Raw genomic sequence first — 72,089 nt, forward strand, 5'->3', positions numbered from 1 at the left:
AGTGTTTTGAACTGGAGTCTCTGGGTAATGGGGAGCCAGTGAAGGGCCTGGCAGAGAGGGAGAGGCTGGGGAGTAACGGGGAGACAGGTGGATTAGTCGGGCAGCAGAGTGTAGGATGGATTGGAGCAGTGCCAGAGTGCTAGAGGGGAGGCCAGAGAGTAGGAGGTTGCAGTAGTCAAGGCGGGAGATGATAAGGGCATGTACTAGTGTTTTTGTGGTTTCATGGTCAAGGAATGCATGTATCCGGGAAATGTTTTTGAGTTGGAATCAGCAAGAGGAGGCAAGGGCTTGGATATGTGGCTTGAAGGAGAGGGCAGAGTCGAGGATCACCCCGAGGCACTGAGCATGCGGGACCGGGGAAAGTGAGCAGCCATTGACATTGATGGTTAGGTTTGGTGGAGGGGTAGAGTGATATGGGGGACAGATGATGAATTCTTTTTTGTCCATGTTCAGTTTTAGAAAACGAGCAGAAAAGAAGGATGAAATAGCAGACAGACAGTGTGGGATTTTGGTCAGTAAGGAGGTGATGCGGGTCCAGATAGGTAGATCTGCGTGTCATCAGCGTAGAGATAATATTGTAAACAGTGAAATTCTATGAGCTGTCCCAGGCCGAAGGTGTAGATGGAGAAGAGTAGGGGTCCTAGAACTGAGCCTTGGGGAACACCGACAGACAGGGGTCGAGATGTGGAGGGGGTGTGGGAGAGGGAGACCCTGAATGTCCGGTCTGTTAGATATGATGAGATCCAGGATAGGGCCAAGTCTGTGATGCCAAGAGATGAGAGAATTTGTAACAGGAGGGAGTGGTCCACAGTGTCGAAGGCAGAAGACAGGTCCAGGAGGAGGAGGACAGAGTAGTGTCGCTTGCTCTTGGCAGTTAGTAGGTCATTGGTCACTTTAGTTAGGGCAGTTTCAGTTGAGTGATGTGGTCGGAAGCCAGATTGTAACCGGTCAAAGAGGGAGCAGGAGGAGAGGTGGGAGGACAGTTCAAGATGGACATGCTCTTCAAGTAGCTTTGAGGCATAAGGGAGAAGGGATATCAGGTGATAGCTGGACACAGAGGATGGGTTGAGGGAGGGTTTTCTGAGGATAGGTGTGATTGATGCGTGTTTGAAGGATGAGGGGAAGACACCATTTGTAAGTGAGAGGTTGAAGAGTTGTGTTAGGGTTGGGATGAAGACTTTTGCGAGGTTAGGGATGAGGTGGGATGGGAGTGGGTCAAGTGTGCAAGTGGTGAGATGTGATCTTGACAGAAGGGTGGAGAGCTGATCGTCTGTCATGGTGGAGAAGCTGGCTTTGGAACAGGGCTGAGAAGTCAAGAGGAGGGCCATTGGGGGCTGCAGGCCAAGGCTTTGTCTGATGTTATCAATCTTCTGCTTAAAGAAAGAGGCAAATTCTTCAGCCGAAATGAGAGGGGAGGGAGGAGATGCTGGGGGACGGAGTAGAGAATTGAAAGTGTTGAAGAGCTGTTTAGGGTTGTGAGTCAGGGAGGATATGAGAGATGAGAAGTAAGTTTGTTTTGTGGCAGTGAGCGTGGACTTGAAGCTGGCGAGGGACTGCTGTATGCAGTGAAGTGCTCAGCAGAACGAGATCTCTTCCATCGCAATTCAACGATTCTGGAAGCCCGTCTCAGTTCTTTGGTCAGCCAGGGCTGCCTGTTGATTCTACGAGTTTTGCTATGCATGAGCGGGGCGGCCGAATCGAGTGTTGTTGTTATTGTGGTGTTATAAAAAGTGGCAGCAGCATTTGTGTCATGAAGGGAGGCTATGTCTGTAAGAGGGAGAAGGGACTCAGAGAGTGAGTGTAGATTGAGGTGTTTGAGATTTCTGCGAGGGTGAGTGAGTTTGTGGAGTGGGGGTTGCACACTAGGAGAGGAGAGGGAAGAGAATGTCAGTAGGTTGTGGTCAGACAGGGGGAGGGTTGAGTTAGTGAGATTAGTAAGGGAACAGAGGCGGGTGAAGATGAAGTCCAATGTGTGGCCATCTTTATGGGTGGCTGCGGATGACCATTGAGTGAGGCCAAAGGAGGCAGTGAGCAATAAAAGTTTAGAGGTGGCTGAGGTGGAAGTGTCAATGGGGATATTGAAGTCACCCATGATAGTGGGGATGTCGGCTTAGAGGAAATGAAGTAGCCAGGTGGTGAAGTGGTCAAGAAAGGTGGAGATGGCTAGTTCTGGGGGGCGGTAGATGACAGCCAGCTGGAGGTTCGAGGGGGAGTAGATGCAGACGGAGTGCACCTCAAACGAGGGAAGAGTAGCAGAGGGTGGTAGTGGAATTGGTGCAAGGGAGCAGGTATCGGACAGGAGCAAGCCAACTCCTCCACTGCGTTTGTTGCTGGGGTGAGGGGTGTGAGAGAGGTCGAATCCACCATAGGAAAGTGCGGCTTCTTCCCATACTTCTCCATTCTCTTCAATTACACTTGAATATGATTGTATAATTCCATTTTTTGTTATTTAATATCCACATTTTACAAACGAGATGACAAAATCAGCACGGGTTGCAAATTGTAAAAATTTTTATTTTGTTTTAGCCATGTCCATTTGCCACAGTCTGTTTTTTCCATTTATTTCTGCTTTACATTTTATAGATATTGTAATGTAGTAGATTCATGTATGTATCATGTATAACAATAAACATAACTATCATGACTGCATTATCTCATATAATAATATTACAGTATATGATCTACTTCTAAAGTCTCAGAAAATTAATTATGAGTGCGGTCCAATGGAGGGAAACAGCAAAATATCCTCTAAAAATTAAGGCACAGCTTGGGATTACCAAGTATGGGAACCAGGACATCCCTGAAGACGTGGAGGGCGAACTGCAAACAGTGATCCCGTAAAATATGCTAAAATGATTATGGTTTTATCAAAACTACAGCAAGCAGCCCTGCATCACTGGAATCAGGGTCTCTGTTTCTATATCATACTGCTCTCAGAATAGGTGGCAAAAACCTGGTGAGATTTGACAGACTCCCTTTGAAGAGAATCTGTCCCCCTACTGGTATGTGTATGACCTATTAATATGGGTATACAGGTGAAAGAATTGTTACACTAGTCCTACCTGTATCCTGATATTAATGGTCTAGTTACATTCCCAGGACATGTATGATCTATTAATATGGGCATACAGGTGATAGAAATGTTACACTTATCCTACCTGTCTGCCTCATATTAATGGTCTTGTTACATTCGGCCCCCGGGGACATGTATGACCTATTAATATGAGCATACAGGTAATATAAATGTTACACTAGTCCTACGTTTCTGCCCCATATTAATGGTTTTGTTACATTCTGTCCCCCGCGATATGTATGAGCTATTAATATGGGCATACAGGTGATAGAAATGTTACACTTATCCTACCTGTCTGCCTCATATTAATGGTCTTGTTACATTCTGTCCCCGGGGACATGTATGACCTATTAATATGAGCATACAGGTAATATAAATGTTACACTAGTCCTACGTTTCTGCCCCATATTAATGGTTTTGTTACATTCTGTCCCCCGCGATATGTATGAGCTATTAATATGGGCATACAGGTGATAGAAATGTTACACTTATCCTACCTGTCTGCCTCATATTAATGGTCTTGTTACATTCTGTCCCCGGGGACATGTATGACCTATTAATATGAGCATACAGGTAATATAAATGTTACACTAGTCCTACGTTTCTGCCCCATATTAATGGTCTTGTTACATTCTGTTCCCCGGGATATGTATGAACATATATGGGCATACAGGTAATAGAAATGTTATATTAGTGCTACCTATCTGCCTCATATTAATGGTCTTGTTACATTCTGTCCTCCTGGGATGTGTATGACCAATTAATATGGGCATTCAGGTAGTATAAATGTTACACTGGTCCTACCTGTCTGCCTCATATTAATGGTCTTGTTACATTCTCTTCCTTGGGACATGTATGACCTATTAATATGAGCATACAGGTTATATAAATGTTACACTAGTCCTACCTGTCTGTCTCATATTAATGGTCTTGTTACATTATCTTCCTCGGGACATGTATGACCTATTAATATGAGCATACAGGTAATATAAATGTTACACTGGTCCTACCTGTATGCCCATATTAATGGTCTTGTTATATTCTGTCCCCCGGGACATGTATGACCTATTAATATGACCATACAGGTAATATAAATGTTACACTGGTCCTACCTGTCTGCCTCATATTAATGGTCTTATTGCTGAGAAATGTTATATTCTGTCTTTATGTTAACGATTTCTTCCAGGCTCGGGGCGAGCGGTGTTGTAAGAAATCCTGCCTCCTGTCTTCATTTTAATATCACTCCCATCTCATGCATGTCAGTTGTGGAGCCAGAATCCCGCGCCTGCGCCCTGCACTCCCTCCACAATCCGTATTTTTTTCTCCCCTCTATGGCCACTGCATTGAGGGACCTTCTGCGCAGGCGCCGGCGACTTCCCCTCCAATGACCTAAGGATAAGTCATCAATGTAACAGTAGTGGACAACCTCCTTAAGAATATTGAATAAAACTAACCAAACGTTCAATACAGTAATCAACAAGAAATGCATCATACAACATAAAATGGGTAATATTCATCAATAATGTCCAATTCTTAGACAGGGCACACCTAAGCAGACAGTCTTATATTCTGCCAAATGTATAAAATTGGATTTTAAGGATTTGAATATGTGTTTCATCTTTAGCCTCTTTGGCTTACTTTGTCCTGAAAGTTGTGACAAACTTTTTGGATTATTTTTTGTGTCATGGTGCCGCTTGTTAAGTGACTCCCCTTCTGAATAAAACATGCCCCCTTGTCAGACAATGTCAGAAAATGTCTAAAACACATAATTAATACAATAAACGTCTATTGCTTTGCACTGATGAGGGGAAAATATCTCAAAACATGTGTCTGTCAATGGAGCGTCTGGTTTGGCTTCTCCTTATCCTAAGTCATGTGACAAGGTTCGTTAATGGGTCGATAATGACTTTTAGGATTGTCACTTCCAATAGGTGGCGTTATAGGTCTAGTCCTCCTCCAATCTGAAGAAGCAGTTTGTATATTTAGGTACCTTCTGATCACTTTTGCATCTAAACCTTTCCAGAGAAGTATCCTTGACTCCATTATTTAGTACTCCATATACAATTCTTCGTCCTAATGGATCTATTTATTCCAGAGGTTCCTTGCACTGAGAAATGTATCGCACGTTTTGATGAGTGTAAAATTTCTTGAGATTCTAAATTAATAAAATGACCACCACAAGAGCAATTACCATACAACCGGCTCACATTGCTCCATCACGAGCGCTACAGAACAACTTGACAAGGTCATGACAACATAACATCTCCTTCCACGCATTTTTAAGTCTGGGATTGCCAAGAATCATTAGGATAGACTGAACAGGGGCGAAGGTCGACATCAGCATGAGCGTTAACCAAAATCCTGACTCAACTTGTACAACAATAGAAAAATAAAAATTCACTATCACAGCATAAAAGGCCAGGTAGAAAAGAAGGAAGTAGGTCATTCTACAAACCACCCTCTCGTATGGCGTCAAGCGTCTTTTGTCCTCTGTGTCCATACCTCTCTTCATCTTCAGACTGTGTTGTTTCAGGGTCCATATAGTGCAGATGGTGGAGATCAGTATTATCACAACAGGTATGGAAGAAGTTGCCACAGCAGCGTTGATAAGTCCTACTTTGTTCTCTGCTAGCACCGTCATGACAGATGGAGGACTATCCGTGATGTTTCGAGATCTGGTCTGATGAGTAAGGAGCAGTAAACTGCTGACGAAGCTGATGGTGAGGGACACAACCTCAAGGATCAACAGCATCCAGGGAACAATGGAGCTGATGTGGAACTTCACCCAGGAAAGAAGTCTGACCTGGGATATCTTGATAAAATAGAAGAATCCCAGGCCGGCGGAAAGCCACGCACAAGAGCCGATGGTGTAGAGTAGTAAGATAATGTACACGTAAGACAGGACATATGTGTATGAGGCGTGACGACCAATATACTCATCCATGATGCCCGCAGCTATCAGAACACCGTAATTCACATTCGAGGCGCAAATGCACAACACAATTTTATTACTGTCGTTCATGTTTTTCTCTCTGTAAAAGTCATAGAAGATGATGGAGATAATAAATACATTAAAAAATGTCCCTGCAGTTAACTCCAGGGATAAAACAATGACGAAGGACAAGACGTCAATATCCATCGTAATATTATCAACTGTCTCTCCTGGCTCAAAAATGTTTTTCTCCAGAACAATCAGAATTGTCTCATATTATTGTATGACCAGTGACAATCCGTATGTGATCATATCCATGTATCCATTCTGCTCATGTATCTCAGCTTTGCCTATTAATGGTTTCTGATAACATCTGCGGAGTCTTACCTTCATCCGTCTCCTCCTCACAAAAGTTCTGTAGAGGGAAGGGTCATGGTGATTGGTACTTTTTATCTCTCTGACAAGTTAAATGACGGAAGACCACAATTTGTTTTCATGCAAATACCTTCCATCTACAATTTCCACTGACATACGGTATATCTGTAACAAGGAGGATAGAAAGGAAAGGTTATGCAAAGCGTAGAGTCACTCTCACCTTTTCCTTAGTAAAGTCCGTCGCCATAAGTCTGGTTTTTACACAGAATTGTTCCTATAAATATGTAACATACGGGGCCTGATTTATCAACACTGCCATAGTTGACGCTGGTCTTGATGAGGAGATGTGCTGGAGTCACGCGTATGCTTCTTCATGAATCAGGAGCGTCAGATGAGTGGCCTACGCCTCAGTGGGCGCCTCACCACAAATCTTACTCCAGTCCTTAAAATTAAGACTTAAGTCATACATTTGACAAGCAATTGTCGCCATGCCCCCATCCCAGTTCTGCCTACTTTTTTGGAGCTGGGCAAAGATTGCATGAGAACGTCAAAAATCACAACATTTTAGCACAGCTTCGAATTTAACCAATATTAGGTAACCTTTTAAAAACTTTTTTTTAAAAACAAGTCATAAAGAAGGGATGACGCCAAATGCACAGAAAATGCTGGCTAATAGTAAAAAATAATTATATGGCCTGGCATTGGATAATCAGATTCTGAGCAGTCATCCTAAGGGTGGTCCAAGTGGCTAGAAAACTAATGATGGCCAAGACCTAGATTGACCCAACTGTGAGATAAGGAATGAAGTCATGAACTTTGCTTTTATCCTAAGTATAAAACACAGGTTAAAATTAACCGGCCGACCACAGCAGAATACGGAGAGTCGGGTCGTGTTCCAAATACACTACAGCGACAGTGAATTTGAGACTTAAAGATAATGAAAGATGTTTGTCCTGAAAATCTAAATTAAATTTTGAAAAGATGGAATCAAAGATGAAGCTTTTTTGGAAAAATTTGTTGATGAGACCAATGGTACAGAGAAGTTTGTTGTACCTCCATAAATAGTGGGATCTCCTGATATCACTCATTTCTTTTGTTAGCAGCTCATTGCCTGAGGGACCGGCCACCAATGCAGTCCACATGTGGTCTGTCTTTTCCTTAAAAAGTACCTGTAACTTTGAAACGCGTAGAGTAAGAAATAAAACCACAATTCATGTCATACATTCTAACTCAAACTGATATCTTTCCACTGTTCAACAGCGCAGAAGATTTCCACAGAATTTTTTTTTCGATACGGATATCTGATGGTCACAGTGTGACCCGTGGATCCACAACAGCTGACAATATATCCTACAAGTGATCAAAAACAGGCACCAGGTTAGCACAAGCTGGTATTTTCTCCTTGATGCTTATGTAGATAAAACCCTATTTTGTGCTATTCTTTCTCCCCAGTATATGCACTAGTCAATCAGGAGAGCAGCAACCACCAGGAAGCAGGAAGTCAGATGTGTGGCAGCGGTGCGCTCCTAACTATAGAAGGTGGGGCAACTCTTAGTGTTCTGCAGTGCAGTCAAAAAGATATTGGTGAGTAATTTACGTATTGGACATTTCCTGGGATAATTATCACTCTGTATCCTCTGCAGTCCACAATTCTAAATAATAGCAGCCCAATGGTAAAGTGAACCTGTGACATTGTACCCGCCGTATGATCTGTGAACAGCGAAGGAGAAGCTGAGTAGAAATGTTGCAACATTTCACAGCGTAATATTCTATATTAATAATAATATCTAATTCCTGCTGCGGATAGTTTGGGCACCATGAAATAATGGACAGGTTACCTTTAAATGAAACAACAGTCAATACAAAAGAGACAGGCCACCATCATAGGAGAAAAGGCAAAAAAAGTTATATTAATGTCTTTATAAGTCCATACACTGCACTCTTCAATTTGGGATTTCCAAGGATTAGGAGCAAAGCCTGAGAAGTTGGATACATTAAAACTATCATCCATAAGAAAGACAATACAGATGAATTAATGATAACTGGGTCTGAAAGGGCTAGAACTGATACAACAAAGAATAACAAGTCAAAGAGAACCCGTATGACCATTATCCTGACCGCTTGGTAATGTCCTTGCAGTTGGTCAGATGATAGGCTAGAGTCACTGGACCCGATCCTCCAGATGTGTCTCACCAAAGTAGTGACACTAAACCCAATAGAGACACAAGTCACGCAGAAAGGAAAAATAAAGCCAAATAGTATGCAGAAGATTACGTAGTAATAGTGAAAGATAATTTTTTTACCGGACAAGTTTTGGTAGTCAGTTGTGTTATGATAACTTTGCAGCATGGTTGTCCAGGGTAATTGAGAATGAAAGGTGGCCGAGACCAAGACTGACCCAGCCAAGAGATAAGGGAGGAAAGCAATAAACTTTGTTTTTATCCAAAGTAAAACCCGGTGGTTGGAATTAACCAGCCGAACAAAGCAGAACATGGAGAGCCAAGTGGTGTTCCAAACATTCACATTAATGAAAGTCATTTCGAAAGCTAAAAGAAATAAAAGAAGGTCTTCATTCAACAAATAATAATCGAAAGTCTCACAAATGCTATCAAAGATCAAGCTTCCTTGGAAGAGGATGTTTATGAGTCCAATGCTAACGAGAATTTTCTTGTAGTCTCCTGATGTAGTAGTGTCTCTCCGGAATCTCAAATTCAGGGCAACAATAACAGAGTTAAGGAAAATCCCACAGATCCCAGTGATCACTGTGAGAATAAATCGTGCAATCTTCAGTTCTGACCTCATGATCTTCAGACTGTGATCATCAATCCTCAACCACAATGAAAATCTTGAGTATTCTCAGTAAGAAGAAGACTGCAGATCTGTGTCTAATGCTTCTAATCATTGCAAGCAAATATACCTGCAGTCTGGATTTCATAGCTGGATGATATCTGATCAGGGTTCTGTGTTCCAGTCCTCGATCACCTGATACTTGTTCATTTCCCTGCAGGTCAATCTCCATCTGCTGAAATTTTCCACATTACGTTTTAAAATATAAAATGTCAGTGTACGGTCAGACAAAGGGACAAAATTCATAAATGATATGTTAAAAAGACAATCTACAAATTACATTATTTCACCATTATGTTGTCTTATTCCCAAAAATCAATTAAAAGGGCTGCTACTAGGTGCGCTCTTTCTGTCTGCATTTCTGTTATTTTGTCAAGTGTAATCTTTCTCTAGCAGCACTGACCATGAAATTATAGGATGTGGAGATGGAGCTTTCTATATGAAGGTAGGGCAGGAAGTGAAGATGATCTTCATCTCTCTATAGGAAGTGGGATGGTTCTTTCCGCTCTACAGGAAGTGGGGTTAAATCATTTTCTCCCAACAGGAAGTGAGAAAAGGTTTTTGTCTCTCTACAGGAAGTGGGGAGGATCTTTGTCTCTCTACAGGAAGTGGGGAGGATCTTTGTCTCTCTACAGGGAGTGGGGAGGATCTTTGTCTCTCTACGGGAAGTGGGAAGCATCTTTGTCTCTCTACAGAAAGTGAGGAAGATCTTTGTCTTTCCTCAGGAAGTGGGGGATCTTTGTCTCTTTATGGGAAGTAGGAAGGATCTTTGTTTCTCTACAGGAAGTGGAAAGGATCATTGTCTCTATACAGGAAGTGAGGAGGATCTTTGTCTCTCCTCAGGAAGCGGGGATGATATTTGTCTCTCTTCAGGACGTGAGGAGGATCATTGTCTCTCTACAGGAACTGGGGAGGATCTTTGTCTCTCTACAGGAAGTGGAAATGATCTTTATCTCTCCACAGGAAGTGGGGAGGATCTTTGTCTCTCTACAGGAAGTGGGGAGGATCTTTGTCTCTCTACAGGAAGTGGGGAGGATCTTTGTCTCTCTAGAGGAAGTGAGGTGGACCTTTATGTCTCCATAGGAAGTGACGAGGATTTTTCTCTCTATAGCAAGTGGGATGGATCTGTGTCTTTATATAGGAAGTGGGGTTAGATCATTAGATAGGGGTTTTGTCTCTCTACAGCCCTCCTATCAAGCTACATACAGTGAAGGAAATAATTATTTGATCCCTTGTTGATTTTGTAAGTTTGCCCACTGACAAAGACATGAACAGTCTATAATTTTAAGGGGAGGCTAATTTTAACATTGAGAGATAAAATATCAAAAATAAAATCCAGAAAATCACATTGTATAAATTATATAAATTTATTTGCATTTTGCAGTGAGAAATAAGTATTTGATCCCCTACCAACCATTAAGAGTTCTGGCTCCTACAGACCAGTTAGCCGCTCCTAATCACCTCGTTACCTGCATTATAGACAGCTGTCTTACATAGTCACCTTTATAAAAGACTCCTGTCCACAGACGCAATTAATCAGTCAGACTCTGACCTCTACAACATGGGCAAGACCAAAGAGCTGTATAAGGATGTCAGGGATAAGATCCTAGACCTGGACAAAGCGAGAATGGGCTACGAAACCATAAGTAAGACTCTGGGTGAGAAGGAGACAACTGTTGGTGCAATAGTAAGAAAATGGAAGAAATACAAAATGACTATCAATCGACATCGATCTGGGGCACCATGCAAAATCTCACCTCGTGGGGTATTCTTGATCATGAGGGAGGTGATATATCAGCCTAAAACTACAGGGAGGGAACTTGTTAATGATCTCAAGGCAGCTGGGACCACATACACCAAGAAAACCATTGGAAACACAATACACCGTAAAGGTGCCTATAAGGTCTCCTGCTCATGAAGGGACATGTGCAGGCCCATCTGAAGTTTGCCAATGAACACATGGATGATTCTGTGAGTAATTGGGAGAAGGTGCTGTGGTCAGAGGAGACAAAAATTGAGCTATTTGGCCTTAACTCAACTCGCCGTGTTTGGAGAAAGAGAAATGCTGCCTATGACCCAAAGAACACAGTCCTCACTGTCAAGCATGGAGGTGGAAACATTATGTTTTGGGAGTGTTTCTCTGCTAAGGGCGCAGGACTACTTCACCGCTGGGAGAATGGATGGAGCCATGTGCCTCCATCCATAGACACCTCTCCATTACTAAGCAGTGGGCTTGATGTCACCTGACAATACAAAGGTGACATCAACCTCACAAATATGAACCCCGCTTGCCACCGCTACAGGGCAAGTGGGAAAAGCCAGGCAAAGTGCCAGAATTGGTGCATCTAATAGATGTGCCTTTTCTGGGCAGCTGCAGGCTGCTTTTTTTAGGCTGGGGAGGACTATATCATTACCCACTTACCAGTCTGAGAATAGCAGCCCCCAGCTGTGAGCTTTAGCAAGGCTGGTTGTCAAAAATGAGGGAAAACTCACGCCATTTTTAAATTATTTATTTAAGTAATGAAAAAAAAACTGCGTGGGGACCCTTCGATTCTTGATAACCAACCTTGCTGAAGCAGACAGCTGAGGGTTGCAGCCCCCAGCTGTGAGTTTTGCCTGGTTGGTTAACCCCTTTCTGACCTCAGATGGGATAGTACGTCCGAGGTCAGATCCCCTGCTTTGATGCGGGCTCCGGCGGGGAGTCCGCATCAAAGCCGGGACATGTTAGCTGTTTTGAACAGCTGACATGTGCCCGCAATAGTGGCGCTTGAAATCGCGATTCACCCGCCGCTATTAACTAGTTAAATGCCGCAGTCAAACGCAGACAGCGGCATTTAGCCGGCGCTTCCGGCCGAGCGGCCGGAAATGAGCTCATCGCTGACCCCCGTCACATGATCGGGGGTCAGCGATGCTTCTGCAGAGTAACCATAGAGGTCCTTGAGACCTCTATGGTTACTGATTGCCGGATAGCTGTGAGCGCCACCCTGTGGTCGCCCGATCTATCAATAAAAAAAGGCATTAACCTGATCGCTAAACAGCGTAGCGAGAAAAAAATTTGAAACGCCAGAATTACGTTTTTTGGTCGCCGCGACATTGCATTAAAATGCAATGACGGGCGATCAAAAGAACATATCTGCACCGAAATGCTCGGCACGCAAAAAATAAGCCCTCACCTGACCCCAGATCATGAAAAATGGAGATGCTACGGGTATCGGAAAATGACGCAATTTATTTTATTTTTTTTTTAGGAAAGTATTAAATTTTTTTTCACCACTTAGATAAAAAATAACCTAGTCATGTTAGGTGTCTATGAACGCGTACTGACCTGAAGAATCATAATGGCAGGTCAGTTTTAGCATTTGGTGAACCTAGCAAAAAAGTCAACCAAAAAACAAGTGTGGGACTGCACTTTTTTTTGCAATTTCACCGCACTTGGAATTTTTTTTCCCATTTTCTAGTACACGACATGCTAAAACCAATGATGTCGTTCAAAAGTGCAACTCGTCCCGCAAAAAAAAAAGCCCTCACGTGGCCAAATTGACGGAAAAATAAAAAAGTTATGGCTCTGGGAAGGAGGGGAGTGAAAAACGAATACAGAAAAACGGAAAATCCCAAGGTCATGAAGGGGTTAAAGAAAATAGGGGAGAAACCACGCCAGGTTTTTCATTCATTTATTTATTTATATTGCAAGCGGTGGCTGAGGAATACCCTGATCATCCGCTCCTGCTGTCACTGTTATTAGAGGCAGCAGGTGTCGGATGATGGGAGTAATAGTCCCAAAAGCCCCCACGTACTGTCATCGTTCTGACTTTAATATAAGCCGGAGCAGGGGAGAATGATAAGAGCTGTCTTCAGCACCTGCCACCGGAGAACAGCACTTACTGTAGCGCTTCTTCCCCGGCGGCAGTCCGTGTGGCACTGATGAGGCACACGGGTGGCACACGGTTGCCACACACGCCACGCACATATTGCACACACGGACACACAGACATATGGACATGGATATCTCTGGTACCGTTTTTTCCGGTACTGGAATTAAATGGACATGTGAAAGAGGCCTAACGCACAATGTTATGTGTCTTGAGGAACTCATCTGGCCCTTGTATAAAAGCTGTTATAATGTCGGCCATTACTACCTCTTGTGGTTGGCAATCTGACTGTAAAGAACCCTTTCCCATTTCTCTGCCGGAATCGCCTTTCTTCCACCTGTAATGAGTGCCTTCTAGTCCATAGTATGGTCTTTGGATGGAGTAAGTCATGCACCGTCCTTTGTATTAGTCACACACATGTTTATACATATAAATGAGATCTTAAAAAGGATGTAGGATACAATGTGTCAGATATCATCCAAAGACAGTCATAGACATGATCGTTGTTGGCCGATGTTTTTAAAACGTGCAGTCGTTTTAAACAATAAACCCCTTTTTCCTTCTAGCAACAATCCTGTGTCCGCCTGTCTTTGGAAGATACCTGACATGTTGTATCCATGGGCTGGTGCCTCGGTAGATCGGCTTTTCTCCTACCTCATGCTTTTTGACCACACCAGTGGAATCCCTCTTCAGCTGGCTTCCCGAGGAGAAGCCGTCCCTGTTTTTCAGGTTCTCAATAATTTTGTGCCTTTCCTAGCACAACCTGCATGGTGAGCACTTCATAATTCAGTGCTTTCCCTCATTCTACCACTCATTTATTACCTCTGTGAAGCGCCTGCCTGTTCTTATCTTTTCTTCGAACAACCATACTTTACCAACTTGGGCTCCACATGAACATTAACAATAACGTTTAGTAGAAGCGTTTATGAATTATTTTTTAGACTGTAGAAATTGTGGGTAAACACAGAATGTATGTCGGTCATTGCTGATATTGAAGGTACATTGCTTCAGTCATTTCTTATGGACATCATTTTGCTGCTTTGAAGAAACAGTAAAACCAAAGTACAAACAGAAACAAGATATTGTACAGATTTGCATCAATTATGTGTTCTGCTGATTTTTCTGCAGGCGCCCGCCACTCCTCCATCCATCATCCTCCTGAAACCATCCTTCATGCCATCATGCTGCTGTCGGTAAAGATCATCAAGACAATCATTTTAGTCTTGACACTGATATCTGGACTCTCAATGAACTCATCAATAATCTCCGAATACTGCAGAACCTGGAGCCAGAAGCATCAACCTGCTGGTTACATTCTCTTCTCCACAACGGTAACTCATCTCCTCCTTCAGTGCTCCATCACTCTTGATGGTTCCCTGTATCTGTTTTTTAGCTACGTGAGGTTTGTTCAAGAAGTCTACATCTTGGACTTGATAATTCTGTATTTCCTGATAGAACTGAGTTTCTGGCATGCCACCTGGCTCTCCGTCTACTACTGCCTGAAACTGGTCAACCTTCCCAACCAGTTCTTCATCCAGATGAAGCTATGGTTCTCTCCATGTGTTCCTCTGCTACTCATAGGATCCCTCATAGGCTCCCTTGTAATTAACATACCACTTCTCTGGACTCTACAGATAACCTTTCATCCCAATATGACTGATCATATGCTTGAAATTGATTACCCACATATAATCTTTAACTTGATGTTTGGTTGCTTCTTCCCCTTTCTTATAACTTTCACATCGATTGTGCTCAGCATCCGCTCCCTCCTGAGTCATATCATGAAGATGAAGAACGGCGAGAATAACTTCAGGAGGCCTCAGCTAAAGGCTCATGGTGGAGCAGTGAAAACCATGGTCACGCGCCTGATTCTAGACTTGATTCTTTGCTTGGTGTCTGTGGGTTTATTAATGGCAAAGTTACGTGTCGACATAGTGGTGGACACGCTCTGCTGGCTATTCCTAATGTTGTATTCTACTTTCCAGTCCATTATATTCATTGTCGGAAATCCAAAACTGAAGACAAACTTATTTCCTTGCAGCAGGATGATGAGGAGACATTGAAGGGAATAGAAAATGTGTTATGTTCTTTAACTAGACAACATTTTACATAAATTCCATATTACGCTGTCTACTCTACTGTAAGTATGAAATAATGCTACATACTAGAAGAGAAAGTAAAAACAACACAAATTATCTTATGTATTTCATAGCCACTCCTTGTTCTCAACGTATGAAGCAGATCTCTCACCAGATTTCATATAGAGTAAATACATTATTAGACTGATCTCTTAGTGCTGAAGAGGCCGGTATATTTACTGTGAAAATCCATGTCAGAAGGGGTGTGTCATCCTGATATTAAGATAAGAATTTTATGAGTCTAGCTATAGAATGAAATTAATCATAGGTCATGACATTGAACAGCTGTCAGTCAGGCTGGAAGAGTGGGTGAGAGGAGACTGAACAGCTGTCAGGCTGGGAGAGTGGATGAGAGGAGACTGAACAGCTGTCAGTCAGGCTGGAAGAGTGGGTGAGAGGAGACTGAACAGCTGTCAGGTTGGGAGAGTGGGTGAGAGGAGACTCAGTCAGGCTGAGTGGGTGAGTGAGTGGGTACGGCTTTGGACTGGAGCTAAACAGTTAACATCAATGAGTAGCGCTACAAAAAGTCACAGTGTGGCCAAGGCCTTAGCCTTATATCTCCTTATTTTCCCGGCCTTAGCCTTATATCTTATTTTTCCAACCTTAGCCTTACATCTCCTTATTTTCATTGCCTTAGCTTTACATCTGCTTATTTTCCCAGCCTTAGCCTTACATCTCCTTATTTTCCCAGCCTTAGCCTTACATCCTCTTATTTTCCAGGTCTTAGCCTTACATCTCCTTATTTTCCTGGCCTTTGCCTTACATCTCCTTATTTTCCCAGCCTTAGCCTTACATCCTCATATTTTCCAGATCTTAGCTTTACATCTCCTTTTTTTCCAGCCTTAGGCTTACTTCTCCTTATTTTCTAGGCCTTAGCCTTACATCCTCTTATTTTCCAGGCCTTATCCTTACATGTCCTTATTTTCCTGGCCTCAGCCTTACATCCTCTTATTTTCCAGGCCTTAGCCTTAGCCTTACATCTCATTATTTTCCAGCCTTAGGCTTACATCTCCTTATTTTCATTGCCTTAGCCTTACATCCTTTTATTTTCCAGGACTTAGCCTTACATCTCCTTATTTTCCAGCCTTAAGGCCCCGTCACACACAGCGACGCTGCAGCGATACAGACAATGATGCTGATCGCTGCAGCGTCGCTGTTTAGTCGCTGTGTGGTCGCTGGGGAGCTGTCACACAGACCGCTCTCCAGCGAGCAACGATGCCGAGGTCCCCGGGTAACCAGGGTAAACATCGGGTTGCTAAGCGCAGGGCCGCGCTTAGTAACCCGATGTTTACCCTGGTTACCAGCGTAAAATGTAAAAAAAACAAACAGTACATACTCACATTCGCGTCCCCCGCCGTCCGCTTCCTGCACTGACTGAGCGCCGGGACCGGAAAGTGAAAGTACAGCACAGCGGTGACGTCACCGCTCTGCTGTTAGGGCCGGCGCTCAGTCAGTGCGGGAAGCGGACGCCGGGGGACGCGCAGGTGAGTATGTAGTGTTTGTTTTTTTTACTTTTACGCTGGTAACCAGGGTAAACATCGGGTTACTAAACGCGGCCCTGCGCTTAGTAACCCGATGTTTACCCTGGTTACCAGTGAAGACATCGCTGGATCGGTGTCACACACAATGATCCAGCGATGTCAGTGGGACCTCAACGACCAAAAAAAGGTCCAGGCCATTCCGACACGACCAGCGATCTCACAGCAGGGGCCAGGTCGCTGGTACGTGTCAAACATAGCGAGATCGCTGCTGAGGTCGCTGTTGCGTCACAAAACTTGTGACTCAGCAGCGATCTCGCTATGTGAGACGGGGCCTTTAGCGTTACATTAGTTATTTTACCTATGTACTGTGAATACATACGTTACAGATATCTCTGATGTGTGATGATAGCGTTAATGTTGTTTTATGACTAAATACATTAATATTTTTCTTTCCATTTTGATGAGTTTTGGGCTTTTTTTTATAGTGAAGTGGTTCTAAGATGAAAGAATAAATGCTGCACGCATCGTATAACTTATCACATTTCTCTGTTATATATCAATGAATATATCCAATAAAATAATTTTAAGTTTGATTATTGAATTAGATTTTTGTTTGATTATTGAATTCGAATTTTTCTTCAGTAAGAAAGACACAAATAAAGTTTGCTTTACAGCATTGATGAGTTAATAAACTTTTTCCAGCTCCTTCACAAAACAGCAAAACGGTAGCCGGCAGCTATTTTGCTGAATTTGTATGGTTTATCTCGCAAAAATGCTTCATTTAAGAAAAGCAAAACTTGTGAAGTTCAAATTTGTCAGATTTCCTGGAATTTGGAAGGGACGACGAGAGGCCTGTGCAAGACATATTAATCTATCTCCTGGCTCACAAAACAAAGGAAAATTGTGACTAGTTGGCCCCCAATTGGTTGAGATTTGTACGAATTGAATCACAAAAACCTATGATTCTGACAAACTTACATTTTTGGGGGAGAATAATACAAATTAGATACAGTGTAAATGGATTTGTTCATCTCTACTAGTAGGAAATAAAGATAATAATGTATATTTTTATTAATAATAATGATACTAATGTATGTTGTGTGCTTATATTCTGAAGTTTCATAAGTGTTCTACCACGTGATTGGTTTTCACCAGTATGACTGTTGTTCCCATGATCCTTTGTGTCACACTACGACTACGACTGTGTCATAAATAAGCGTGATAAGCCTCATTTTTTCTTAATTGTTTTTAATAAAATTATTTACAGGTTATAATAATTCTCTATACTAAAATCAACACATTTAGCAAATTTTTCATTTATTTTCATTGCTACATAATTTTTCAGGTTTAAGTAATGTCTAGATTTCAAGTTATAATGTATAGATATGGAACATTTTATCCCACATCTCAGAATATCCCTCTACCGACAACTGTCTAATCACTGAAAGCAGAAAAATAACTTATTGACTGCCAAGGATAGCTTGGAATTACCAAGTATCAGTACAAGGGCCATCGCTGGGGAGGTGGAGAATGAGATCCACACAGTGATCCAGTAATAAATGCTGAAATGATTGGAGGAAAACAATGTAGTCATCAAGACATACGTCGTATAAAATACAATGTAGATGAGAAGAAGAGATGCCACAGTCCGGGCGGCTCTCCGATGAGTCCTTATCCAAGAATAGTCTTCACTGGACATGGTCTTCTTCATCCGATAAGAGTGTTTACAAAGAGACCAAACGATACAGACTGTGGAAACTACGACAATGAACAAAGAAGAAGAGCTACTAAATCCAAGAGCAAACGTATAATACATGTTGTTGATCTGGAAGGGAGACGCGGGGCAGGTTTGATTGCATGTTGTGGCATTGAGAGGTAAGACTTTGATGAAGGACCATATCATAGGGAAAGTACTGGAAAAAAGCCACAACCTCTGAGAACATGATGAGCCACGGAACTGACGCATCAATTGTCAACTTCAGTTTGACAAGATACGAAGGCTTAAAATGAATAATCTTAGCAAAAAAGTAAAGACAAAGCCAAGCAGTGAGCCATGAGCTGGAGAGGGTTAGGAAAATCATCAAAGCAAAAACTATTGTAAATGCATAACCCACTAACAAGAACTGTGGCCAAAGGAACATAAAGAAAATGTAGTTTCCAAAACTGTAGGCCAGTCCTGAATTGGAGATGCTGAGGGCCACCAGGATCTGATCCACAGGATTGAGGTTTCTGCCCCTCAACCAGTCCCGGATATTCACAGTTACTATAAAGCCATACATTAGTATAGAGACAGTAACTAATATGACGACCATTGATAGGTAGAATCCCAGAGGATTCAGATTATGGAGACTATCCATTTATGTAATGAAGATGTCTTAGACGCTCGTGTTCTCCAGTCTCAGATTTTGTACGTGAACCTTGAACAAGTCCAGATGTTCAGCTCATGTTGGCGTTGTGTAGAGTCCTTGGTGAACAAGTTTGAATAGATGCAAACATATATGTCTACTTCATTACATGACAGTTTGTTTACCTAATGGGATAGACTGAGAAGCAACGTAAGTGGAAAACGCCCGACAACAATGGTCTCGGAGCATCCAAATCTGCTCGCTGTTATAACTATTATTTCTCACTTACGCTGAATTGTTGCACAATTATATCACCACTTGGAAAGTCAATAAGACTAAAAAAGCTCAATACTTTCTTATTTTTATTTTTTTAACTAGCAATAAAATTTGGAAATCTCAATCATTCTTTCACAAGCACAGAGCAGCAAAGCATTGAAACGTGTTACATGGACATTAATTTGGTATCAATAAAAGAGGAGCAAATTGATTCTAAATTATGTAAATTTATTTGCAATTGACAAATTTTGTAGAATCAAGTAAATAAAATTTGTTTTTGCAAATCATCAAACAGAGATTAAAAAAATGATGTTTTCATCTATCCAGTTGGACAACTCCTTTACGCATCTTCTATTGATAAGTCCTTTTTCTTTCTGCGCTGACTAGGCTTCAAAACATCATTGATTAGCCTGATGCAATGTCATGACATGTGGCTTTGTCACAAGGGCTAAGGCTGAAGATGGCAGAACACGATGGGAGAAGATGACTGAAGACTGGAGTGAAGCATGGAACAGAGCAAAGAGCTGCACACAGGGTGTGACGACACAGCATTTCTTCTTAATTATGCCACACGTAAATTGTGTACACCCAGAATTATAAACTGTTGTCTGAAGTATTGACTCTTCTTGTAGGACAAATATTTACCTCTAATAATATCTCCTACAGTTTATCTTCTGTTATCTTTGTAAAACAGTAATGCATGACCACTGAACAATGATGTTTGCTGATATGTTGATTACATACATTGTCCATGCCAGCCAGTTTGTAGGCATTCCCAAACAGAGGAGGAAAAACTATGCAACTAGATTACATAATCAAACAATGCAGGTTGGCCTCATTCACATCTCTCTCTGACCTCTGGATGATGGTTGAAGGCCAGTAATGAACTATATAAAGAGATTTTTTCTTCTGGTCAGTGTGACTCTTCAGGATGTCAGCTTAGGGGACTATGGCCCCGGCTGGAAGAACACAGGACTGCTTTATTCACCATCATTGAAACCCCAGAGACGTCTTAAACAAATCCTCCATCAGTACATGAATACATCACAAGAACCACCATCAGTTTTGCTGCAAACTGTGCTTGTCCCATGACAGTTGCAAACACCATGAGAAGTTTCACTCTAGCTATAATGGAGTCTGTTTAGCTTCTGTTAGATGTATCCGCTAAATGCTTTACAGCTTACATGAAACCAACCACTCCCCGATATAGTTATGCTACATTAGTTTCCATGGCTGATCATAACTATAAAATATAGGATGTTATGGATGGATTTCACTAAGTGTTTATGGTATCATATAAATGGTCTGCAAACAATATGTTTATTTAATTGTAAAATTGCACCCCATTTTAAGCCGGCCCCTAAAGTACACTACTATTTTACTTTCACTGGTATTTTCTGGTGAAAAAAATAACAATATTAGTAGAAGTGGTCATCAGAGCATGTAACCTAACCCATCGGGGGTGGCATGGATTAGGGGTTCTGTTGCCTTCCCTTCTGGCCCATTTGGGGTGCCATTGGCCTCATCTGACCACGGCACCTAAATATATTGCCCTGGCCCTGTTTCAGTCTATCATATTGGTTAAACAAACTGTAATGTAATGAAGGAGGGACATATGTTTGTATCTATTCAAACTTCTACACCAAGGACCTTACACAATGTTTCTTTGAACTGAATATCTGGAGTTTGTTGTGTTCATGGCTCAGACACAAAAACTGAAACTGGAGGAAGCGAAAGTCAACAACATCTTCATTACATCGAGCTTATTAGACTTCATGGATAGCCTCTATAACCTGAATCTTCTGGGGTTCTACCTATCAATAGTCATCATATTAGTTACTGTCTCTGTACTAACGAGTGGCTTTATAGTAACTGTGAATATCCGGGACTGGTTGAAAGGTAGAAACCTCAATCCTGTATATCAGATCCTGGTGGCCCTCAGCATCTCCAATTCTGGACTGACCTACAGTTTTGGAAATTACATTTTCTTTATATCTCTTTGGCCACAGTTCTTGTTAGTGGGTTATACTTTACAATAGTTTTTGCTTCAATGATATTCCTAACCCTCTCCAGCTCATGGCTCACTGCCTGGCTTTGTCTTTACTTTTTTGCTAAGATTATTCATTTTAAGTCTTCCTATCTTGTCAAACTCAAGACAACAATTGATGCGGCAGTTCTGTGCCTCATTGTGTTTTCTGGCGTTGTGGCTTTCTTCAGCGCTTCCCCCGTGCTGTGGTCCTTCATAGTGGTCTTACCATTCAACTTCACAACATGCAATCAAACCTGCCCCTTCCAGATTAACAACATGTACTATACGTTTGCTCTTGGATTTAGTAGCTCTTCTTCTTTGTTCATTGTTGTAGTTTCCACAGACTGTATAGTTTGGTCTCTTTGTAAACACTCTTATCGGATGAAGAAGACCATGTCCAGTGAAGAGTATTCTCGGATAAGGACTCATCGGAGAGCTGCCCGGACTGTAGCATCGCTTCTTCTCATCTACATTGTGTTTTATATGACATATGCCTTGATGACTACATTGTTTTCCTCCAATAATTTCAGCATTTGTTACTGGATCACTGTGTGGATTTCCATCTGCACATCTCTAGCAATATCATCGGTACTAATACTCGGTAATTCCAAGTTATGCCTGGCATTTTATAAAATACTAGATGGTGGCCCGATTCTAATGCATTGGGTATTCTAGAATATGTATGTATATAGCAGCCACATAGTATATAGCACAGGCCACATAGTATATAGGAGCCATGTAGTATATAGCAGACAAATAGTATGTGGCCTGTGCTATATACACTCACTGGCCACTTTATTAGGTACACCTGTCCAACTTCTTGTTAATACTTAATTTCTAATCAGCCAATCACATGGCGGCAACTCAGTGCATTTAGGCATGTAGACATGGTCAAGACAATCTCCTGCAGTTCAAACCGAGCATCAGTATGGGGAAGAAAGGTGATTTGAGTGCCTTTGAACGTGGCATGGTTGTTGGTGCCAGAAGGGCTGGTCTGAGTATTTCAGAAACTGCTGATCTACTGGGATTTTCACGCACAACCATCTCTAGGGTTTACAGAGAATGGTCCGAAAAAGAAAAAAAATCCAGTGAGCGGCAGTTCTGTGGGCGGAAATGCCTTGTTGATGCCAGAGGTCAGAGGAGAATGGGCAGACTGGTTCGAGCTGATAGAAAGGCAACAGTGACTCAAATCGCCACCCGTTACAACCAAGGTAGGCCTAAGAGCATCTCTGAACGCACAGTGCGTCGAACTTTGAGGCAGATGGGCTACAGCAGCAGAAGACCACACCGGGTACCACTCCTTTCAGCTAAGAACAGGAAACTGAGGCTACAATTTGTACAAGCTCATCGAAATTGGACAGTAGAAGATTGGAAAAACGTTGCTTGGTCTGATGAGTCTCGATTTCTGCTGCGACATTCGGATGGTAGGGTCAGAATTTGGCGTAAACAACATGAAAGCATGGATCCATCCTGCCTTGTATGGAGCATCTTTGGGATGTGCAGCCGACAAATCTGCGGCAACTGTGTGATGCCATCATGTCAATATGGACCAAAATCTCTGAGGAATGCTTCCAGCACCTTGTTGAATCTATGCCACGAAGAATTGAGGCAGTTCTGAAGGCAAAAGGGGGTCCAACCCGTTACTAGCATGGTGTACCTAATAAAGTGGCCGGTGAGTGTAGTATGTGGCTGCTATATACATACATACATATTGTAGAATACCCGATGCGTTAATACAGGCCACACAATATATAACACAGCCCAAACAGTATATAACATAGCCCACGTACTATTTAACACAGGCCACGCAGTATATAGCAGCCACGTAGAATATAACACAGGCAACGTAGTATATAACACAGGCCACGCAATATATAGCACAGCCCACGCAGTACAAAACACAGGCCACATAGTATGTAACACTGGCCATGTAGTATATAGCAGCCACGTAGTATATAGCAGCCATGTAGTATATAGTACTGGCCACGTAGTATATAGCAGCCATGTAGTATATAGTACTGCCCACGTAGTATATAGCAGCCATGTAGTATATAGTACTGCCCACGTAGTATATAGCAGCCACGTAGTATATAACACAGCCCACGCAGTATTTATCTGTGTGGGCACCATATCCCTGTTAAAAAAAAAGAATTAAAATAAAAAATAGTTACATACTCACCCCCTGGGATCCAACGGCGTTCTGGCGATGGGCGCGTGGCTGCCGCCATCTTCCGTTCCACTCGCGAGACCTCTTCAGTCTTCTCGGTAATTTCGCAATGCATCTCTGGGACCGGAAGCTGGCGGAAGGCGTGAGCGCATTGTCGCACTACGGAGGGTGAGTATAGCAGGTTTTTTTTTAATTATTATTTTTAACATTAGATTTTTTTACTATTGATGATGCATAGGCAGCATCAATAGTAAAAAGTTGGGGACACACAGGGTTAATAGTAGCGGTAACGTTACCCGCGGCATAGCGCGGTACGTTACTGCTGAGATTAACCCTGTGTGAGCGGTGAGGGGAGTATGGAGCGGGCGCCGGGCACTGACTGCGGGGAGTATGGAGCGGGCGCCGGGCACTGACTGCAGGGAGTATGGAGCGGGCGCCGAGCACTGACTACGGGGAGTATGGAGAGGGCGCCGGGCACTGACTGTGGGGAGTATGGAGCGGGCGCCGGGCACTGACTGCGGGGAGTATGGAGCGAGCGCCGGGCACTGACTACAGGGAGTATGGAGCGGGTGCCGGGCACTGACTGCGGGGAGTATGGAGCGGGCGCCGGGCACTGACTACGGGGAGTATGGAGCGGGCGCCGGGCACTGACTGCGGGGGAGTAGGAGGGACTAATCAGACTGTGGCTGTCGCTGATTGGTCGCGGCAGCCATGACAGGCAGCTGGCGCGACCAATCAGCGATGCTGGATTTCCGTGACGGAAGTTGCCGACAGAAAGACAGAAAGATAGAAGTACCCCTTAGACAATTATATATATAGATTTCGATGTTTTCTGCCATCAGACTGTTGTCATTAAAGGTTGTTATGGGGTCTTCTGAGATACGAGTTGTCGACCATTGATTATTATGTAGCCATATGAGATAATTTGGCTTATTGCAGACATATTGCCTCATTACAGCTTCAATGAAATGTATACCTTGTGAAAAGTAGAAAAATAATGTAGCAACTCAATTTTTGGTAAATGAAATTAATAAAAAAAAAAAATGAAAAAAATGACAAAAATTGCAAAATGTACAATACGAGTTGATTTTGTCATGGAGAATTGTGGAAGCTCGATGTGTTGATATACCGTAGTTTCGTTTTAGCCTATGTTTATTTTGCTTTGTGTTCTGGAAATACTCCATAGCAGTCAGTAATGCGCATTTGAGTTTTAGAGAATAAATGTCATGAAAATGCGATGGAAATCGAATTCATGACCAAATTCTAGCAGATCCGCCATATCAAATGTCATCAGATAGCTCATCGGTGGTGTCAATGCAAACTGCAGTGTGCGCACAAGACGTATAAGAGCAAATAAAAAACATACAACGGGAAAAATATCTCACAAATAAACTCCTGACAGTCCAGACAACAAACGTCTTCACCTATAGAAGAGGGAGAGTTTATCTAAACCAAGTAACTTACCCGGACAAACTACCAATTCAGCTTCCACAGAATCGTGTACAAATTATACCAGGAGAGATGGAAGATCCTGCCCTGCTGAATATCAAAGATAGTCACAGAAAAAATGAAGGAATGGTGGTGTAATGCAAACACGTTTCAGAGTCATTCCAACTCCTCACTCAGGACAATCACAGGAATAAAATGAAGGACTGGTCCATTAATGCTAACGCATTTCAGAGTCACAACGACTCCTTCCTCAGGATAACAATGTTAGGGCTAGCAGAACACACCAAATAATTAGTAAGATGGTATAAGGTGCGTTCACAGCCCGGGGTCCACCGTGCAGAGATGGAACCTGCTGCTGAGTAATGACGGACTATATGGCGGTATAATGTGGATACACACACGGGTTAGCTTCACCCGGTATGAAAGAAGCGAACCCTGTTGTGTCACAGGGCCGCGGTACCGCACAAAGAGCGCAAGCAAAGAGTCACAGAACTCTGCCCCAAGACTCAGAGAAAGAGTTCCTCTAGACCTCTTGCGCTCGACACCACTACTGGGATGTCAGAGTACAAGAGAAACAATAATTAAATGCACAAGAGTGCGTGCAGTGCCGCTCTGGCGGACGCCACTAACCACCCAGACTTGGGTCAGGAAAGCACTCTACAAGCACATGGCGCCGCACTGGTGGTCAGTGCAAACAGACACTGTATCGTGTGCTAGGTGCAGGTAGCACTGTCAGGTGCTAGATAGCAAGCATCCACCTTTCGCGAACAGTCAACAACACTAGGAAGGGGGATGATTAAAGAGCGACAGTCACACATCTACACACACACATTTTCAAGTATACACTAGCCTTTTATAGCAGCAGTGCTACGGGACCTTCCAGATTGGTCCAATAGGAGCAACAGGACCTGAGCATGTGACCCCGACCTCCAATGGGAGGTCGTCCTGTGGGCATGCTCAGTATGGAAAAAGCAGGATGTAGTCCAAGAAAGACCTGCTCGCTGCTGATCAGTGCAGGCTACAAAGGCAGAGCCTGGAAGGGCAGTAGTAACCAGTCGCACAGTATCAGCTTGAGCCAGATGCTGGGACCGAAGACTCCACTGTGGCTGAAGAAGAATGGGAGACCGCAGCAGAGATGGTTCGAGATTCCCCCTGTGCAGAGGCTGGAACTTGACACCTAACAAACCACAGTTAAAAACAATTGATAAACATACATGTGGTTAAATACATAAAAAATTTCAAAAAAGGGGATTGAAAAAACAATCACATGCGATGAAGGATGCAATTCATACATCAAGAACAAAAAAGAAAAACACAAATATAATTTTATTATTAAATAAAATCAGTAAAAAAATCAGTAAAAAGGGAAGAACTATGTATGAAGAAAAAGAAAACTGTGTCCATGTGCGAATTTCCTGAAACATGTATACATGGCGTCGGGTTCTTATGTTTTTCTGGATCGCATGTTACAAAAGTAACAAAAATGTTACTTATTTAACAAATGTTACAAAAATGATAAATGCAGGTAAAATAATTGTAGTACATAGAGATGAAGAAATGTTTTCAAATTTGAATTTGTTAAGTTCAGTAATTTTTTTCCCAAAATTCTGTTCACGGTGAATAAATTTGCTGCAAATCCGGGATACTCCAATTGCTCTGAAAGATGTATAATGCTCTGAGGTCTCCAGGGACTGTATCAAACCCCGTTTAAACTCTTTAAAGGGAAAATAATCTTGGTAATGTCCAATGACTTCACCATAGAGGCAGATAATAATGGGTGGTAAATAAGATGCCGTTTAATAGCACAGAACACAGGCAGAATTTTCATGTTTTCTTTTTAATTAAAAAATGGTCCAAAACTTATCCCTCTTAGTTCTCTGTGACTGGGGAGACCATTCTGAAGAAAACACTCACACTGAAGGTGTCACTGTCAGAGGTAACATCATTTTACTGTGACTGTGCTATGTATACAATAATCCCCTCCACTCCCTCCCCAATAATAGGCTAAGATTGGCCTGGGTTTGGTTGAACTTCTGCCCGGATGGCCAGTGGTAGTGGCAGTGCTTCTTCTGTTGGTAACTATCATATTGTTAGATGTTAGATGTTGTTGTTTTTTCTTTTACACAACCTCAACCACTGAAATCAATTTCCATTGCCGTTTTTTCTTTTTTTCATACAATTTGTAAAACAATATAATTAACTTTTGACAATCTTTCAATCCCAATTATTCATAATTCCCATAAAAAAATACTGTGCCATTAGGACAATGCACAGAGATCAAAATGTGGCAGCAGGCCACAATATAGATATGTCATGTGTGGATATTAAATTGGTAGTAAATTAGTAAAACAGGTGCGCAAAAACAGTCATGTACGGTAAAATGTTTATTTTTTTTTCAACAAAATGCGACTATTTTCCTAAACTTGGCAAAAGAAGATATTCTAGGTAGGTACAGATCCAAACTGCCAGCACCTGCAACCAGGAACTGTCTTGGTCTGATGACATGCACACTTTCTGAAGAAGGCAAAGATAAATGTCTGGATTTTAGGGAACAAAAACAGTATTTCCCTCTTGACAAAAAATCCAAAAACTTAGTACAGTCGCATAAGACAAACCAACACTACTTGTGACGCTAATTTCGGAATTTTTTTCTTTAAAAACTATTGTGCTGCCTTGCTTTTGCTTTCTAGCGCATTAAAAATAGAAAATACAATGTGTAGTTGTAATTGAAGCTACACCATATCACTGATCAAACTTATATGGTCACGCCTGAGGTCAAGTCAGCCTTCCGTGGTTGATGCAATCTTCTGCAATGTGTAAGGCAGCAAGCAATCTTTTGGGGAATCAAACAACTTGAATTGAAAATTGTTCAAATTCTTAGGGACTTGCAAACTTCAAGCAATTCCAATGCATAGTGATTATCATTGCATTCATTTGATTATGTATAAAAGCAGAATAATGTATTAATATAGAATAATAAACATAAGTCCAAAGATTACAAAAAGCTATCCTCGTCTTTTCCTGTTCGGTCACCAGTGTGGTCGTCACTGACCATCTTCAGCACCATCCAGTGACCAAACCAAAGAAAACAGGTAAGAGACCAATATTATATCATTAATGAATTACAGAGTATTTTCATAGCAGGACAAATGGGATTAATTCCAAATAACGTTATCAGATTCTACGTAAAAAAAAAAAATTAGATAATCATTTTGTGTTCATCCTTTTTACAATTTTAATTTGTTATGATGCCATAATTTTTGATAATGAGATTCCAGTTAGTAACTGTTTAAAAAAAAATTTAAAAAAATGTGACTTCCAAAAAACGGCATCTGAACTTTGCTCTGAAATGATGGAAAACACAGAGGAAATAATGGCTAAACATCTGAAAGAGAACAGTAGTTCAACGTACAGCAATGAAATGGTTACTGAATCCTGTATCTGCAGAGTATGCATTTACGAAAATATCAGAAAGCTAATACCAGTCATACATCATGAAGTGTTATCATTTGACTATTAATTTGGTTGGAGGACACATCAACCTCTAACCCAGGACTGCGTTTTCCTCAGATCTGGAGCAGGAGCATCATCCAGATATCTTCATCTTTATACTTCGCTTTTTAGGTAGTTTGTCCTGAGGTTTGGAGTTGAAGATCAGAATATTCTACATAAGCAAAATATCAAAAAGGAGCAGGTATGGTCTGAAAAGTCATTATAGCCTACATCAGAACAACTAGTGAAGATACATCCTTAGAAGTCTGAACGTTCTAAGGTCTATAACGTATGGTATAAAATTCCTTATATCCATATTTCTAACATGGAGATTTTTCCTATCATTCTTCTTCTGGAGACCATTACCGGCCTGTCCTCCAGTATCTTCATAATCACTTGTCTTTCTTTTACTGGATTTCAAAAGCAAAATTTTGCTACACTGAACAGGATCTTGATTTCTCTGAATATCACCAATCTGTTGTACACCATAGTCATGTCGGCATACCTCCTCACCAGCAACTTATGGCCGTATTTCTACAGCAATAGTTTTGTGTTTTACTTCATCTCCGCCATGAGCTTGTACACCATTACATCCACTGCATGGCTCAATGGAACTCTCGGCTTCTTCTACTTCATGAAGATCATACCTTCCCGACCTGGAGTTGTCATGAAGATTAGGAATAGAATTAGTGCCATTGTCTGGAGGTTGATATTGATGGTGGAGATTGTGTCTGTTTCGGGAAGCTTTCTATCAACACTTTTATCTTTTCAAAACTCAAACGGAAAAAACTCAACTATGAATGTCGAAACAATGGAAGAAAAGAGAAGCCGAAGAGTGAAATTTACAGGTATCATCCTGATTCTCAATTGTCTGCCCTTTATTCTAACCATAGCGATGACTTTTACCAGCGCTTGGTTCCTCAGATGGTACAACTGCCAGATAAGGAAAAATAGCGGGACGTTAGCCAACACAAAAGTGAAGGATTATCAAACGGCAGTCCAGACGATGACCGGTCTTCTCATCTTATATACATTGGTTAATATTTCTGCAATCTGTTTTGCTCTAGAAACATTTGCTGATGGAAGTGAAGAATACTGGACATGTGCAATGGCACTGCTGTCATTTCCCACAGGGCAGTCCGCTCTTCTTATCTATAGTAATCCAAAATTAAGGCAAATTTTTAATAAGCTAATCATCTTCCTCACTTGTACAGATTCTGGAGAATGACACTTTCCAAAACTTACAAGTCATCTTCCAAGGATGAGAAACTTCATTTAGAATTCTCCAAAATTTGCAGATTCTACTAAATCCAAATTTTTGGGAATTCAATGTGTGTGCATTAACTCAGCCAGCCACCATTTTGCTGGGTTTGTTTGGCCTATGGATGGATCAAAATACAATAAAATCAATAATCAAAAAATCAAAAATCATGCTCACCTAGCCACTAACTGGTTTCTGCCACCACGGTGCCCTTTCAGCCATTTACTAGAATTCTTAGGCATCATGTCTCCTCAGGGCTTTTGATGTGAACTAGGCTAAGTTGCACTTTACAACATCATGACCTCCTCCACCCCCTGTGACTGGATGGGGCGAAACATGCTATGGCATTATGATGTCAGCATGTGCATTGGCATCCGAAGCACTGGCAAAGAGTGAAATGGAGACCAGGGCTGGAGCAAAGCCAATTGTTGGGTAATATGTGTGTATATATATATATATATATATATATATATATATATATATATATATATATATATATATATATATGTCATGATCTCTGCAGGCAGAGATCATAGCAAGCCTATAGAGGGACAAGCTCTCGGAAGATGGAACTATACTGACCATGAACTAAGCCTGCCGCGCAACTAGAAATAGCCAGGTAGCATTTCCTATTTATCGCTAGATGCCCAGCTCTGGCCTAAGACCTAAATAGCTAGCAGAGGGAAATATAAGACCTGGCTCACCTCTAGAGAAATATTCCAAAGAAGACAGTAGCCCCCCACATATAATGACGGTGAGTTCAGATGAAACAACAAACGCAGCAGGAAAATAGTCTTAGCAAATTTGAGGTCCGCTTACTAGATAGCAGAAGACAGATAGTATACTTTCATGGTCAGCAGAAAAACACTAACAAAACACCATCCAGAGATTACCTTAAACTCTGGCATTAACTCATAACGCCAGAGTAGCAATCCCTGATCAACGAGAGCTTTCCAGACACAGTAACAAAACTTCAGCTGTGAACTGGAACAAATAGGCAAAACAAAACATGGACAAAAGTCCAACTTATCTAGTAGTTGTCTAGAAGCAGGAACAAGCACTGAGAGGCATCAGATAACATTGTTGACCGGCAAGAAACCACCAGAGAAATGAGCTTAAATAGCGACACCCACTACTGATGGAATCAGGTGAAACAGGAAAGAGGATGACAAGTCCAATTCCACAAGCGGCCACCGGGGGAGCCCAGAATCCAAATTCACAACAGTACCCCCCCCTCAAGGAGGGGGCACCGAACCCTCACCAGATCCACCAGGGCGACCAGGATGAGCCCTATGGAAGGCACGAACAAGATCAGAAGCATGAACATCAGATGCATTGACCCAAGAATTATCCTCCTGGCCGTAACCCTTCCAGTTGACCAGATACTGGAGTTTCCGTCTGGAAACACGAGAGTCCAAAATTTTCTCCACAACGTACTCCAACTCACCCTCAACCAACACCGGAGCAGGAGGCTCAACTGAAGGTACAACAGGTACCTCATACCTGCGCAATAACGACCGATGAAAAACGTTATGAATGGAAAAGGACGCAGGGAGGTCCAAACGGAAAGAAACAGGATTAAGAATCTCCAATATTCTATAAGGGCCGATGAACCGAGGTTTAAACTTAGGAGAAGAGACCCTCATAGGGACAAAACGAGAAGACAACCACACTAAATCTCCAACACAAAGCCGAGAACCAACACGACGATGACGGTTGGCAAAACGCTGAGTCTTCTCCTGGGACAACTTCAAATTGTCCATAACCTGCCCCCAGATGTGATGCAATCTCTCCACCACCGCATCCACTCCAGGACAATCCGAGGATTCCACCTGACCGGAGGAAAATCGAGGGTGAAACCCCGAATTACAGAAAAACGGGGACACCAAGGTGGAAGAACTGGCCCGATTATTGAGGGCGAACTCTGCCAATGGCAAAAAAGCAACCCAATCATCCTGGTCAGCAGAGACAAAACACCTCAGATATGTCTCAAGGGTCTGATTAGTCCGCTCGGTCTGGCCATTAGTCTGAGGGTGAAAAGCAGATGAAAAAGACAAATCTATGCCCATCCTAGCACAGAATGCCCGCCAAAATCTAGACACAAATTGGGTACCTCTGTCAGAAACAATATTCTCAGGAATACCGTGCAATCGGACAACATTCTGAAAAAACAGAGGAACCAACTCAGAAGAAGAAGGCAACTTGGGCAGAGGAACCAAATGGACCATTTTAGAGAAACGGTCACAGACCACCCAGATGACAGACATCTTCTGGGAAACAGGCAGATCTGAAATAAAATCCATCGAGATGTGTGTCCAAGGCCTCTTAGGAATAGGCAAGGGCAACAGCAGTCCGCTAGCCCGAGAACTACAAGACTTGGCCCGAGCACAAACGTCACATGACTGCACAAAGACTCGCACATCTCGTGACAGAGAAGGCCACCAGAAGGATCTTGCCACCAAATCCCTGGTACCAAAAATTCCGGGATGACCTGCCAATGCAGAAGAATGTACCTCAGAGATGACTCTGCTGGTCCAATCATCCGGAACAAACAGTCTATCAGGCGGACAACGATCCGGTCTATCCGCCTGAAACTCTTGCAAGGACCGCCGCAGATCAGGAGAAACGGCCGACAAAATTACTCCCTCCCTAAGGATACCTGTGGGTTCAGAATTACCAGGAGAGTCCGGGTCAAAACTCCTAGAAAGGGCATCTGCCTTAACATTCTTAGAACCCGGTAGGTATGACACCACAAAATTAAAGCGAGAAAAAAATAAAGACCAGCGCGCCTGTCTAGGATTCAGGCGTCTGGCAGTCTCAAGATAAATCAAATTTTTGTGGTCAGTCAATACCACCACCTGATGCCTAGCCCCCTCGAGCCAATGGCGCCACTCCTCAAACGCCCACTTCATGGCCAAAAGCTCCCGATTCCCAACATCATAATTCCGCTCTGCGGGCGAAAATTTGCGAGAAAAGAAGGCACAAGGCCTAATGACGGAGCAGTCGGAACCTTTCTGCGACAACACTGCCCCAGCTCCGATCTCCGAAGCGTCAACCTCAACCTGAAAAGGCAGATTCACATCAGGCTGACGCAACACAGGGGCAGAGGCAAAACGGCGCTTAAGCTCCTGAAAGGCCTCTACAGCATGAGGGGACCAATTAGCAACATCAGCGCCTTGTCTGGTCAAATCAGTCAGTGGTTTAACGACATCCGAAAAACCAGCAATAAATCGGCGGTAAAAGTTGGCAAAGCCCAAAAATCTCTGAAGACCCTTAAGAGAGGAGGGCTGAGTCCAGTCACAAATAGCTTGCACCTTGACGGGATCCATCTCAATGGAAGAGGGAGAAAAAATATACCCCAAAAAGGAAATTTTCTGGACCCCAAAAACGCACTTAGACCCCTTCACACATAAAGAATTAGACCGCAGAACCTGAAAAACTCTCCTGACCTGCTGGACATGAGAGTCCCAGTCATCAGAAAAAATCAGAATATCATCCAGATATATTATCATAAATTTATCCAGAAAATCGCGGAAAATATCATGCATAAAAGACTGGAAAACTGAAGGGGCATTAGAAAGACCAAAAGGCATGACCAAATACTCAAAGTGGCCCTCGGGCGTATTAAATGCGGTCTTCCACTCATCCCCCTGCCTGATCCGCACCAAATTATACGCCCCACGAAGATCAATTTTAGAGAACCACTTAGCACCCTCTATACGAGCAAACAAATCAGTAAGCAATGGCAATGGGTATTGATACTTAACAGTGATCTTATTCAGAAGCCGATAATCAATACATGGTCTCAAAGAGCCGTCTTTTTTTGAGACAAAGAAAAACCCAGCTCCCAAGGGAGAAGAAGATGGACGAATATGTCCCTTTTCCAAAGACTCCTTTATATATTCCCGCATAGCAGCATGTTCCGGCACAGACAAATTAAACAAACGACCCTTTGGATATTTACAACCCGGTATCAAATCTATGGCACAATCGCACTCACGGTGCGGAGGTAACGACCCAAGCTTGGGTTCGTCAAAGACGTCTTGATAATCAGAGAGGAACTCAGGGACTTCAGAGGGAATGGACGACGAAATAGAAACCAAAGGTACGTCCCCATGAATACCCTTACATCCCCAGCTCAACACAGACATTGCTCTCCAGTCCAAGACTGGGTTGTGAGACTGCAACCATGGCAATCCCAGCACCAAATCGTCATGTAAATTATACAGCACCAGGAAACGAATAATCTCCTGGTGATCCGGATTGATACGCATGGTTACTTGTGTCCAGTATTGTGGTTTATTATTAGCCAATGGGGTGGAGTCAATCCCCTTCAGAGGAATAAGAGTCTCCAAAGGCTCTAAATCAAAACCACAACGATTGGCAAAGGACCAATCCATAAGACTCAGAGCGGCGCCAGAGTCAACATAGGCGTCCGTGGCAATGGATGACAAAGAGCAAATCAGGGTTACAGACAAAATAAACTTAGACTGAATGGTGCCAATGGAAACAGACTTATCAAGCTTCTTTGTACGCCTAGAGCATGCCGATATAACATGAGTAGAATCCCCACAATAGAAACACAATCCATTCTTCCGTCTAAAATTCTGTCGCTCGCTCCTGGACAGAATTCTATCACACTGCATACTTTCTGGCGTCTTTTCCATAGACACCGCCAGATGGTGCACCGGTTTGCGCTCCCGCAGACGCCTATCAATCTGAATAGCCATTGTCATGGACTCATTCAGACCTGCAGGCAAAGGGAACCCCACCATAACATCCTTAACGGCATCAGAGAGACCTTCTCTGAAAGTTGCCGCCAAGGCGCACTCATTCCACTGAGTAAGCACAGACCATTTACGGAATTTTTGGCAGAAAACTTCAGCTTCGTCTTGCCCCTGAGATAGTGCCATCAAAGTTTTTTCTGCCTGAAGTTCCAAATGAGGTTCCTCATAAAGCAAGCCCAAGGCCAGAAAAAACGCATCCACATCGCGTAACGCAGGATCCCCTGCTGGCAATGAGAAGGCCCAATCTTGAGGGTCACCCCTGAGCAAGGAAATCACAATCCTAACCTGCTGAGCAGGGTCTTCAGCTGAACGAGACCTCAGGGACAAATAAAGCCTACAATTATTTCGGAAATTCTGGAAGCTAGCTCTATTCCCTGTGAAGAACTCCGGCAAAGGAATTCTCGGCTCAGATACCGGAGTATGTACCACAAAATCTTGTAAATTTTGTACTTTCGTGATGAGATTATTCAAACCCGCAGTTACACTCTGGAGATCCATTATTGTCAGGTGCACACAGAGCATACAGAGATTAGGAGGAGAGAGAGAAAAAAGACTGCAGCAAGGCAGACTGGAGGAAAAAAAAAAAAAAAAAAAATTCCAGCAGACTTCTTATAACTCTCCTTTCTCAACCTGGGTCTTTAACACTTTATTGGCCGGTCAAACTATCATGATCTCTGCAGGCAGAGATCATAGCAAGCCTATAGAGGGACAAGCTCTCGGAAGATGGAACTATACTGACCATGAACTAAGCCTGCCGCGCAACTAGAAATAGCCAGGTAGCATTTCCTATTTATCGCTAGATGCCCAGCTCTGGCCTAAGACCTAAATAGCTAGCAGAGGGAAATATAAGACCTGGCTCACCTCTAGAGAAATATTCCAAAGAAGACAGTAGCCCCCCACATATAATGACGGTGAGTTCAGATGAAACAACAAACGCAGCAGGAAAATAGTCTTAGCAAATTTGAGGTCCGCTTACTAGATAGCAGAAGACAGATAGTATACTTTCATGGTCAGCAGAAAAACACTAACAAAACACCATCCAGAGATTACCTTAAACTCTGGCATTAACTCATAACGCCAGAGTAGCAATCCCTGATCAACGAGAGCTTTCCAGACACAGTAACAAAACTTCAGCTGTGAACTGGAACAAATAGGCAAAACAAAACATGGACAAAAGTCCAACTTATCTAGTAGTTGTCTAGAAGCAGGAACAAGCACTGAGAGGCATCAGATAACATTGTTGACCGGCAAGAAACCACCAGAGAAATGAGCTTAAATAGCGACACCCACTACTGATGGAATCAGGTGAAACAGGAAAGAGGATGACAAGTCCAATTCCACAAGCGGCCACCGGGGGAGCCCAGAATCCAAATTCACAACATATATATATGTGTGTGTGTGCAGTGGACTATGTTTAGATTTTTTGTGTCACTGGCAATAATGTAACATATATCTTGTAAAGCTGCATGTCGCACCCAGGTGTTAATATGTATTTTCCTGGGACAAGTAGACTTCTGTCTCCAATCTCACCAGGGGGTCCTGCTGGAATCCAGGAAGAAAGGTAACATTTAACACCTCCTAGCTCTTGGAAGAGAGATGTTAATTACGGCCTGATAGTATCTCTGTGAGAACTCTTAAGGCCCCGTCTCACATAGCGATTTACCAACAATCACGACCAGCGATACGACCTGGCCGTGATCGTTGGTAAGTCGTTGTGTGGTCGCTGGGGAGCTGTCACACAGACCGCTCTCTCCAGCGACCAACGATCAGGGGAACGACTTCGGCATCGTTGAAACTGTCCTCAACGATGCCGAAGTCCCCCTGCAGCACCCGGGTAACCAGGGTAAACATCGGGTTACTAAGCGCAGGGCCGTGCTTAGTAACCCGATGTTTACCCTGGTTACCAAAGAAACAAACAGTACATACTCACCATCTGATGTCCGTCAGGTCCCTTGTCGTCTGCTTCCTGCTCTGACTGAGTGCCGCCGTACAGTGAGAGCAGAGCGCAGCGGTGACGTCACTGCTGTGCTGTGCTCTCACTTTCTGGCTGGCAGTCAGTCACAGCAGGAAGCAGACGGCAAGGGACCTGACGGACATCAGATGGTGAGTATGTACTGTTTGGTTTTTTTTACATTTACGCTGGTAACCAGGGTAAACATCGGGTTACTAAGCGCGGCCCTGCGCTTAGTAACCCGATGTTTACCCTGGTTACCAGTGAAGACATCGCTGGATCACACACACCGATTCAGCGATGTCAGCGGGACCTTAACGACCAAAAAAAGGTCCAGGCCATTCCAACACGGCCAGCGATCTCGCAGCAGGGGCCTGGTCGCTGGTACGTGTCACACATAGCGAGATCGCTACTGAGGTCGCTGTTGCGTCACAAAACTTGTGACTCAGCAGCGATCTCGCTAGCGATCTCGCTATGTGAGACGGGGCCTTTACCCAAAGGATCTCAAGAGAAAATAATATATTCATTGGAGGTGCGGCCATGGTCCAATCCAAAAACAAGCAATTATGATATTAACCTGAGGGGTTGGTCTAGAAACCTGACCTCCAGACCAAAGCTATAAATTAGGGCTGTATACAGAGAATTGTGTGCACATGTGAGGGCAGCCTGAGACGCTGATGTGTTCCACCAACACCATTCACCCCCCCCTCAGGGAGCAGAAAGCAAACTGCCAGTTAGATGATTTCTGTAAGTTTCTCCTGTTTATTTTTATACTGTTTTGCATAAGATGTGTGTCTTTTTATTATCATATTTTTATACCTTTTTCTTATTGTAAGCACTGAACCTTTTTGTACTAAAGCATAAAACTTTAACAAGTTGAACCTTGAATGCTCTAAAAGAATCCATAGCATAAGGTGTGTGAGTCTTATGAGTGGTAGACATTATTAGTACTAATATTTCTGGGACTCATTGCCCGTTTATTCGGTGAGTGGTGGCAGCGTGTATGAGCGGGTGTGTGGCCTGGGTCGGTGTGTGAATTATGCTCCCATTACAGCATAGGACAGAGGTTGAATGCTGGACTGAGAGTGGGGAGATAGATTAACCCTTGCAGGCACAACCCAAGTCACGTGCTGAGAGTGGGCACATGACGAATTAGTTACACCACAGAGAAAGGATCAGTGACAATTGGTGGCGAGCGGTGGGATAGAATTATTTCTATTAGAGTATTAGTGCATGGTTTAGTCAATTATTCCCTGTACTAAAGAATTGGTATCTATGCGAGGAGTGAACCAGTTCTACAAGGTTCAACTCAGTGCTTACTTAGACATACTTGCAAACACTTTCCCCTCCCAGTTTTTCTTTTCTATCTTTTATATGGCAAAGGCTGTTCATCGATATAGCAGCCCAGTACAAGAAGCAGAGCAAAGAGGCTCTGACCGGCCTCTGTGAGCAGAGAGGAAAAGAGACGGCCGACAGATCCGGGGAGCTGCTGATATGCGCCTTGGTCGAGCAGGACATATAGCAAAGTGCTGAAATATCTGGGTAAGGAGAGAGCCCACCTCAGAGAGACCCAGAGATGCCAGCTCTTGCACCAGAGACACCTGATAGAAATGCCAGCAATGCCAGTGCTGAGGAGCCTATGGACTGTACTTTGAAAATGGACTTACAACGGCTGGGAACAAGTGATCCCAATCTGCGCATGCAGCTTATTCTACAGCACTGACAGGCTGAGAGAGAGGCTGCAGAACGCCAGGACCAACAGGCTGAAAGAGAGGCTGCAGAATGCCGGGAGGAGAGAGAGGCTGCAGAACGCTGGGAGGAGAGAGCTTTCCAGCTTCAGATGGCTCAAACAGAGAGGGGTATCAGTCCTCAGCTAACCCCCTCCCAGGACATAAATCCAAGGAAACCACGTCTGGAAAACTTCCCTGTGATGGAAAAGGATACGGACTTAGATACTTTCCTTTGGGGGTTTGAAAAAACCGGCAGGCAATACCATCCACCCCATGATCAATGGACGCAGTATCTAACCCAAGGGTTGAGAGGCAAAGCCCTGGAAGTTTTTGCTGACCTTCCACCTAAGCTATATGGTAACTATGAGGCCATAAAAGAGACCCTGATCAGGAAATACAACCTAACATCAGAAGTGTATCGGAGAAAGTTCCGGAACCTCCAACATGGATCAACTGACAGCTATGCAGATGTCGTGAGCACCTTGAGGACTATGTTCCACCAATGGATCAGGGGACTTTCTATTAACATTTTTGAGGTCATAACGGATCTTATGGTCAAGGATCAATTTCTTCACGTGCTCCATGGATGTTCAACAATTTGTGTGTGATCGGGAGCCACAAACTGCGGATCAGGCTGCAAAGATTGCAGACTGCTATGTGGCTAACAGGATGCCTGAGGTGCGGAAGCCATTGGGATTTAGCTGGAGGGGAGGTAAGCCACACGGGGACCCTTCTCCCTCTGCCGGCCGATCACCAGTGCTGTCCAAGCCCACCTTCTCTGGGGTCCCGGGGAATAGACATTCTCTAGGCGATGCACGCCGGTGCTTCTCCTGCAACAAAGTAGGACATGTTAGCGCTGTCTGCCCTGATAGGGAGAAATGCCCAACTACAACCACAAGTCCATCTGTGTCCCCAGCATCTGTCCTCTTTGTGGCCGGCTCCGATGCAATGGCTAATGAGAACTGTCAATCTGTCACTGTTGGCAGTAAAGTCACCATTGGTCTCAGAGACACTGGGGCAGAGGTGAACCTGGTGTGTCCAGCCATGATAACCCCTACCAATATCATACCAGGAAAGACTATGTCTATAACCGGGATTGGAGGGGTCAACCCTGCAGTGCCCATGGCCCTTGTGTACCTGGACTGGGGAGCAGGGAAAAGATTGAGAGAAGTGGGAGTATCAGAGGCTATTCCCACCAATGTGTTGCTAGGTGCGGACCTGGGGAGGATGGTGTCCCACTCTATTCCTCCCTTGGAAGTAAATGATACAGAGAAGGTGGAAGAAAGAGACCCACCTGCGATCCTGTGCGAGGAGGGAAAATGTCCCAATGCACAGGACTGTAAATATGTGGCAGCTGTGACCCGGAGTCAGGCTGCGGCTCAGACTCAGAGATTAGAGGATGAGTCTCAGACAGAACTGCCAGGACAGGAGGCCCATACTGTGGTCCCAGAGCCTCCATACATGGCAGACCCACCAAGGTCCCTGATAACAGACACTGAAGACTCAGCTTCATACCAGCGCCTGGCAGTCACACTAGGCCAGGGCCTGCAGGCTGACCGTCAGAGCTTCCAGGAGGCCCTGCAGACAGATGTTAGTCTGGAGGAGCTCAGATGTCTTGCAGACTGACCCCCTGCTGCTTCTGACAAAGAGAGAGTATACTCTCTCGCCTCCAAGACTTCTCCCGAATATCCCCCATCCTCTGGAACTCTCTGCCCCAACACGTCCGACTATCAACCACAGTCGGATCCTTCAGACGGAACCTGAAAACTCATCTCTTCAGGAAAGCCTACAGCCTGCACTGACCCCGCTGCCTCCTCATCACTACCGAAGCTACCGCCTCACCAACACTGGAGCTCCTGCAACCCCCAACCTACTGTCTCCTTCCCCATAATCCTGTAGAATGTAAGCCCGCAAGGGCAGGGTCCTCGCCCCTCTGTATCAGTCTGTCATTGTTAGTTTGTTTACTGTAAGTGATATCTGTAACTTGTATGTAACCCCTTCTCATGTACAGCACCATGGAACCAATGGTGCTATATAAATAAATAATAATAATAATACTGGGACCAGGGCAGACTGTATACAGAGACTACCCCCACGGATACTACAGAATCTTGGGACTATGAACGGCGGCTGATCGTCCCTTATCCATTTAAGGAACAATTATTGAGAATTGCCCATGAAATTCCTTTAGCCAGACACCTTGGAATACAAAAGACTAAAGCGCGCCTGACACATAACTTCTATTGGCCCAAGATGGGGACAGATATTGCCAATTACTGCCGATCATGTGTAGTTTGTCAGAGAGTTGGAAAGTCCAGAATATACAGAAAGCTCCATTGATACCACTGCCTGTGATCGATTAACCTTTCCAGTGAGTGGCTGTGGATATCATAGGGTCACTTACAATCCCTAGCAGCTCTGGCAAAAAGTACATCCTCACAGTGGTGGACTATGCTATGCGATACCCGGAAGCTGTGGCACTGTCCTCCATCCGAGCCGACAAAGTGGCGGATGCTTTACTGACTGTGTTCTCTCGTGTGGGTTTCCCCAGGGAAATGTTGATCGATCAGGGAACCCAGTTCGTGTCCGATCTGATGGAAAGCCTGTGTGAAAGAATGAAAGTGCAGCATTTTGTGGACAGTGCCTATCATCCCCAAACCAACGGACTCTGCGAGCGTTTTAACAGAACATTAAAGCAAATGCTCAAAATGCTGGTGGAGACTGAAGGGAGAGACTGGGAGCGGTACCTCCCCCATCTGTTGTTTGCCTACAGAGAGGTACCCCAGGTGTCTACTGGATTCTCCCCCTTTGAACTGGTTTATGGGAGGAGGGTCAGGGGGCCACTTGATTTGATTAAGGACTGTTGGGAGGACGACCCCAGAACTACTGGAATCTCAGTGGTCGAATATGTACTGCGGCTCAGAGAGAGAATGCAAAAACTGAGCAACCTGGCCCATGAGAATATGACCCAGGCCCAAATCAACCAGAAGGTCTGGTACGACTGTAATGCCAGACTGAGGGCCTACGAGGAGGGACAGACGGTTTGGGTGTTGGTCCCTGTGATACAGAATAAATTGCAGGCCGCATGGGAGGGACCATATACTGTACATAAGCGGCCGAATGATGTTAATTATGTGGTGACACTAGATGAGCATGCAAAGCGTCAGAAAGTATTTCATGTGAATATGCTGAAGGCTCATCATGACAGGGAGACCTGTGTCTTACCTGTCTGTAGCCTGCCTGAAGAAGGGGAGGCTGATCTGTTGCTAGATGTGGGGGTTGGGACTCAGTACATGGAGTCCCTGGAGTCAGCAGAGTTTAACCCTGAGCTATCTCACAGTCAGAGGTCGGAGCTGATGGTGGCGCTCAGCGAGTTCACCGAAGTCTTCACATGGGAGCCTGAGAGGATGCAGTAAGGCAGTCTGCATACCGTGTGTCAGCAGAGGTGAAGGCACACATGAGGGAACAGGTAGAGGAGATGCTGAACCTCAAGGTGATACAAAAATCCCAGAGAGCCTTGGCCTTGCCTGTGGTTCTTGTCCCAAAAAAGGACCATACTACCTGGTTCTGTGTAGACTTCAAGAAATTAAATCTACTGACTAAATGTGAGGTCTACCCCATGCCAAGGATAGATGAGCTGTTAGAGCAGCTAGTTGAAGCATCGTACCTCACCATCATGGTCCTAAGTAGGGGATATTGGCAGGTGCCCCTGCCCAGAGAAGTGGCTTATGCCACCATTGAAAAGGAATGTTTGGCAATTGTGTGGGCTCTGCAGAAGCTGCAACCGTACCTCTATGGGTGCAACTTCACCATGATCACAGATCATAACCCATTGAGTGGGCTCAACAGAGTAGTTGGGGACAAAGGGAAATTGCTTAGATGGAGTCTGATATTACAGCAATACGATTTCACAATTCATCATAAGAAGGGAGTCGATCATGGCAATGCTGATGGCCTATCTCGACAAGGTGGGGCAGAACCAGATACATGCTCGAGAGCTGACCCGTAAGTCAACCTCCACGCATGTTCTTAAGGAGGGAGGTGTGGTGAAATATGTGTATATATATACAGTATATGTGTGCAGTGGACTATGTATAGATTTTTTGTGCCGCTGGCAATAATGTAACATTTGTCTTGAATAGCTGCATGTCGCACCCAGGTGTTAATATGTATTTTCCTGGGACAAGAAGCCTTCTGTCTTCAATCTCACCAGGGGGTCCTACTGGAAGCCAAGAAGAAAGGTAACATTTTACACCTCCTAGCTCTTGGAAGAGATATGTTAATTATGGCCTGATAGTATCTCTGTGAGAACTCTTAGGGCCCCTTCACACTGGTCGATTCTGCTACGATTACGACGCATTTGCGTCATATTCGACATCGCAGTACGAGCTCGTAGCCAGCGGTCACACTCTACGATGTTAACGCTTTTTCTGACGTAGTTGCGATGTGAACGTCACGCGTCGCAATCGTACGCTACCCTTCACACCGCCATAGTCCTACGACTCCGAGCGTGACGTATTACCAGCATGGGCGTGCTAAAACGTCACGCCCAATCAGGAGACAGGTATGCGGAAGCCCAACCCACGTAGTCGCATTACGAGCTCGTATGACCGCCGTCACATACTACGATTTCGACCGCCACAGCGAGACATTTACGACGAAAGAAAGTTCTGCTCTTTCTTTCACATCGTACGATGCTGGGCTGCGTCGCAGATCGTAACGCCATGTCACACTTTGCAACCTCGGAACGAGGACGGATAAACGTCACAAATCGAACGCTCGTTCAGACTTTGATTGCACAGTGTGAAGGGGCCCTTAGGGTACTGTCACACAGTGCCATTTTGATCGCTACGACGGCACGATCCGTGACGTCGCAGCGATCGTATGATTATCGCTCCAGCGTTGTAGACTGCGGTCACACGTTGCAATCACGGCGCTGGAGCGATGCCGAAGTCCCCGGGTAACCAGGGTAAACATCGGGTTACTAAGCGCAGGGCCGCGGTTAGTAACCCGATGTTTACCCTGGTTACCAGCGTAAACGTAAAAAAACCAAACAGTACATACTTACATTCCGGTGTCTGTCCCCCGGCGTCTCAGCTTCTCTGCACTGTGTAAGCACAGCGGCCGGAAAGCACAGCGGTGACGTCAGACGTCACCGCTTTGCTCGCTTTCTGGCTGGCCGGCGCTCACAGTGCAGAGAAGCTGAGACGCCGGAGGACAGACACCGGAATGTGAGTATGTACTGTTTGTTTTTTTTACGTTTATGCTGGTAACCACGGTAAACATCGGGTTACTAAGCGCGGCCCTGCGCTTAGTTACCCGATGTTTACCCTGGTTACAAGCGAACACATCGCTGGATCGCTGTCACACACAACGATCCAGCGATGTCAGCGGGTGATCAAGCGACGAAAGAAAGTTCCAAACGATCTGCTACGACGTACGATTCTCAGCAGGGTCCCTGATCGCTGCTGCGTGTCAGACACTGCGATATCGTAACGATATCGCTAGAACGTCACGAATCGTACCGTTGTAGCGATCAAAATGGCACTGTGTGACAGTACCCTTACCCAAAGAATCTCAAGCTAAAATAATATATTCATTGGGGCGCGGCCAGGGACCAATCAAAAAACAAGCAATTATGATATTAACCTGAGGGACTGATCTAGAAACCTGACCTCCAGACCAAAGCTATAAATTAGGGCTGTATACAGAGAATTGTGTACACATGTGAGGGCAGCATGAGACGCTGATGTGATCCACCAACTCCATTCACCCCCCTCAGGGAGCAGAAAGTTTCTGCTGTTCATTTTTATACTGTTTTGCATAAGTTGTATGTCTTTTTCTTATCATATTTTTATACCTTTTCTTACTGTAAGCACTGAACCTTTGTGTATTAAAGTATAAAACTTTAACAAGTTGAACTTTGAATGTTCTAAAAGAATCCATAGCCTAAGGTGTGTGAGCCTTATGAGTGGTAGACATTATTAGTACTAATATTTCCGGGACTCATCGCCCGTGTATTCGGTGTGTGGCCTGGGTCGGTGTGTGATTTATGTTCCCATTGAGTGGGGAGATAGAATACACCTTGCAGGCACAACCCAAGTCACGTGCTGAGAGCGGGCACGTGACGAATAAGTGACACCACGGAGTAGGATCCGTGACACCGATGCTTAATGAAGCTAGTAGAAAGGGTTCTGTGAAGGCAAGCATAAGTGAGGGGCAAGTGTAAAGTATTTTATTGGTTTTAACTTTTACTAGATCATCTGCTTAATATTAGAGATGAGTAGAGTTGAGCGAATTTGCTCGGGTTCCCTCTTATTCAGCAAGCTATAGCGCATGCCAAATAAGCTGCACAGGGAACCCGGCTTCCTGTATTGCGCTGGCCGATCAGTTGATCGGCGCTGCAGCTGCATGTGTCGCTGCTGTGTCACAGCTATGACACATGCATAGAGAGCCTGTTTGGGCTCTCCATGCATGTGTCGTGACTGTCACACAGCTGTGGGCACATGCATCAGCTGATCGGCCGGAGCGATCCTGGAAGCAGGGTTTCCTCAGCAGCTTATTTGGCAAGCGCTATAGCTTGCCAAATAAGAGTGGACCCGAGGAAATTCACTCAACTCTGGAGATGAGCACATCTGGCAAAATTCAAATTGACCAAATCATTTTACTTGGAAATTTGATTTGCAGCAAAGTCATTCACTGTGAATTGAATTTCCCTTTATTGCACTGGGGTCTCATTAGACTTTAGTACGGAATAAATGTAAGATGAAAAAAAGAGAAAAAATGTAATACTCACCAATTTTTGGCCGCCCTTGCTGCCCACTACCTGCCATTCTGTCCTTCATGCCTCTTCTTCATTACACACCGCATCTCCGGTGCCTTTTCTTTATTGGACTTCTGGCCAAGAACAGGCCTTGGGCATCTCTGTGACAGTGCCAACAAGGCGCGTGTTGTGACATTGCAACATTATGACTAGTGTTGAGCGATACCTTCCGATATTTGAAAGTATCGGTATCGGATAGTATCGGCTGATATCCGAAAAATATCGGATATTGCCGATACCGATACCCGATACCAATACAGGTCAATGGGACACCAAGTATCGGAAGGTATCCTGGATGGTTCCCAGGGTCTGAAGGAGAGGAAACTCTCCTTCAGGCCCTGGGATCCATATTCATGTGTAAAATAAAGAATAAAAATAAAAAATAGGGATATACTCACCTCTCATGTGACCGCTCACGCGATCAATCACAAGCCGCAATGTCATCGAAGGTCCTTCACGTGCTCATTCTTAGGAACGGAGGCTGCCGGTTACAGCACTAAGGTCCAGGGGCCGCCGGAGGGGTGAGTATATCCCTATTTTTTATTTTTATTCTTTATTTTACACATGAATATGCATCCCGATACCGATTCCCGATATCGCAAAAATATCGGAACTCGGTATCGGAATTCTGATACCGCAAATATCGGCCGATACCCGATACTTGCGGTATCGGAATGCTCAACACTACTGGTTACCCATCTGCTACAGAATTCAAAATAAAGCAGTGACCTCCAAGGCCTGGTCTATATAGTGAAGATGCAGCATGATGGCGGTTGTAATGGGGATACAAGTGCCCTCTTCTTCCTATCAGTGTAGGTCCCAGTGGACAGACCCTCTACAGATCTGTAAGTTATAGGGTACGTGCACACGTCCGGATTTCTTGCCGAAATTTCCTGAAGAAAACCGGAAATTTTCTGCTAGAAATCCGCATTTTTTTTTTTGCGTTTTTTTCCCGTTTTTTTCGCGGTTTTTTAAGCATTCTGCAAGCGTAATTAGCTTGCAGAATGCTAAAGTTTTCCAAGCGATCTGTAGCTTTTTACTATAGAGGCTGCCTATGCCGCATCTATAGTAAAAGATAGAATGTTTAAAAATAATAAAAAAATAAAAAAATGCTTATACTCACCCAGACATCTCCTCAGCGACGTCCGTTCCTCTTCCTATAGCTGGTGTGTGCGCGCAGGACCTTCCATGACGTCGCGGTCACGTGAGCGGTCACATGACCGCTCACGACCAATCACAAGACGGCGACGTCATCGGCAGGTCCTTCACCGCACACCAGCTATAGGAACCGAAGTGGCAGCGTGCAGCGGAGAAGCGGGAAGACATCGAGGGTGAGTATAGGACTATTTTTTATTTTAATTCTTTTTTTTTTGACCAATTATATGGTGCCCAGTGCGTGGAGGAGAGTCTCCTCTCCTCCACCCTGGGTACCAACCGCACATGATCCGCTTACTTCCCGCATGGTGTGCACAGCTCCGTGCGGGAAGTAAGCAGATCAATGGACTCCTAGGTGTGCGGAATCCCCGCAATTCCGCATTTTTAATGAACATATTGCTTTTTTTTCCGCGATGCGATTTTTTCGCGGAAAAAAATGCAACATTTGCACAAGAAATGCGGAATACACTGTAAATAATAGGCGGCATATGTAAGCGTTTTTTTCGCGTTTTTATCACGTTTTTATAGCGAAAAAACGCGAAAAATACTGAAGGTGTGTACATGGCCATAAACCATCACATAGATAAATGATAAGTTATCTTCGTTGAGCAATCCATTTAATGTCTGGTATATTTCATTGTTTAACCTAGAAAATTTAGACTTCTGCTTATTTTATGAACTGTAGTGAAAACGCAATAAAATTTAAAAAAAAAGAAATAAAAAGTAAAACTTATTAATTATCTTTGATTTACATTGATTTATTAAATTTAATTTAGAATGGAAAATCTCAAATGTCACACTCATATCAAGCATGTTAATCGGGGCAATGGGAAGAAGAGCTGACAATCTCTTCCTCCCATTTGCTCAACGACAACCGGTGAGCAGAGGATATGATGTGATGTGATCAACACAAATAAGAAACAACAGGTTTGTGCAGTGACATATTTATGGCCTTGTGTAAAAAGGCTTCCTGACTTCAAAACAACGATAGAACCACATGGCCAGTGTCGCAGACCATGCGGATTAGGTTAACAGATCTGAATATCATGTTTTTTGTAACAGATGTAGGTTCTATAGGTATGGGAGATATATTTTCGGCTGAAGACACTGCATTCACCTGCATTGCTGTGCGGCCTGTCCATTAGGCCAAAATTAATATTAAGTGGTTACATATGTATATGCCATGTCTCATCTGTATAGAAAGCTAAAATTGTTATAAGAAATATGGCGTTAATATCTTCCACCTGAGGCCTCCAGAGGGACAGATATCCTTAAGACCAGGATGTCATAATTTTTGGTACATGAGCCCACAACTTATTTACCAGACCCCATCTGAGGTCACTGGTGGAGACAGGTGGGAGCAGCTGGTATCTGTTAACAAGCATGTTCTGACCTAGAGCCCATGTTCAGTGCTGGGAGACCCAGGATGCTGTATGGACTGTGCCATGTTCTAATCGGAGCGCTCCCCTCTACAAGAGCTGTGCCATTCTTATTGTTTATCTCTTTTATTTTTATGGGACTGTATATACTGTATTGTCTTGTTCCCTTTGTAACATCTCTTGTATATTTTTATAACCAAGGCCTAATTGTTGGATGTAAAGTGTGATATCTTCATTCCTCTTGCTCTATAACCCGCACCCTTGAAGCCTCGTGAGGCTAAACGTTACCAGTAACGGCTGACCAATCTGCTTATAGTAAGTGATTGGTGGTGGGAGATACTTTTGTTATTGCGGAGGTGGTGGTGACCTTACCATAGTATATAGATGTGTATTCCCATGTGTTGGATTCCCTCTAGACGATTGCTGGTCAAAGGTGTAATAGGATGTACAACTATTATATGTTTACTGTGAAAGCTCCCAATAACCGACCTAGTAGCAGCCGTTGCATCATTCTTCAATCGTTAGTCCATTGTGTGATCTTTTTAACAATTGGAGTCAGTGCTGGGAGATCTTCCTGATCTCACTGACATCAAATGATTTCAGAGTTAAAAAATAGAAGATAAAGATCAGTGGTTTCTAGTATATTATGCAGATATAGACTAGATATAATAAACCAGTCTGCCATTACCATGAGCAAACAGACAACCACAAATGTCAATGGAGTATTCAAAAATATGGATTTATCATTTTCTGTCAACATTAACGACATGTAAACATTGGCGATCCAGTATGATACAAATTTCTCCATGGCGGACTCAAAGAATTAAATTTATCCATATTATTTAATGATGTTTGGGAAGAGAATTCTGATTTCTGTGATCTGTGGATTACAGCGAGGGCAGATCTCTGACTCCTCTGCCTTTCAGACAGAATACAAATGTATTATAAAAATCTATATGGTAATCGGAGATTGGATTAAAGTCTAAAACATGAATCCCCCTTAACACTGTTGATATCTAAGAAGGAAACAACGATAAATAATAATAATTTTTATTTCTATAGCGCCAACATATTCTGCAGCGCTTTACAACTTATAGAGGGGACTCGTACAGACAACAGACATTACAGCATAACAGAAATCACAGTTCACAACAGATACCAGTAGGAATGAGGGCCCTGCTCGCAAGCTTACAAACTATGAGGAAAAGGGCAGACACGAGAGGTGGATGGTAACAATTGCTTTAGTTATTTGGACCAGCCATAGTGTAAGGCTCGGGTGTTCATGTAAAGCTGCATGAACCAGTTAACTGCCTAAGTATGGAGCAGTACAGACACAGAGGCTATTAACTGCATAAAGTGTATGAGAACATGATGCGAGGAACCTGATTATGGTTGAAGTTTTTTAATTTGACCACACAGGGATAGTTAGGTTAATGCGTTGAGGCGGTAGGCCAGTCTGAACAAATGCGTTTTTAGGGCACGCTTAAAACTGTGGGGATTGGGGATTAATCGTATTAACCTGGGTAGTGAAGTCCAGAGAATTGGTGCAGCACGTGAAAAGCCTTGGAGACGGGAGTGTGAGGTTCTGACAATTGAGGATGCTAACCTCAGGTCAATAGCAGAATGAAGGGCACGGGTAGAGTGGTAGACTGAGACCAGGGAGGAAATGTAGGGTGGTGCTGAGCCATGGAGTGCTTTGTGGATGAGGGTAGTAGTTTTGTACTGGATTCTGGAGTGGATGGGTAGCCAGTGTATTGACTGGCACAGGGTAGAGGCATCGGTGTTACGGTTGGTGAGGAATGTGATCCTGGCAGCAGCATTCAGGACAGATTGGAGCGGGGAGAGTTTGGTAAGAGGGAGGCCGATTAGTAGAGAGTTACAATAGTCCAGACGAGAATGAATAAGAGCAACAGTAAGAGTTTTTGCAGTGTCGCAAGCAAGAAAAGGGCGAATTCTAGAAATGTTTTTGAGATGCAGATAAGAAGAGCGAGCCAGTGATCGGATGTGGGGGGTGAATGAAAGCTCGGAATCAAGGATGAGTAATGAGTAATGGTGGAACCGCACACGGAGATGGCAATGTCAGGCAAAGGTAGGTTAGTAGAGGGAGAGAACACGAGGAGTTCAGTTTTTGACAGGTTCGGTTTCAGATAGAGGGAGGACATGATGTTAGAGACAGTGGTAAGACAATCACTGGTGTTTTCTAAAAAGGTCGGCATGATAACAGGAGAAGAGGTGTATAATTGGGTGTCGTCAGCATAGAGATGGTACTGGAAACCAAATCTACTGATTGTTTGTCCAATGGGGCAGTATACAAAGAGAAGAGGAGGGGGCCTAGGACTGATCCTTGAGGAACCCCAACAGTAAGGGGAAGGTGAGAGGAGGAGGAACCAGCAAAACATACAGTGAAGGATCGGTCAGAGAGATAGGAGGAGAACCAAGAGAGAACGGTGTCCTTGAGGCCGATGGAGCGGAGCATAGTGAGGAGGAGCTGATGATCCACAGTGTCGAATGCTGCGGAGAGATCCAAGAGAATTAGCATAGAGTAGTGACCATTAGATTTAGATTAGATAAACACTACAGATGGATGAATCTGCCATTCGGGATAAAGATACAGAAATGATTTGAGATTCAAGTGTTACTGAGACAACCCGGAAGAGCAATTACTAGTGTTGAGCATTCCGATACCGCAAGTATCGGGTATCGGCCGATACTTGCGGGTATCGGAATTCCGATACCGAGATCCGATACTTTTGTGGTATCGGGTATCGGTATCGAAACAACATTAATGTGTAAAAGAAAGAATTAAAATAAAAAATATTGCTATACTCACCTCTCCGACGCAGCCTGGACCTCACCGAGGGAACCGGCAGCGTTCTTTGCTTAAAATGCGCACGTTTACTTCCTTCCGTGACGTCACGGCTTGTGATTGGTCGCGTGCCGCCCATGTGGCCGTGACGCGACCAATCACAGCAAGCCGTGACGTAATTTTCAGGTCCTCAATGCCTAATTCTAGGCATTCAGGATTTTAAAATTACGTTCCGGCTTGTGATTGGTCGCGTCGCGGTCACATGGGCGACGCGACCAATCACAAGCCGTGACGTCACGGGAGGCAGGAGACGCGCGCATTTTAAAATTACGTCACGGCTTGTGATTGGTTGCGTGCCGCCCATGTGACCGCGACGCGACCAATCACAGCAAGCCGTGACGTAATTTTCAGGTCCTGAATGCAGAATTAGGCATTCAGGACCTGAAATTACGTCACGGCTTGCTGTGATTGGTCGCATCGCGGTCACATGGGCGGCACGCAACCAATCACAAGCCGTGATGTCACGGAAGGAAGTAAACGCGCGCATTTTAAGCAAAGAACGCTGCCGGTTCCCTCGGTGAGGTCCAGGCTGCGTCGGAGAGGTGAGTATAGCAATATATTTTTTTTTAATTCTTTCTTTTACACATTAATATGGATCCCAGGGCCTGAAGGAGAGTTTCCTCTCCTTCAGACCCTGGGAACCATCAGGGATACCGTCCGATACATGAGTCCCATTGACTTGTATTGGTATCGGGTATCGGTATCGGATTAGATCCGATACTTTGCCGGTATCGGCCGATACTTTCTGATACCGATACTTTCAAGTATCGGACGGTATCGCTCAACACTAGCAATTACCCTGTAATTAAGTAAGTAAGTAAGTTAATAGTAAAGGTACCTTCACATTAAGCGACGCTGCAGCGATAGCGACAACGATGCCGATCGCTGCAGCATCGCTGTGTGGTCACTGGAGAGCTGTCACACAGACCGCTCTCCATCGACCAACGATGCCGAGGTCCCCGGGTAACCAGGGTAAACATCGGGTTGCTAAGCGCAGGGCCGCGCTTAGTAACCCAATGTTTACCCTGGTTACCAGCGTAAAATGTAAAAAAAACAAACAGTACATACTCACCTTCACGTCCCCCGCCGTCCGCTTCCTGCAATGACTGAGCGCCAGCCCTAACAGCAGAGCAGTGACGTCACCGCTGTGCTGTACTTTCACTTTCACTTTACGGCGCTCAGTCAGTGTGGGAAGCAGACGCCGGGGGATGCGAAGGTGAGTATGTAGTGTTTGGTTTTTTTACATTTTACACTGGTAACCAGGGTAAACATCGGGTTACTAAGCGCGGCCCTGCGCTTAGTAACCCGATATTTACCCTGGTTACCAGTGTAAAACATCGCTGGTATCGTTGCTTTTGGTGTCAAACACAACGATACACGCCGGTCTGACGACCAAATAAAGTTCTGAACTTTGTTCAATGACCAGCGATATCACAGCAGGATCCTGATCGCTGCTGCGTGTCAAACACAACGATATCACTAGCCAGGACGCTGCAACGTCACGGATCGCTAGTGATATCGTTTAGTGTGAAGGTACCTTTATCGTACATGTAAATAGCAAATGCTACTTAGTTAACACTATTTTGATCAAACAAGCGTAAAAGCCATCCCACCACGAAAAGGTGACCCACTCACGTAATTATTATTATTATTATTATTATTGTTTATTTATATAGCACCATTAATTCCATGGTGCTGTACATGAGAAGGGGTTACATCCAAATACAAATATCACTTACAGTAAACAAAACTAACAATGACTGGTTAATGACTAATGACTAATGACTGGTTAATGACTAATTATCTCAGTATGTGTCAGGAGATGTCCAAATAGATAAGGACGGAGCAAGACCTGTGCCCCAACTGTGCAGTAGGTTTGGTCTGTTAAATGGCCACAGTGCGAATACACACATATGCATTGCACTTATACCAACATATGCTCTGGCTTATTTTATTGGTGTTGAGACAACCTGGAAGTAGTTGATCCGTGGAAGTTATTACTGACTCAGTTATTACTGACTAGACAGAAGGAGAAATGGCCAAGATACAATCTTTTCTGACTGTATGGGAGTCCAGGATGTCAAACCAAACATGATCCATGAAGATTAGTCTACAGACTGTATTAAGGGGCAGGGAGAGGTAACATGGTGGACAAGAGAAAGGTCAAAATGTTAATAAAGGAAAGACAGACACTTGAAAATGTTCACGGGAGAGGCACTGAAGGAAGCTTTTGGTTGGTCAAACAAATATTAGGGAGGATCCATGTTGGGTGAGGTTAGCATGGGTGACAAGAGTTTGGAGACAAGAAAGCGGAAGTGGAAATTCCCAAACAGGAGGAAGACATTGCCAAGAGGCATGAGAGCTGTACAGAATAGCAGAAGCTCCATTTTGTCCCCTGACAATCAGATGCTGAAACTTTCAGTAGTTACATGTGTACATAACGTTCCTGAATGTGTCAGGCCCCACCACTTGTATTCTCAGCTGTTATTTGTCTCTAACAGCCGTGGGTGGATTTGAGATCCACTCACAGCTGTTAACAAGTTAAATGCCGCTGTCAATCTCTGACAGTAGCATTTAACATGCGGCGGTCGAAAGCACGTCACAATTCGATTTGGATTCATGAGTGGCATCAGCCACTCATAAATAGGAGATAGGAGATCATGATATTTATTGAAGCACTGCTATGTGTAGCATAGGTGATCAGAATATTGCAGCTTCAAATCTCCATAGGGGATTCTTGAAGACAGTAAAAATAAAAAAAAGTTAAAAATATGAAACCCCCCCCCCCCCACAAAAGTTCAAATCACCCCCCACAAAAGTCCCATTCACAATGAAACAATACAAAATAGACATATTTGATATTGCTGCCTTAAAAATGTCCAATTCATCAAAATATAAAGTAATTTAATCGAATTGGTAAGTGGCGCAATGTTAAAAAAATTGAAACTCCAGAATTACGTTTTTTTTAGCTGCCACCACATTGCAATAAAATGTGATGAAAATATTGTATCTTCCCCAAAATGGGTATCTCAATGAGTCCGCTAAGGCTGCAAAAAAGGAGTCCTCATCCAGCCCAAGATCCAGTAAAATCAGAGATGCAACGGGTCTTGGAAAATGGGAATTTTTTTTTCTTACAAATTTCTTATTCTTTTCACCACTTAAATAAAGAAGAACCTAGACATGTTTGGTGTCTGCAAACTGGATCTCAATAGCAGGTCAGTTTTAGCATTTAGAGAACATGGTAAATGTTATAGAAAAAAAAAAAAAGTCCGATTAGACGTCTCCAGAATGGGTGCATTCACCCTTCCTCTCGCACAGAATCTCTCTAGAGGGATAAGAGCTTACACTCCTTGAAGTACAATTACACAGATAAGCATATTGGAAGTGAGGAAATTGCATATGGCTGAGAAGTGACAAAACTAATTAAGAATCCCTAGAGAGGACAAGTAATTAAACAGGAAAGATCTTTTCTGAGGTCCCGATAACAACGGGACATGTGTTTATGCATAGATGGAAAAGTGGAGAAGTCTCCTTTTGTCCCCAGGAAGCACATCCTGGGTTGATAGCAAACTTTACATCTGCATCCAGTCCGTTCGGTGCTGATGGGAAGTTATGAATATTGGGGTTTCTATAGATCCGATAATGATGGGAAATACATTTTCAACTTCAGGACTAATCTGGGAAGAATAAACATATTTTTTCATCACTGTGACACATACCTATAAGCTCCAAATCAATAGTGGTAAGATTACTGACAACAGTCATGCCATGTTTCTTATGCATGTTAACCAGACATTTTCAATTGGAAAAGCTGAGCCATCTCTGTGACCAGCGTTGTAAGTTTCTATGTTAATCCATTTTATTTTATGCAACTGTATATGCTGTATATATAGTATATATGTATAAATAGTTCAAGTCCTCTTTCTCTCTGAAGAGGCAATTTGCATGTTAAATTTCCCAGAGGAGCATTGCACGGCGAATAATCCTCCTTACCTTGATGAGCCAGAGCTGGTATGTCACACTCCACAAGGAGAAACCTTACCCCTTAAGGTACCTTCACACTCAGCAACTTTGCAACAAGAATGACAACAATCCGTGATGTTGCAGCGTCCTGGATAGTGATCTCGTTGTGTTTGACACGCAGCAGTGATCTGGATCCCGCTGTGATATCGCTGGTCGAAGCTAGAAGTCCAGAACTTTATTTCGACGCCAGGTCGGCGTGTATCGTCATGTTTGACATCAAAAGCAACGACGCTAATGTGGCGCCCCTAGGGGTATTTGCCACAAAAATAGTTATTGACACCAAATACAAATACTAAAATAGCAAGACTGCACTACCATCTTCGGCCAGAAGGGGGAGTTCCAGAGACTCCCCTTGATCTATTCTGGTCTGAGAAAAGGACTGGCAGTTGGGCTAAGGAGCTAGGAGTGAAAGGTCATACAACTGATTTTCTAACAACCCTATGACGGTTGATAAGTTAGGACCATCGACCTGAAGAGAAGGAGAATAGAGAGAAAGGACATTGTGAGAACCGGATAGCATTAATTATTACCCAGAATAGGCGCAGAGACGGATACCGGATCCGCGGATATATTCATTATATATAATACGGCAACCGGAAAGACGTGAGGTGATATCAGCCTCACTAGGGTCAGGCGCAGCAACAGACACAGAGTTCAGCGGTATTCCCAGAGGGGACAAACTAACAAAAAGGACTCGGGTTGCCCGTCGAACCAGGACCCGGGAGGGACAGATTGAGTCGGCAGTCAGTTCACATACAGCAGCAGGGCCACATGGAAACTGCGCATAATAAGAGATAGAAATCTTGACACGGTCAGAGTAATTCAGAGTGCTCATACAGACTCCGGTGACAATACTGATTGCAAATCCGTTCATGTTGAAGTAAACTGGTTAAACGTTTCAACGCCTCAGTCTTTCATTTGGGCAATAATCATCTACTCAAGATCGGGATCATCACTACTGGGAGGATCTGCTGCTGATCAAGTAAGTGCCTGTTCCTTCACGATATCCTTTACACTATGCATTGCCTGAGACCACAGCACAGGGTCAAGCCATTCGTGACATCCCCCTCAAGAGACAGACTTCATTGGTCTAGTGCTGGGTACATCGGTCTCCCGGGCATCACACTAACAATGGATGTAATGGAGCTAACAATGTTGTGAACTCCATTTTCAGGCTCCCTCTTGTGGTCACAGATGGTATTGTGTGACTTTGGTTTTTGGGCTCCCCCTGGTGGTTTGGTTTATTATCCTGCGGGTCTGGCTGATCAGCTGTCTCGTTATCCACCAGGGAGGCTCCTATTTAGCTCTGCTTCACTTCCACTTGTTGCCGGCTGTCAATGTATTCAGTGCTATTCTGATTGCTCTTGATCATCTCGGTTTCTGCCTCTTCAGGATAAGCTAAGTTCTGTTTGAATATTTTTGCTCATCTGCCTGCAATATGATTTCTATGTATGATGAGTCTAGTCCAGCTTGCTAATATGTGATTTCTTTTTTGCTGGTAAGCTCTGGGGTACGGAGTTGCTTCCCCCACACCGTTAGCGGTGCGGGGGCTCGAGCAATCTCTGCGTGGATATTTTGAATAGGGTTTTGTATTGACCGCACAGTTCCCTTCCTATTTTCTGCTATCTAGTATTAGCGGGCCTCGTTTGCTAAATCTAATTTCATCTCTGCGTTTGTGCTTTCCCCTTAACTAACTGTTAATATTTGTGGGGGGCTATTCTATTTCTTTGGGGTCATTTCACTGAGGCAAGCGAGGACTTTCTTTCCCTCTAGGAATAGTCAGTTTCTCCGGTCGTGACGAGACGTCTAGGAATTTTTTAGGTAACGTTCCACGGCTACTTTTAGTTGGTGCGGATAGGATCAGGTTGCGGTCAATCTAGCTACCACTTCCCCAGAGCTAGTTGTCCGTTAGTACTTAGCTTGTCTGTCCTGCGATCCTTGCCACTGGGATCATAACAGTACAGCAGGAGAAAAGAAGCCTGGAGAATTTTTTTTTTTTTTTTTGCCGCCGTGTGTCTAGCTGCTGTGTGTCTGGCTTCTCTCCTCCTCTTAATCTTGGTGTGGCTCCGAGTTCAGCTGCTGATATGGATATCCAGAGTTTAGCCTCCAGTGTAGATCATCTTGCTGCAAGGGTACAAAGTATTCAGGATTTTGTTGTGCACAGTCCTATGGGTACCGTCACACAGTGCCATTTTTATCGCTACGACGGCACGATCCGTGACGTCGCAGCATCGTATGATTATCGCTCCAGCGTCGTAGACTGCGGTCACATTTTGCAATCACGGCGCTGGAGCGATGCCGAAGTTCCCGGGTAACCAGGGTAAACATCGGGTTACTAAGCGCAGGGCCGCGCTTAGTAACCCGATGTTTACCCTGGTTACCAGCGTAAACGTAAAAAAAACAAACAGTACATACTTACATTCCGGTGTCTGTCCCCCGGCGTTCTGCTTCTCTCCACTGTGTAAGCACCATAGCCGGAAAGCACAGCGGTGACGTCAGACGTCACCGCTGTGCTCGCTTTCCGGCCGGCAGGCGCTCACAGTGCAGAGAAGCCGGAGGACGGACACCGGAATGTGAGTATGTACTGTTTGTTTTTTTTACGTTTACGCTGGTAACCAGGGTAAACATCGGGTTACTAAGCGCGGCCCTGCGCTTAGTTACCCGATGTTTACCCTGGTTACAAGCGAACACATCGCTGGATCGCTGTCACACACAACGATCCAGCGATGTCAGCGGGTGATCAAGCGACGAAAGAAAGTTTCAAACGATCTGCTACGACGTACGATTCTCAGCAGGGTCCCTGATCGCTGCTGCGTGTCAGACACTGCGATATCGTAACGATATCGCTAGAACGTCACGAATTGTACCGTCGTAGCGATGAAAATGGCACTGTGTGACGGTACCCTATGTCAGAGCCTGGGATACCTATTCCGGAGTTGTTTTCTGGAGATAGATCTAGGTTCCTGAATTTTAAGAACAATTGCAAATTGTTTCTTTCTTTGAAACCTCGTTCCTCTGGGGATTCTGTTCAGCAAGTTAAGATTATTATTTCTTTCTTGCGTGGTGACCCACAAGATTGGGCCTTCGCATTGGCGCCAGGGGATCCTGCATTGCTTAGTGTGGATGCGTTTTTTTCTAGCCCTTGGATTGCTCTATGAGGAACCTAATCTTGAGAATCAGGCTGAAAAAGCATTATTGGCCCTCTCTCAGGGGCAAGATGATGCAGAGGTGTACTGCCAGAAATTTCGTAAATGGTCGGTGCTTACTCAATGGAATGAGTGTGCCCTGGCTGCAAATTTCAGAAAAGGTCTTTCTGAAGCCATTAAGAATGTCATGGTGGGGTTCCCTACGCCTGCAGGTCTGAATGAGTCAATGACTCTGGCCATTCAGATTGATCGGCATTTGCGGGAGCGCAAACCTGCGCACCATTTGGCGGTGTCTTCTGAACAGACACCTGAGTCTATGCAATGTGATAGAATTCTGACCAGAAGTGAACGGCAAGATTATAGGCGGCAAAATGGGTTGTGCTTTTACTGTGGTGATTCAGCTCATGTTATCTCAGCATGCTCTAAGCGCACAAAAAGGATTGATAAATCTGTCACCATCGGTACTTTACAGCCTAAGTTTAATTTGTCTGTTACCCTGATTTGTTCCCTGTCATCTTACCCGGTTATGGCTTTTGTGGATTCAGGTGCTGCCCTGAGTCTGATGGATTTGTCATTTGCCAGGCGCTGTGGTTTTGTTTTGGAGCCTTTAAAATTCCCTATCCCACTACGGGGAATTGATGCTACACCATTGGCTACGAATAAACCTCAGTACTGGACACAAGTTACCATGTGCATGACTCCTGCTCATCAGGAGGTGATTCGTTTTCTTGTATTGCATAATTTGCAAGATGTTGTCGTGTTGGGCCTGCCATGGTTGCAGACTCATAATCCAGTCCTGGATTGGAAAGCAATGTCTGTGGCAAGTTGGGGTTGTCAGGGAATTCATGGCGACGCTCCTGTGGTGTCAATTGCTTCATCCACTCCATCTGAGGTCCCTGCGTTTTTGTCAGATTACCAGGATGTATTTGATGAGCCCAAACTCAGTTCTCTACCTCCTCATAGGGATTGTGATTGTGCTATAAATTTGATTCCTGGTAGTAAATTTCCTAAGGGACGACTTTTCAATTTGTCAGTGCCGGAGCATGCTGCTATGCGGAGTTATATAAAGGAGTCTTTGGAGAAAGGACTTATTCGCCCCTCCTCGTCCCTTCTTGGTGCGGGGTTCTTTTTTGTGGCTAAGAAAGATGGTTCCCTGAGACCTTGTATTGATTATCGCCTTCTAAACAAAATCACGGTCAAATTTCAGTATCCTTTGCCATTGTTATCTGATCTGTTTGCTCGCATTAGGGGGGCTAGTTGGTTCACCAAGATAGATCTTCGAGGTGCGTATAACCTTGTGCGTATTAAGCAGGGTGATGAATGGAAAACTGCATTTAATACGCCCGAAGGCCATTTTGAGTACTTGGTGATGCCTTTTGGACTTTCTAACGCTCCTTCTGTCTTTCAGTCCTTTATGCACGACATCTTCTGGAAATATCTGGATAAATTTATGATTGTGTATCTGGATGATATTCTGTTTTTTTCGGATGATTGGGAGTCCCATGTTGAGCAGGTCAGGATGGTGTTTCGGGTCCTGCGTGCCAATGCGTTATTTGTGAAGGGCTCAAAATGTCTTTTTGGAGTCCAGAAGGTTTCTTTTTTGGGTTTCATTTTTTCTCCTTCTGCTATTGAGATGGACCCAGTCAAGGTTCAGGCTATTCATGACTGGACTCAGCCTACGTCTGTTAAGAGTCTTCAGAAGTTCTTGGGTTTTGCTAACTTTTACCGTCACTTCATCGCTAATTTTTCTGGTGTTGTTAAGCCATTGACGGATTTGACCAAGAAGGGCTCTGATGTTACTAATTGGTCTCCTGCGGCTGTGGAGGCCTTTCGGGAGCTGGAGCGCTGGTTTTCTTCAGCTCTGGTCTTATGTCAGCCAGACGTCTCCCTTCCCTTCCAGGTTGAGGTTGATGCTTCTGAGATTGGAGCGGGGGCTGTTTTGTCGCAGAGAAGCTCTGATGGCTCTGTGATGAAGCCATGTGCTTTCTTTTCAAGAAAGTTTTCGCCTGCCGAGCGGAATTATGATGTTGGTAATCGGGAGTTGTTGGCTATGAAGTGGGCATTTGAGGAGTGGCGACATTGGCTCGAGGGAGCTAAGCATCGTGTGGTGGTTCTGACTGATCACAAAAATCTGATTTATCTCGAGTCGGCCAAGCGCCTGAATCCTAGACAGGCTCGTTGGTCGTTGTTTTTCTCCCGTTTCGATTTTGTGGTTTCGTACCTGCCTGGTTCGAAGAATGTGAAGGCTGATGCTCTTTCTAGGAGCTTCATGCCTGACTCTCCGGGAGATTCAGAGCCGGCTGGTATTCTCAAAGAGGGAGTGATATTGTCTGCCATTTCCCCAGATTTGCGACGTGTGCTGCAGAAATTTCAGGCGGATAGACCTGACCGTTGCCCACCAGAGAGACTGTTTGTCCCAGATAGATGGACCAGCAGAGTTATTTCCGAGGTTCATTCTTTGGTGTTGGCAGGCCATCCTGGGATTTTTGGTACCAGAGATTTGGTGGCTAGGTCATTTTGGTGGCCGTCCTTGTCGCGGGATGTGCGTTCCTTTGTGCAGTCTTGTGGAATTTGTGCTCGGGCTAAGCCTTGCTGTTCTCGTGCCAGTGGCTTGTTGTTACCTTTGCCTGTCCCGAAGAGGCCTTGGACGCACATTTCCATGGATTTTATTTCAGATCTCCCTGTCTCTCAGAGAATGTCTGTCATTTGGGTGGTGTGTGATCGTTTTTCTAAGATGGTCCATTTGGTGCCCTTGCCTAAGTTGCCTTCCTCCTCCGAGTTGGTTCCTCTGTTTTTTCAGAATGTGGTTCGTTTGCACGGGATCCCTGAAAATATTGTTTCCAACAGAGGATCCCAGTTTGTGTCTAGATTCTGGCGGACCTTTTGTGCTAAGATGGGCATTAATTTGTCTTTTTCGTCGGCCTTCCATCCTCAGACGAATGGCCAAACCGAGCGCACTAATCAAACTTTGGAAACCTATTTAAGATGTTTTGTTTCTGCTGATCAGGACGACTGGGTGACTTTTTTGCCATTGGCCGAGTTTGCCCTTAATAATCGGGCTAGTTCTGCTACTTTGGTTTTGCCTTTTTTTTGTAATTCAGGGTTTCATCCTCGTTTTTCCTCGGGTCAGGTGGAGCCTTCTGACTGTCCTGGAGTGGATGTTGTGTTGGATAGGTTGCATCAGATTTGGAATCATGTGGTGGACAATTTGAAGCTGTCACAAGACAAGGCTCAGCGCTTTGCCAACCACCGTCGCTGTGTGGGCCCCCGACTTTGTGTTGGGGACTTGGTGTGGTTGTCTTCTCGCTTTGTTCCTATGAAGGTCTCCTCTCCTAAGTTTAAGCCTCGGTTTATCGGTCCTTATAAGATTTTGGAAGTCCTTAACCCTGTGTCTTTTCGTTTGGACCTCCCGGCATCGTTTGCTATTCATAATGTGCTCCATCGGTCGTTGTTGCGGAGGTATGTGGTGCCTGTGGTTCCTTCGGTTGAGCCTCCTGCCCCTGTGCTGGTTGAGGGAGAATTGGAATACGTGGTGGAGAAGATCTTGGATTCTCGTATTTCTAGACGGAGGCTTCAGTATTTGGTTAAGTGGAAAGGCTATGGTCAGGAGGATAATTCCTGGGTTGTCGCCTCTGATGTTCATGCGGCCGATTTGGTTAGTGCCTTCCATGTGGCTCACCCTGATCGCCCTGGGGGTTTTGTTGAGGGTTCGGTGACCCCTCCTCAAGGGAGGGGTACTGTTGTGAACTCCGTTTTCAGGCTCCCTCTTGTGGTCACAGATGGTATTGTGTGACTTTGGTTTTTGGGCTCCCCCTGGTGGTTTGGTTTATTATCCTGCGGGTCTGGCTGATCAGCTGTCTCGTTATCCACCAGGGAGGCTCCTATTTAGCTCTGCTTCACTTCCACTTGTTGCCGGCTGTCAATGTATTCAGTGCTATTCTGATTGCTCTTGATCATCTCGGTTTCTGCCTCTTCAGGATAAGCTAAGTTTTGTTTGAATATTTTTGCTCATCTGCCTGCAATTAGTGTTGAGCATTCCGATACTGCAAGTATCGGGTATCGGCTGATACTTGTGGGTATCGGAATTCCGATACCGAGATCCGATACTTTTGTGGTATCGGGTATCGGTATGGAAACAACATTAATGTGTAAAAGAAAGAATTAAAATAAAAAATATTGCTATACTCACCTCTCCGACGCAGCCTGGACCTCACCGAGGGAACCGGCAGCGTTCTTTGCTTAAAATGCGCGCGTTTACTTCCTTCCGTGACGTCATGGCTTCTGATTGGTCGCGTGCCGCCCATGTGGCCGCGATGCGACCAATCATAGCAAGCAGTGACGTAATTTCAGGTCCTGAATGCCTAATTCTGCATTCAGGACCTGAAAATTACGTCACGGCTTGCTGTGATTGGTCGCGTCGCGGTCACATGGGCGGCACGCAACCAATCACAAGCCGTGACGTAATTTTAAAATGCGCGCGTTTCCTGCCTCCCGTGACATCACGGCTTGTGATTGGTCGTGTCGCCCATGTGACCGCGACGCGACCGATCACAAGCCGGAACATAATTTTAAAATCCTGAATGCCTAGAATTAGGCATTGAGGTCCTGAAAATTACGTCATGGCTTGCTGTGATTGGTCGCGTCGCGGCCACATGGGCGGCACGCAACCAATCAGAAGCCGTGACGTCACGGAAGGAAGTAAACGTGCGTATTTTAAGCAAAGAACGCTGCCGGTTCCCTCGGTGAGGTCCAGGCTGCGTCGGAGAGGTGAGTATAGCAATATTTTTTATTTTAATTCTTTATTTTACACATTGATATGGATCCCAGGGCCTGAAGGAGAGTTTCCTCTCCTTCAGACCCTGGGAACCATCAGGGATACCGTCCGATACTTGAGTCCCATTGACTTGTATTGGTATCGGGTATCGGTATCGGATTAGATCCGATACTTTGCCGGTATCGGCCGATACTTTCCGATACCGATACTTTCAAGTATCGGACGGTATCGCTCAACACTACCTGCAATATGATTTCTATGTATGATGAGTCTAGTCCAGCTTGCTAATATGTGATTTCTTGTTGCTGGTAAGCTCTGGGGTACGGAGTTGCTTCCCTCGCACCGTTAGTTGGTGCGGGGGCTCGAGCAATCTCTGCGTGGATATTTTGAATAGGGTTTTGTATTGACCGCACAGTTCCCTTCCTATTTTCTGCTATCTAGTATTAGCGGGCCTCGTTTGCTAAATCTAATTTCATCTCTGCGTTTGTGCTTTCCCCTTAACTAACCGTTAATATTTGTGGGGGGCTATTCTATTTCTTTGGGGTCATTTCACTGAGGCAAGCGAGGACTTTCTTTCCCTCTAGGAATAGTCAGTTTCTCCGGCCGTGACGAGACGTCTAGGAATTTTTTAGGTAACGTTCCACGGCTACTTTTAGTTGGTGCGGATAGGATCAGGTTGCGGTCAATCTAGCTACCACTTCCCCAAAGCTAGTTGTCCGTTAGTACTTAGCTTGTCTGTCCTGCGATCCTTGCCACTGGGATCATAACATAACAACCAGCGAGAACGAGAAGTGAGTCGCTGTTACGTCACTGTATCACTCCTGCATCGTTCTGGAGCTGCTGTGTTTGACGTCTCTACAGCGACCTAAACAGTGACGCTCCAGCGATCTAGTTTAGGTTGGCTCGTTTTCTATATCGCCGCAGCGTCGCTGAGTGTGACGGTACCTTAGACCCCAGTCCAGAGCCTCTCACCTAGCCAAATTAGTTCTCATGCTTTGCACTGATGAGGGCCAACAGCCCGAAACACCATGTCTGTGAATTGAGATTCTGATTTGGCTCTTATTCTAAGTCATATTGCTAGACTCATTAAAGGGTTGATTGAGACTTGTAGGATCACTACTTCCAACAGGTGGCGCTATAGAGTTCAAGTCCTCTTTCTCTCTGAAGAGCGCTGCTCTCTCTCTTTTTTCCATACCCCGGACGTCCCGGACGCCTACAGTTTGCTTCACATACACCTTCCCGGTGAGTCGCCCCCTCACCTCGTCATGATCCCTCCCCCCACCATATGCGGTACCATATGCGGTGACCGCAGATTGTTCCACACATGCCCTATAAAACGACACCTGGTGCATAAAACGACACCCGATTTTTTAAAAGATTTTCTGGGGTTAAAAAGTCGTCTTATATGCCGGAAAATACGGTAATTAAAAAGCCGATTGGATTAACAATAGGAGTTTGACAGGTTCAGGGAAAGAAAATGAGATTGTAAAAGTTTTTTAGCCACTTCCTGACTGATTCAACTGACATTGAATTTATTTCATGTGAATTGAAAGCCTCCCCCTAACCTGAAATGAAAAAAATAACCCAAATCAAATTTCAGGAGATTCTCTCAGTTCTACCTTTGGCTTTGGCTTATCTCCCTTGAGAAGAAATGGATGACTTGTTGATATTCCAGCAGTCTGATCCTTCTCTGCCCTGACATTTATTGCTGAAGGGTCAGGAAGTCAAAGAAGGTGTTTGTACGTCCGGTTGTAATCTAAGAGCTGGACAACGTTCACTTATTGTGTATGGAGGCCTTCATATAAAGTTTTTGTGACTGATGATTAGGTAGAACCTCAATGAATTGGAGGTCTAATACGGGGGCACAAGTCGTCAGGTTGGAACTTCTCCAGGGAAGTAATTCAGCCAATGCCAGGGAACTAGTCTGATTGCCGTATGTGGAGTCGGGAAGGAATTTTTTTCCTCATGGTGGAGCTTACTCTTTGCCACATGGTTTTTTTTTGCCTTCCTCTGGATCAACATGTTAGGGCATGTTAGGTTAGGCTATGGGTTGGACTAGATGGACTTACAGTCTTCCTTCAACCTTAATAACTATGTTACTATGTTTCTATGTAATGTCATTCACAAATTACAGAATTCAGTTTTGAGAAATAGAGTCAAATATTCTCCAAGAAAGGAGCATGAAATCAATCAATCAGGGTGAAATTTAGGAACATTCAAAACAAGCTCAAATTTTCCATGGCAAATCACTGCCATCATAGAGGACAGCAATGTAATACTTTGTGATTGTTGGCCCATGTCATAGACGCCAGCGGAGAGTAATGCGAGAGCTGTGAGTTTGAATATCAGCCCAGGATGGGATTTCTGCTACATTAGCTTTTCTATTCATAGAACTAAAGTCTAAAACTACTTTTCTTTGATCCTTTAACCCCTTCATGACCCAGCCTATTTTGACCTTAATGACCTGGCCATTTTTTGCAATTCTGACCAGCATCCATTTATGAGGTAATAACTCAGGCTCGCTTAAACGGATCCTAGCGGTTCTGAGATTGTTTTTTCGTGACATATTGGGCTTCATGTCAGTGGTAAATTTAGGCCGATAATTTTTGTGTTTATTTGTGAAAAAAAATGGAAATTTGGCTAAAATTTGGAAAATTTCGCAATTTTCAAATTTTGAATTTTTATTCCGTTAAATCAGAGAGTTATGTGACACAAAATAGTTAATAAATAACATTTCCCACATGTCTACTTTACATTAGCACAATTGTGGAAACAAAATTTGACCAGCGATTTCACATTTTTACAAGATTTACAAAACCATTTTTTTAGGGACCACCTCACATTTGAAGTCAGTTTGAGGGGTCTATATGGCTGAAAATGCACAAAAGTGACACCATTCTAAAATCTGCACCCATCAAGGTGCTCAAAACCACATTCAAGAAGTCTATTAACCCTTCAGGTGTTTCACATCAGCAGAAGCAACATGGAAGGAAAAAATTAACATTTAACTTTTTAGTCACAAAAATGATCTTTTAACAACAATTTTTTTATTTTCCCAAGGATAACAAGAGAAACTGGACTGCAAAAGTTAATGTACAATTTCTCCTGAGTACACCGATACCTCATATGTGGGGGTAAACCACTGTTTGGGCGCACAACAGGGCTCAGAAGGGAAGGGGCGTCATTTGACTTTTTTAATGAAAAATTGGCTCCAATCTTTAGCGGACACCATGTTGCGTTTGGAGAGCACCTGATGTGCCTAAACATTGGAGCTCCCCCACAAGTGACCCCATTTTGGAAACTAGACCCCCCAAGGAACTTATCTAGATGCATAGTGAGCACTTTGAACCCCCAGGTGCTTCACAAATTGATCTGTAAAAATTAAAAAGTACTTTTTTTTCACACAAAAAATTCTTTTAGCCTCAATTTGTTCATTTTCACATGGGCAACAGGATAAAATAGATCCTAAAATTTATTGGGCAATTTCTCCTGAGTACACTGATACCTCTCATGTGGGGGTAAACCACTGTTTTTGCACACGGCAGGGCTTGGAAGGGAAGGAGCGCCATTTGACTTTTTGAATGAAAAATTAGCTCCAATCGTTAGCGGACACCATGTCGCGTTTGGAGAGCCCCCGTGTGCCTAAACATTGGAGCTCCTCCACAAGTGACCCCATTTTGGAAACTAGACCCACCAAGGAACTTATCTAGATGTGTGTTCAGCACTTTGAACCCCAAGTGCTTCACAGAAGTTTATAATGCAGAGCCGTGAAAATAAAAAATAATTTTTCTTTGTTTTGACATGCTGCGGAAAATACAACTTAGCGTATCTGCACGGTATTTTCTGCACCATGGGCACAGCGAATTTGGTTTTCCATAGGTTTACATGGTACTGTACAATGCATGGAAAACTGCTGCGAATCCGCAGCAGCCAATCCGCTGCGGATCCGCAGCCAAATCCACACCATGTGCACATACCCTAATTCCAACACTAACCCTAATTCTAACCCTAATTGCATCCCTAACCCTAGTTCTAACCCTAACCCTAGTTCTAACCCTAGCCCTAACCCTAGCCCTAACCCTAACCCTAACCCAAACCCTAGCCCTAACCCTAGCCCTAACCCTAACCCTAGTTCTAACGCTACCTTAGTGGAAAAATAAAAATAAATATATTTTCTTTATTTTATTATTTTCCCTACCTGTGGGGGTGATAAAGGGGGGGCTCATTTACTATTTTTTTTATTTTGATCTCTGTGATAGGTTGTATCACAGTGATCAAAATGTACCTCAAGAATGAATTAATCTGCCAGCTGGCAGATTCATCTGGCGCACTGCGCATTCATCTGCCATTTTGGAAGATGGTGGCACCCATAGCTAAAGACCGCCGGCACCGGGAGGGATGCCAGGACTCGGGAGGCACAGAGGGGGTGAGATCGGACAGCGGGGGGATGGAGGACAGGATGGGGGTGGAGAGGACAGGATGGAGGGGAGAGGAGGGCTGACTGCAGCAGCAGATTGCCGCTGTCAGTCAGTGGCAGGGGTGGATCGGTGTCTCCAGCCATGGCCGATGATATTGCAGCATCGGCCATGGCTGGATTGTAATATTTCAGCAAGTTTGACTGGTGAAATATTACAAATTGCTCTGATTGGCTGTTTCACTTTCAACAGCCAATCAGAGTGATTGTAGCCACGTGGGGCAAAGCCACCCCCGGGCTCAAGTACCACTCCCCCTGTTCCTGTAGGTCGGGTGAAATTACAGTTAACCCTTTCACCCGATCTGCAGGAACGCGATCATTCTATGACACAACTTTCATGACGCATACGCTGTGTCACAGGTCGGGAAGGGGTTAACTCATGGAAAATTTTCATTTTGAAACTATTATTTAAATTAATGCATTGTATCCCTTATAACGAATTTGTATCAGTAAATCATGGACCCTGCAAATCCATTTAGCAGATATCCTTAGCCATACTTAGATCTGGTGGCTTGGTCATAAATATTAGATGTCAAGACAATACCTTTAATTCAGAAAAGGAGCAGTTGTCGATGCTAAATACCAAACGGTTTCTTCAAAGTCTTTGAAGCTTTGATGTGAATGAAATTCATCTCAAGTTTCAACAAAAATTTGTATCTGACAAATGCTTCCAATTTGCAGGAAAACCTAATACTCAACTGGTTCTTAAAGATCTTCTTTGGTTGGGCACCTGTGTGTGGTTTTTACTGGGCAATCTTTGGCATTCTCCTGTAAGCAGCATCTTTGTTTCTCCTAGATGATGATATCATGATATTTTGAGACATAAGAATGGCATTGTAGCCTAGTAAGAACAGGACATAGCGAAGATGCATGGAGCTGGAAGATGCCAACCATACCGGGCGACAGAAAAAGCTGACGATGGCGGAGTGACGGCTGCATTGTTGACTGAACTGAAGACAATGACCAGACCGGAGCGGGACTGCGAGGTGGGATAGGTTTGGTGTTAGCTGAGTATACTTTGTATCATTTATTTATACATTTGTTTATTATGCTCGGGGTCTGGAGAGACTTTACAGTATAACAATATGTACATGTTTGCACTGAAAAAAATTTGATACAAATAAAATTTCCTGGCCAAATTTGAGCAACCTGCCGAATTAGAATTTTGGAAGATTTTCTCATCAATAATTCTAAATCTTGCTTGTATCTTTTGTACTGAACAGAGATAAGCTTAGTAAATAGATGTAAATTATAATCAGCCATGAATATAAATGCCGTCTCTCGGCAAATTCCGATAATCTACTGGGGCAATTTCTGACTGATATTAAGAAATTGCATTTTTTGTGTGCATTTGTGAAGTGAGTGGATGAAATCCAAATGTTCTTCATTCTAATCTATGTAACGGTTATTAATGTCGCCTCATATATGAACCAGTATGAGAGATAATGAACATTCCTTTTTGCCAGAGCAGCGGGTCTACAAAGTGTCTCTACAATGCCAATGATTGACTAACTTGGGAAACCCAACTGTACAGCAAATTATACAGTATGTCACATTACAAACTAATAATAAATCACTAAACGTCTTGTGTTAAGCAGATACAAACCAAAGTCACCTTCAATAGTGGGAAAAAACCCTGACGGGACCGGTGTGAGGCCGTGTGGCAGCACTGATGAGGACTAAGAGAATATAGTTTTCATTATTTTTTTTACTGATGTTAATTATGCTTTTGGCAACAGAGACGTCAGAGCATAAGAGTTTTGTTATGGAAAGGTCTGTGGTATATTCCGCGGGTTGTGTGTTTGCATATTCAAAGCCTCTCTTCTCCAAGCTGCATGATACACCAGGCTGTCCCGCTTCATCAAATTCTTAATTTTTCTGTTTCTTTCCAGACATCTTGGCTTAAGAGAGGAGTTTCAGAAAGGTTCTTCTTCATGGGTGTTGATATGAGAAGCGCCACATTCATAATGGGTGTATTGATTCTGTCCATTGAAGTATTTGTGTCAATAACCATCAATCTCTACATCTTTTTTGTGATCCTATGTGATTGGAAGAGAAAGAAACACCTAAAATCCAGAGATAAAATCCAGGTGACCCTAAATATCTCTGGGACCATTCTTACCATAGCGACAGCTACCAACTTATTCCCTGACATCCTACAAACTGATGTCTTCAACACCTGGTATTCCAAAAACATAGCCAACTTATTCTCCATCTACTACACGTGCTCCAGCTCATGGCTCACTGCCGTCCTCTGCTTCTTCTATTTCATTAAGGTTGTCCATGTCCAACAGGGCTTTCTTATCTGGATGAAGATGAACATCGACTCCATCATCCCATGGCAGATTTTGGTGGGGAAGTTGATGTCTTTGGCGACTTGCTTTCTAAGCTTGTTTTTATACACACCTCCACAAGTCCTTCCCAAGAATAACTCAATTACTCATCCATTCATCCATTCTCCAGAGGAAACTCCATACAATTCAGTTGTAGGTGTTTCTATTTTTGGGTTGATCTGTGCGCCATTTGTGCTTTCTTTTATTGCTACCATCCTTACTGTTGGATTCTTGAAACTTCATATCAAGAAGATGCAGGACACAATGACTTCAGGTGACAATAACTTGACATTGTATAAAAGTGTTGTCCATAAAATGGTGCGCTTCCTCGTTCTCTATTCTGTATTTTACATATCCATGTTTTTTTACCAATACTCCATTTTTGCTCCTTACAGTTCTGGGTACTGGATAACTCTAATATTAATTTTCTTGTTTAACCCAGCTCAAGCTTTTCTGCATGTTTTGGATAATCCCAAACTTAGGAGCTCGTGGAAAGAGATGTCAGGTTGTGTCATCTTTAAAACTGTCAAGGTCCAGAAACCATGATGATTCGGCCAATACTTTTTTTTAAAGCATTTCTGTCCTTTAGGTGTGAGCTGATGATGGCTCTAGTCTTAAGTCATTTTTTATTATGTTGTGTCCAGGTGGTATTTGGCTTAGGATAATAAAATGGTTCTGAGATCTGTCATCATCTGCTGATGCGCCGTAGGGTTAGATCTGTCAACCATCGTCATCTAAGATACCTCCTCAAGAAGGGAACAAGACAACACAAGTTACAAAGTATCACAAGTCATTTCCAAAAACTCTTAAAAAAATTATTTGATAAAATTTTGGGAAAAGTACTATTGTGTAAATTGTAAATTCTGTTTCCAGTCATTTAAATAATTACTTTTAATCTTCTCTGAAAACTCATTTACATTAACACAAATGATTGAGAATGTTCCTTCTCCGCATTGAGGTTTGCATATATTCAAAGTCCAGGCGCATTCCCTTAATGGCAGAATCTAAGGAACACGGCACAGCAGGATCCCGGCTTCTTCTCCCTTCGGATGGAACCTACATACATCTATGCAGCATCTTCTGCTTTGAAGGTTGATCAATAGAAGCATTACCAGGACATCCATCATCATGAGTGTGTCCCCCGGCAGCCCGGTCACTATACTGTGTATGCTAATGCTTTCATTTGAAGCATTGGTTTCAATATTCATTAATGTTTTCATTGAATTTGTCATTCTGCGTGATTACTACACAAAGAGAAGTTTAACACCTATCCAGAAAATCCTTGCTGCTCTGAATATTTCCAGCGTCTTCTTCGTGGTTGTGTCCTCCTTCAATGTTTTCTGCAACATCCAGATGCCTGATTACTCCAGATCGTTTTACTACAATGTCATCTTCACCTTACTCTTCATATACTGCATGTGCTCCAGCTCATTACTCACAGCCGTCCTCTGCTTCTACTATTTCATTAAGGTCGTCAATGTCCAACGAGGCTACCTCGGTTGGGTCAAGCAGAAGATAAGCTGTATCGTCCCCTGGCAGATCACGCTGGTGAAGTTGTTTTCCTTTGCCAATAGTTTGATTGGTTTGTTACTTTTTACACCAAAACAGTTGCCTTCTATGAATAACTCTCTGACCTTGTCCACCTCTGAGACCTTAGAGCAGACTTACGTAGAATATAATTATAACATTGCAAAAATCCTCTCGTTTATGACTTTTCTACCACTCTTCTGTACAGCACTAAGCACCCTCCTAACCGTCGGCTTCCTGAAGCTTCATAGTCGTAAGATCAAGAACACGCAGACTTCTGGAGAAGCCAGCCTGATGCTGTATAATAGTGTCATCTACAGGATGACGCGTTTCTTACTGCTATACTTTGTATTTTATCTGGTGACCCTTCTCTATTATTTCTCAGCTTTTGAGCCTCATAGTCCAGGTTACTATATAAACCTGATGCTGATGTTCTTCATCACACCAACACAATCTGTTCTGCATATTCTTGATAACCAAGACCTGAGGAGGAGTTGGATGAGGCTGGTAGGCTGGATAATGCAAGGCTGTGCCAACTAGGTAACTATTAAAAGCTACATACCGGGCATGCAAATAGATACATAGGTTACTATGACTCAACATAACACTTTTTTTATTAAAGAGTAAAGTAACATGAAAAAATGTACAGAATTACACTTTCTGCTCATGTGACTCAGTCAGCACACAATCCACCGCATATCCACGCGTTACAATCTAGAATAGTAATTGGGCAATGCTTGGTGAGGGCTGCCCCTGAGGACTAGGTGTAGTGTAAGCTCCACCACTTCCTGCATCCCCTAGTTAGTACACTTCTGTGGACAACCTCTATTTTTAAGTATGATATTCACATAAGACACTACATTGTTAACTATTTTTTCCATTGAGATGTAGAAGAAGGATCCCGCCCATCCAGTAAACATTGATACCTTTTCTTGCTATAAATAATGCTTGACTGAGAAGGATCCTGTCATAATGAGAGCAAAATTCTTCATCTAGGATTTCCGAAAAACATGATAATCCATAGAGACTTTCACTACAGCTAATACAATGTTGACCACTTTCGACCAGAACGATCGAAACTCGGAACACTGGCAGCAATCATGTGGCAGTCTGCCCCAGTGTAAAAGGAGTTAAATAATTCTTAGGTAAAATTTACAGTTTAATGAATTTATTATCAAGCGCTTTCCACCAAAGCTGGTCAGTTTCTGCAGTCAGTAGTCTTTACCATTTCCCTTTGGCAGGCAATTGAGTCAAGGAGATGTGAACACTACGTGCATGTAAAGACCTGACACCATACGCATAGGGCCTTAGGGTTTTGTACACCAAAATCAGAAAGTATACTGATACCCTTTCACTGAGATGAAGGAATTGACTTATAACTACTTGT

The 72,089-nt window shown here is 43.8% G+C and overlaps 5 protein-coding genes across 5 annotated transcripts; 3 read left to right on the forward strand and 2 right to left on the reverse strand.

The window, feature by feature from the left end:
• Positions 1-5,276: 5,276 nt before the first annotated feature.
• Positions 5,277-6,212, reverse strand: LOC143785189 (taste receptor type 2 member 39-like). Its single transcript, XM_077273901.1, has one exon. It carries the CDS (start codon positions 6,210-6,212, stop codon positions 5,277-5,279), a length of 936 nt encoding a protein of 311 aa, XP_077130016.1.
• An 8,065-nt stretch (positions 6,213-14,277) lies between these two features.
• LOC143785192 (taste receptor type 2 member 4-like) lies at positions 14,278-15,159 on the forward strand. Its single transcript, XM_077273906.1, has one exon. The coding sequence runs from the start codon at positions 14,278-14,280 to the stop codon at positions 15,157-15,159; it is 882 nt and encodes a 293-aa protein (XP_077130021.1).
• A 94-nt stretch (positions 15,160-15,253) lies between these two features.
• On the reverse strand, positions 15,254-18,994 carry LOC143785193 (taste receptor type 2 member 123-like). The gene is made up of 3 exons (XM_077273907.1): positions 18,880-18,994; positions 18,320-18,473; positions 15,254-15,260 (listed from the first exon to the last, which is right to left on the reverse strand). The coding sequence occupies exons 1-3, from the start codon at positions 18,992-18,994 to the stop codon at positions 15,254-15,256; spliced, it is 276 nt and encodes a 91-aa protein (XP_077130022.1).
• Positions 18,995-28,798: 9,804 nt separating this feature from the next.
• On the forward strand, positions 28,799-29,701 carry LOC143785198 (taste receptor type 2 member 39-like). Its single transcript, XM_077273911.1, has one exon. It carries the CDS (start codon positions 28,799-28,801, stop codon positions 29,699-29,701), a length of 903 nt encoding a protein of 300 aa, XP_077130026.1.
• Positions 29,702-70,303: 40,602 nt separating this feature from the next.
• On the forward strand, positions 70,304-71,242 carry LOC143785201 (taste receptor type 2 member 39-like). The gene has a single exon (XM_077273915.1). It carries the CDS (start codon positions 70,304-70,306, stop codon positions 71,240-71,242), a length of 939 nt encoding a protein of 312 aa, XP_077130030.1.
• The last annotated feature ends 847 nt before the right edge of the window (positions 71,243-72,089 follow it).

Source organism: Ranitomeya variabilis, chromosome 7 (genome assembly GCF_051348905.1).
Source record: "Ranitomeya variabilis isolate aRanVar5 chromosome 7, aRanVar5.hap1, whole genome shotgun sequence".
NCBI classification, from domain to species: Eukaryota; Metazoa; Chordata; class Amphibia; order Anura; family Dendrobatidae; genus Ranitomeya; species Ranitomeya variabilis.

Excerpts from the sequence above, each read along its gene's own strand:
- LOC143785193 (XM_077273907.1), bottom strand. The coding sequence starts at position 18,994 with ATGTATGGCTTTATAGTAACTGTGAATATCCGGGACTGGTTGAGGGGC. Across the intron at positions 18,474-18,879 it reads CAATTCAGGACTGGCCTACA|TTTCCACAGTCTGTATCGTT; the intron begins GTTTTGGAAACT and ends TCATTGTCGTAG.
- LOC143785189 (XM_077273901.1), bottom strand. The coding sequence starts at position 6,212 with ATGGATATTGACGTCTTGTCCTTCGTCATTGTTTTATCCCTGGAGTTA.
- LOC143785192 (XM_077273906.1), top strand. The coding sequence starts at position 14,278 with ATGCTGCTGTCGGTAAAGATCATCAAGACAATCATTTTAGTCTTGACA.
- LOC143785198 (XM_077273911.1), top strand. The coding sequence starts at position 28,799 with ATGGAGATTTTTCCTATCATTCTTCTTCTGGAGACCATTACCGGCCTG.
- LOC143785201 (XM_077273915.1), top strand. The coding sequence starts at position 70,304 with ATGAGTGTGTCCCCCGGCAGCCCGGTCACTATACTGTGTATGCTAATG.